This window comes from Bufo bufo, chromosome 9 (assembly GCF_905171765.1).
Source record: "Bufo bufo chromosome 9, aBufBuf1.1, whole genome shotgun sequence".
NCBI lineage: Eukaryota > Metazoa > Chordata > Amphibia > Anura > Bufonidae > Bufo > Bufo bufo.
In genome coordinates, this window is record NC_053397.1 from 128264358 (window position 1) to 128336446 (window position 72089).

Below are 72089 nucleotides of genomic sequence, written 5' to 3' on the forward strand. Positions count from 1 at the left end.
TTTGTGGTGGGTCTTATACCGATACCATAATAACGTCCAGAGTTCTAGAATTTTTTTTTTTCAAGGGTGGCTAATAGACTGTCCTTACATATCTCATTATGCTAATCCTCCCTTAACAGCTCTCTGCATTTCTGAGGTGTAAATTAACCTGGCATAAAGGTAGGGGCAATTAGCATGTGTTTAGCTTGGGTGCCTAACAATAGCACCAGGAGACCTACGGTCTAAGGTTTCCTTATGAAGCTGCATGAGGTGTGAGGTGATCTCAGCAGATGGTTATTAGGGTCTGTTGTCTTCTGAGTCTAAAGGTGCGGCCATATGACATCCTGCTTCCTGGCTTAATATTCTTAATTGTCACGGAACCATGAACCAGACGTACAACAAGGGATAAGTGAAAATAAGAAGGCTTTATTGAAAATAAAGCTGTAAAGCAAAAGTCCAAACGGATGGCGAAACCGAAGCAGAGTCTTTGCGAAGCCAGAGGTCAGGAACCAGAAGGGTAGTCAGACGAAGCCAGGAACAGGAACCAGCAGGGTAGTCAGACGAAGCCAGGATCAGGAACCAGCAGGGTAGTCGGACGAAACCAGGATCAGGAACCAGCAGGGTAGTCGGACGAAACCAGGATCAGGAACCAGAAGCAGCAGCAGTCTAGAAGCATGTGAACACAGGAGGACCAAGCAAGGAACTGAAGCCACAGACCTCCTATATATATGAGCTGGGCATCCAGCTCCTCCCAGTGGGAAGGAGGAGCCGCAGGGTGGGAGGCTACAAGAAACCCAGAAACCAAGATGGCCGCCAGCACATGTCAAACGAAGGAGAACAGCAAGAAGGTAAGACCATGACAGTACCTCCCCCTCAAGGGCCCCTCCTCCGCGGAGTAAAGAACGGTTTCTGAGGGAAGCGTGCGTGGAAGGCTCGGAGCAAGGCAGGAGCATGGACATCTGCGGAGGGAACCCAGGAACGCTCCTCTGGACCATAACCACGCCAATGGACCAAAAACTGCACCCGACCGAGGACCAGGCGTGAGTCCAGGATATTGCTCACCTCATACTCCTCACGATTACCCACTTGGACCGGACGAGGCCGAGGAACCGAGGAAGTGAAACGATTACACACCAGTGGCTTCAACAGGGAGACATGAAACACGTTGGAGATCCGCATGCCAGGAGGAAGCGCAAGGGCATAGGCTACCGGGTTTACCCTGCGAAGCACTCGGAAGGGACCAACAAAGCGAGGCGCCAGCTTGGGAGTGGGCACTCGAAGGTTGAGGTTGCGGGTGGACAACCATACACGGTCTCCGACCTGGTAGGAAGGAGCAGGCGCTCGTCTGCGATCAGCCTGGAGTCTCTGGCGCTGCACAGAGACCTCAAGGGACTTCTGGATCTGTACCCAAGAAGCACGTAGGACGGAAAGGTGATCCTCCACAGCCGGAATATCCTGGGGAGAGAATACCTCCGGTAACACGGCAGGTTGGAACCCATAATTGGCCATGAAGGGAGACGTCCCAGAGGAAGAGTTCACCGCCGTGTTCCTGGCAAACTCAGCCCAAGGCAGGAGGTCAACCCAATTGTCTTGGTGATCGGAGACATAGCAACGAAGGAATTGCTCCAAGGCCTGATTGGATCGTTCAGCGGCCCCATTGGACTGAGGGTGGTAGGCCGAGGAGAAGGAGAGATGAATCCCCAACTGGGAGCAAAAGGCGCGCCAGAACCTGGACACAAACTGACTCCCCCGATCCGACACAATCTCCTTGGGCAAACCGTGCAACCGGAAGACCTCCCTGGCAAAAATCGTGGCCAACTCTTGTGCAGAGGGTAACTTCTTGAGAGGAACACAGTGGCACATTTTGGAAAACCGATCCACAATCATGAGAATGACCGTATGGCCTCGGGATGCAGGGAGGTCCACAATGAAATCCATCCCCAGGTGTGACCATGGGCGCTCCCCGGTGGCTATGGGTTGCAGAAGGCCCAACGGAAGGTGCCGAGGGGACTTACTCTGGGCACAAACGGAGCATGCCGCTACATATGCGGCGATGTCGGAACGTAGGGAAGGCCACCAGAACAGACATGAAACAGCCCAGGACAGCTGATTCTTTCCAGGATGCCCCGCGGTCTTGGAGTTATGGTAGGTTCGCAACAACCGAGTGCGCAACTCCTCAGGCACAAAACATCTGCCGTTGGGTCTCCCAGAGGGAGCACCAGATTGAGCCGCCAAAATCTGCTCACCCAGGGGAGAGGTCAGGCTGGTGCGAATGGCGGCCAAGATCTGATTCGGAGGTATGACCGAAGTCGGAATCGACTCCTCCCTGGACAGCTCGGAGTACTGCCGTGATAAGGCATCCGCCCTGATGTTCTTGGAACCGGGTAGGTAGGAGACCACGTAATTAAAACGTGACAAGAACAGAGCCCATCTGGCCTGACGTGGTGTCAATCTCTTGGCCTCAGAAAGGTAGGTCAGATTCTTGTGGTCCGTCAGGATGAGGACCGGAACCACCGAACCCTCGAGCAAGTGCCTCCATTCTTTAAGGGCCTGCACGATGGCCAATAACTCCCTGTCACCAATCTGATAGTTTCCGGGAGTAAAACCCACAAGGAAGCAGAGGACCCTCTGGTGTTCTACGCTGAGACAGAAGGGCGCCTACTCCCGTCTCAGACGCGTCCACCTCGAGGACAAGGGGCAACCCAGGGTTGGGATGAGACAGAATCGGAGCCGACACAAAGGCGGACTTTAGAGCCTCAAAAGCTCGGATGGCCTCGAGCGGCCAGACCTGGGAATTACTGCCCTTCCTGGTCAGATCCGTGAGAGGCTTGGCTAGCATGGAAAAGTCCCTGATGAACTTCCGATAATAATTGGCGAAGCCCAAAAAGCGCTGCAGGGAACGAAGACCACTGGGCTGGGGCCACTGTTAGACAGCCGAAACCTTCTCAGGATCCATGGAGAACCCCTCAGCGGAAATGATGTAACCTAAGAAGGTTACCTGGGATCGGTGAAATTCGCATTTCTCAAGCTTACCGAACAGCTTGTTCTCTCGTAACCGTTGCAACACTCGTCTGACATCCAGAATGTGGGCCTCCATGGATTCAGAATATACCAAGATGTCATCCAAATAGACCACCACACACTGCTGCAACAGGTCACGGAAAACATCGTTGATGAATTCCTGAAAGACTGCGGGCGCATTGCACAACCCAAAGGGCATAACCAAGGATTCATAATGACCGGTCCTGGTGCGGTCTTCCACTCATCGCCCGCCTTGATCCTTACCAGGTTATATGCCGCCCTCAGGTCGAGTTTGGTAAAGACCGTGGCCCCTTTAAGGCGATCGAACAGCTCGGAAATCAAGGGTATCGGGTAAGCGTTCTTGATCGTGATGCGATTGAGACCCCTGTAATCGATGCAAGGCCTCAACTCACCGCCCTTCTTTTTCACAAAGAAAAATCCAGCCCCTGCCGGGGACGAGGATTTGCGAATGTGTCCGCGTGAAAGCGCCTCCCTCACGTACTCCTCCATGGCCTCATTCTCCACTACCGACAGTGGATAGACTTTGCCACGAGGAGGAACGGCACCAGATTGTAACTCTATGGCACAATCGTATGGGCGGTGCGGAGGTAGGGCAACCGCGTGCACCTTATCGAATACATCCCGGTACTCCTCGTATTCAGGAGGCAACAGAGAGTCCGAGGAAGTACACAGCAACTTGACAGACCCATGGATGCAACTAGCCCCACACTGCGGTGACCACGAGAGGATCTCGGCCGATCTCCAATCGAAAGTCGGATTATGCTTCCGGAGCCAGGGGTACCCCAAGACCACCGAGTAGTGTGGAGACGAAATAACCTGGAGGCAGACCGACTCTCTGTGAACGGCACCAATGGCTATCCCCACTGGAAGGGTCTCATGAGTCACGTGTGGCGGCAGAAGGGGTCTGCCGTCTATCGCCTCAAGAGCCAGTGGGGAACCTCGAGCCTGCAGAGGAATGGAATTGGCGGCAGCGAACACATTATCAATGAACAAACCACCAGCACCAGAGTCCACCAACGCCTGGGTCGTCACCAAGCCCCCGACCCAGGAGAGGACAACAGTGATCAGTGGTTTATCAACACGGGAAACCGGGGACGAGGAGACTCCACCCAAGATCTGCCCCCGACAGGATCTCAGGTGCGAGCGTTTCCCGGACGGTTCGGACATGCCAACCGAAAATGCCCACCGAGACCACAGTACATGCATCGGCCCTCGCGTCTCCGGAGTACCCTCTCCCCCTCGGACAGGCGAGCAAACCCCAGCTGCATGGGTTCACCCCCAGACAAGTCATCCCCAGGAGGCGTGGGAGGAGAGGGAGGCACGGGTGGGACAGCAAACGTAGGCGCCAATCTGTTAGAAAACCTCCGCAGGCTCTCCTTAAAGGAAGGTCTCTCCCTGAGTCTGGTGTCAATCAAAATCAGGAAAGAAATAAGAGACTCGAGCTCCACTGGTAGGTCCTTAGCTGCAACCTCATCCTTCAAGGCATCCGAGAGACCATGAGAGAAAGCAGCGACCAGAGCCTCATTATTCCAGCCCACCTCTGCTGCCAGGGTACGAAACTCAATGGCGTATTCAGCTACGGATCGTGAACCCTGTCTGATGGACATAAGGAGCTTCGCAGCAGAGGCAGCACGAGCCGGCACATTGAATACCTTCCGAAGAGAAGCAACAAAACCGGAAAACTCGGCAACCACCGGATTGTTGTTCTCCCATAAAGGGCTGGCCCAGGCCAAGGCCTTGTCCGAGAGCAGCGAGATCAAGAAGCCCACCTTTGATCTCTCAGTGGGAAAGGCATGTGGCAGCAACTCGAAATAAATGCCCACCTGGTTAAGGAAACCTCGGCACTGAGTTGGCTCTCCCCCAAAGCGCTGTGGAAGAGGGGCAGAACCGGTCATACCCCGAAACACCGCAGGTGCAACAACAGGTGTCGGGGTAGACTCTGGCGCAACAACCGGAGCGGCAGTAGGAGCGGGCCCAGGAGCGACAACCGACCCATCGGCAACGGGAGCGAAATGAGCCGTGCGTTCAAGCAGGGTTTGCAACGCCACAGCGAACCGACCCAACAGGTGATCCTGCTGATCAAGTCTGGCAACCAGCGTGGGTAGCGAGGATGGCCCTGTACCGTCAGAATTCATGGCTTGGTCCTAATGTCACGGAACCATGAACCAGACGTACAACAAGGGATAAGTGAAAATAAGAAGGCTTTATTGAAAATAAAGCTGTAAAGCAAAAGTCCAAACGGATGGCGAAACCGAAGCAGAGTCTTTACGAAACCAGGATCAGGAACCAGCAGGGTAGTCGGACGAAACGAGGATCAGGAACCAGAAGCAGCAGCAGTCTAGAAGCATGTGAACACAGGAGGACCAAGCAAGGAACTGAAGCCACAGACCTCCTATATATATGAGCTGGGCATCCAGCTCCTCCCAGTGGGAAGGAGGAGCCGCAGGGTAGGAGGCTACAAGAAACCCAGAAACCAAGATGGCCGCCAGCACATGTCAAACGAAGGAGAACAGCAAGAAGGTAAGACCATGACATTAATATTCTTATTTTACATTACAAGTTAGCCTGATTATAGTCCTTTAAATTTTTATGAGTGAGATCCGGATAGGGATATGACATTGCATAAGACCTAAATCATAGCATATCGCTGTGTGGTTGTGTCATCATCCGTCATATGACTGAATATTTCAGGAGCTGAAAAGTGGTCAAAACTTGTGATCAGTGCTTCTTGCAACCGGGGATAGGAGCTGCCACCATTTATTAACTAATAATACAACATGTGTATGGCTATTAGGATTGTATTGGCTATCATAATGTTATTTATTTTGGTATGTATCTGGATAGTACGTCCAAGAAAAATTAGAACACAGCAAGAATTATTTCCTGTTAGCAATGGATCTGTGTTCAAAGTTTCATTTAAATAAATTTTTCCTTTTTTGGAGTTTTTGAGTGACATACATACATACATAAATATGGTACATTTGATATATATATATATGTGTGTGTGTTTAACCACCTCAGCCCCCAGTGCTTAAACACCCTGAAAGACCAGGCCACTTTTTACACTTCTGACCTACACTACTTTCACCGTTTATTGCTCGGTCATGCAACTTACCACCCAAATGAATTTTACCTCCTTTTCTTCTCACTAATAGAGCTTTCATTTGGTGGTATTTCATTGCTGCTGACATTTTTACTTTTTTTGTTATTAATCGAAATTTAACGATTTTTTTTGCAAAAAAATGACATTTTTCACTTTCAGTTGTAAAATTTTGCAAAAAAAACGACATCCATATATAAATTTTGCTCTAAATTTATTGTTCTACATGTCTTTGATAAAAAAAAAAATGTTTGGGTAAAAAAAAAATGGTTTGGGTAAAAGTTATAGCGTTTACAAACTATGGTACAAAAATGTGAATTTCCGCTTTTTGAAGCAGATCTGACTTTCTGAGCACCTGTCATGTTTCCTGAGGTTCTACAATGCCCAGACAGTACAAACACCCCACAAATGACCCCATTTCGGAAAGTACACACCCTAAGGTATTCGCTGATGGGCATAGTGAGTTCATGGAACTTTTTATTTTTTGTCACAAGTTAGTGGAAAATGATGATTTTTTATTTTTTTTTCCTTTTCTTACAAAGTCTCATATTCCACTAACTTGTGACAAAAAATAAAAACTTCTATGAACTCACTATGCCCATCACGAAATACCTTGGGGTCTCTTCTTTCCAAAATGGGGTCACTTGTGGGGTGGTTATACTGCCCTGGCATTCTAGGGGCCCAAATGTGTGGTAAGGAGTTTGAAATCAAATTCTGTAAAAAATGACCTGTGAAATCCGAAAGGTGCTCTTTGGAATATGGGCCCCTTTGCCCACCTAGGCTGCAAAAAAGTGTCACACATCTGGTATCTCCGTACTCAGGAGAAGGTGGGGAATGTGTTTTGGGGTGTCATTTTATATATACCCATGCTGGGTGAGAGAAATATCTTGGTCAAATGCCAACTTTGTATAAAAAAATTGGAAAAGTTGTCTTTTGCCAAGATATTTCTCTCACCCAGCATGGGTATATGTAAAATGACACCCCAAAACACATTCCCCAACTTCTCCTGAGTACGGAGATACCAGATGTGTGACACTTTTTTGCAGCCTAGGTGGGCAAAGGGGCCCATATTCCAAAGAGCACCTTTCGGATTTCACAGGTCATTTTTTACAGAATTTGATTTCAAACTCCTTACCACACATTTGGGCCCCTAGAATGCCAGGGCAGTATAACTACCCCACAAGTGACCCCATTTTGGAAAGAAGACACCCCAAAGGTATTCCGTGAGGGGCATGGCAAGTTCCTAGAATTTTTTATTTTTTGTCACAAGTTAGTGGAAAATGATGATTTTTTTTTTTTTTTCATACAAAGTCTCATATTCCACTAACTTGTGACAAAAAATAAAAACTTCCATGAACTCACTATGCCCATCAGCGAATACCTTGGGGTCTCTTCTTTCCAAAATGGGGTCACTTGTGGGGTAGTTATACTGCCCTGGCATTCTAGGGGCCCAAATGTGTGGTAAGGAGTTTGAAATCAAATTCTCTAAAAAATGACCTGTGAAATCCGAAAGGTGCTCTTTGGAATATGGGCCCCTTTGCCCACCTAGGCTGCAAAAAAGTGTCACACATCTGGTATCCCCGTACTCAGGAGAAGTTGAGGAATGTGTTTTGGGGTGTCATTTTATATATACCCATGCTGGGTGAGATAAATATCTTGGTCAAATGCCAACTTTGTATAAAAAAATGGGAAAAGTTGTCTTTTGCCAAGATATTTCTCTCACCCAGCATGGGTATATGTAAAATGACACCCCAAAACACATTCCCCAACTTCTCCTGAGTACGGAGATACCAGATGTGTGACACTTTTTTGCAGCCTAGGTGGGCAAAGGGGCCCATATTCCAAAGAGCACCTTTCGGATTTCACAGGTCATTTTTTACAGAATTTGATTTCAAACTCCTTACCACACATTTGGGCCCCTAGAATGCCAGGGCAGTATAACTACCCCACAAGTGACCCCATTTTGGAAAGAAGAGACCCCAAGGTATTCGCTGATGGGCATAGTGAGTTTATGGAAGTTTTTATTTTTTGTCACAAGTTAGTGGAATATGAGACTTTGTATGAAAAAAAATAAAATAAAAAAATCAGCATTTTCCACTAACTTGTGACAAATAAAAAATTCTAGGAACTCGCCATGCCCCTCACGGAATACCTTGGGGTGTCTTCTTTCCAAAATGGGGTCACTTGTGGGGTAGTTATACTGCCCTGGCATTTTCCAGGGGCCCTAATGTGTGGTAAGTAGGTAAATGACCTGTGAAATCCTAAAGGTGCTCTTTGGAATATGGGCCCCTTTGCCCACCTAGGCTGCAAAAAAGTGTCACACATGTGGTATCGCCGTATTCAGGAGAAGTTGGGGAATGTGTTTTGGGGTGTCATTTTACATATACCCTTGCTGGGTGAGAGAAATATCTTGACAAAAGACAACTTTTCCCATTTTTTTATACAAAGTTGGCATTTGACCAAGATATTTCTCTCACCCAGCATGGGTATATGTAAAATGACACCCCAAAACACATTCCCCAACTTCTCCTGAGTACGGCGATACCAGATGTGTGACACTTTTTTGCAGCCTAGATGCGCAATGGTGCCCAAATTCCTTTTAGGAGGGCATTTTTAGACATTTGGATACCAGACTTCTTCTCACGCTTTGGGGCCTCTAGAATGCCAGGGCAGTATGAATACCCCACATGTGACCCCATTTTGGAAAGAAGACACCCCAAGGTATTCAATGAGGGGCATGGCGAGTTCATAGAATTTTTTTTTTTTTGGCACAAGTTAGCGGAAATTGATATTTTTAATTTTTTTCTCACAAAGTCTCCCGTTCCGCTAACTTGGGACAAAAATTTCAATCTTTCATGGACTCAATATGCCCCTCACGGAATACCTGGGGGTGTCTTCTTTCCGAAATGGGGTCACATGTGGGGTATTTATACTGCCCTGGCATTCTAGGGGCCCTAAAGCGTGAGAAGAAGTCTGGAATATAAATGTCTAAAAAATTTTACGCATTTGGATTCCGTGAGGGGCATGGGGAGTTCATGTGAGATTTTATTTTTTGACACAAGTTAGTGGAATATGAGACTTTGTAAGAAAAAAAAAAAATAATTCCGCTAACTTGGGCCAAAAAAATGTCTGAATGGAGCCTTACAGAGGGGTGATCAATGACAGGGGGGGTGATCAATGACAGGGGGGGTGATCAATGACAGGGGGGTGATCAATGACAGGGGGGTGATCAATGACAGGGGGGTGATCAGGGAGTCTATATGGGGTGATAACCACAGTCATTGATCACGCCCGTGTAAGGCTTCATTCAGACGTCCGGATGCGTTTTGCGGATCCGATCCATCTATCAGTGGATCCGTAAAAATCATGCGGACATCTGAATGGAGCTCTACAGGGGGGTAATCAATGACAGGGGGGTGATCAGGGAGTCTATATGGGGTGATCACCACAGTCATTGATCATGCCCCTGTAAGGCTTCATTCAGACGTCCGGATGCGTTTTGCGGATCCGATCCATCTATCAGTGGATCCGTAAAAATCATGCGGACGTCTGAATGGAGCTTTACAGGGGGGTAATCAATGACAGGGGGGTGATCAGGGAGTCTATATGGGGTGATCACCACAGTCATTGATCACGCCCCTGTAAGGCTTCATTCAGACGTCCGGATGCGTTTTGCGGATCCGATCCATCTATCAGTGCATCCGTAAAAATCATGCGGACATCTGAATGGAGCTTTACAGGGGGTTGATCAATGACAGGGGGGTGATCAGGGAGTCTATATGGGGTGATCACCACAGTCATTGATCACGCCCCTGTAAGGCTTCATTCAGATGTCCGGATGCGTTTTGCGGATCCGATCCATCTATCAGTGCATCCGTAAAAATCATGCGGACATCTGAATGGAGCTTTACAGGGGGTTGATCAATGACAGGGGTGTAATCAATGACAGGGGGGTGATCAGGGAGTCTATATGGGGTGATAACCACAGTCATTGATCATGCCCCTGTAAGGCTTCATTCAGACGTCCGTATGCGTTTTGCGGATCCGATCCATCTATCAGTGCATCCGTAAAAATCATGCGGACATCTGAATGGAGCTTTACAGGGGGGTGATCAATGACAGTGGTGTAATCAATGACAGGGGGGTGATCAGGGAGTCTATATGGGGTGATAACCACAGTCATTGATCATGCCCCTGTAAGGCTTCATTCAGACGTCCGTATGCGTTTTGCGGATCCGATCCATCTATTAGTGCATCCGTAAAAATCATGCGGACATCTGAATGGAGCTTTACAGGGGGGTGATCAATGACAGGGGTGTAATCAATGACAGGGGGGTGATCAGGGAGTCTATATGGGGTGATCACCACAGTCATTGATCATGCCCCTGTAAGGCTTCATTCAGACGTCCGGATGCGTTTTGCGGATCCGATCCATCTATCAGTGCATCCGTAAAAATCATGCGGACATCTGAATGGAGCTTTACAGGGGGGTGATCAATGACAGGGGTGTAATCAATGACAGGGGGGTGATCAGGGAGTCTATATGGGGTGATAACCACAGTCATTGATCATGCCCCTGTAAGGCTTCATTCAGACGTCCGTATGCGTTTTGCGGATCCGATCCATCTATCAGTGCATCCGTAAAAATCATGCGGACATCTGAATGGAGCTTTACAGGGGGGTGATCAATGACAGGGGTGTAATCAATGACAGGGGGGTGATCAGGGAGTCTATATGGGGTGATCACCACAGTCATTGATCATGCCCCTGTAAGGCTTCATTCAGACGTCCGGATGCGTTTTGCGGATCCGATCCATCTATCAGTGCATCCGTAAAAATCATGCGGACATCTGAATGGAGCTTTACAGGGGGGTGATCAATGACAGGGGTGTAATCAATGACAGGGGGGTGATCAGGGAGTCTATATGGGGTGATCACCACAGTCATTGATCATGCCCCTGTAAGGCTTCATTCAGACGTCCGGATGCGTTTTGCGGATCCGATCCATCTATCAGTGCATCCGTAAAAATCATGCGGACATCTGAATGGAGCTTTACAGGGGGGTGATCAGGGAGTCTATATGGGGTGATCACCACAGTCATTGATCATGCCCCTGTAAGGCTTCATTCAGACGTCCGGATGCGTTTTGCGGATCCGATCCATCTATCAGTGGATCCGTAAAAATCATGCGGACGTCTGAATGGAGCTTTACAGGGGGGTGATCAATGACAGGGGGGTAATCAATGACAGGGGGGTGATCAGGGAGTCTATATGGGGTGATCACCACAGTCATTGATCACGCCCCTGTAAGGCTTCATTCAGACGTCCGGATGCGTTTTGCGGATCCGATCCATCTATCAGTGGATCCGTAAAAATCATGCGGACGTCTGAATGGAGCTTTACAGGGGGGTGATCAATGACAGGGGGGTAATCAATGACAGGGGGGTGATCAGGGAGTCTATATGGGGTGATCAGGGGTGATCAGGGGCTAATAAGGGGTTAATAAGTGACGGGGGGGGGGGGTGTAGTGTAGTGTAGTGGTGCTTGGTGCTACTTTACTGAGCTACCTGTGTCCTCTGGTGGTCGATCCAAACAAAGGGGACCACCAGAGGACCAGGTAGCAGGTATATTAGACGCTGTTATCAAAACAGCGTCTAATATACCTGTTAGGGGTTAAAAAAAAACACATCTCCAGCCTGCCAGCGAACGATCGCCGCTGGCAGGCTGGAGATCAACTCTCTTACCTTCCGTTCCTGTGAGTGCGCGCGCCTGTGTGCGCGCGTTCACAGGAAGTCTCGCGTCTCGCGAGAGGACGCGCCGGCGCGTCCAGGAGGAATAAATCAACCACCTCCAGGACGCGTCTGCGGTCCGGAGGTGGTTAAGGAATGATTTGCTACGTTTCTAACCATGTACAAAGTAAACAATTTGAGATTAATAAAAAAAAGGACTTTCATAGGAGAACATGTACATTACTGAGTGTTGGCGATGTTATGTCAGCATTGTACCGGAACATTGTTTTCTCTCGGATCTACGTGATCCATTTAAATGGTCCAGCATATGGTTGTAGCAATTATTCACGATGACTATTTTATTGTGCCGGTGGTCATGTGTGTGCCACAATTAAAAACGATTACTGTGGATTGTGGCGCTCATGGCAGCACGCGTGACGGGACCAGGTACAATCATAGACCTTGTACAACATGTATACATTTAATGCAAAAAAAATAAATACAAAGGTTAATTAATTTATGTGATCATGTCACCAAAATAATCCATTTCTTTTTTTATATCAATGTAAAATTTAGGATTTGAGGTTACCGTTGTAATATTTCATTCTATGGAAAATGTATGTTTGTGGTGTATGAAGAATGGTGTATTAGCCATCTGAGGAGAGGTGTACCTGTCTAGTGAATTGACGGTACTGTATGGGGTGTACGGCTGGTTCGCCTCCACGTGGTGCACCCTGGGTAACGCAAAATGAACCAGCATATACTGAAATACTGGAGGTCGATCATTACTTCTTCTAAACTGTGTATGTGTGTGTGTGATTGAGGAGGTGGGGGGTGGATTAATTGAAGGAGGTGGGTTTAAGGCGGTGAAGTGTTTAAGGGGGAAGATGGGGTTGGATGTGGGTTTTATAGCGTTGGATATACAGTGTGTATATCGTAAATTGAGGTGCTATTTGCATATGAGAGAAATTTGTCTGCTATTCAAACATACATTATACAGACATTGTAGTGTGATGTAACCGCTTTAATTTGTGCAAAAATCATTTACCACTTCAAACACAATGACGTAGCTATACTTCTGCGTCTGATGTCTGTGACCGTCAGTAATACTTATGGTGGACATTTAACCCATAAGATGCAGTGGTAACTTGTTAACTGTAACAATACAAGCAATATGGAACTTTAAACAATACTGTTGGATTAGCAATGCGACCAAAATTATATCATTGCCAATCCAGCTTTGGCAAATTTGTTATAGGAGGTATTGGTAGACTTAACCTCTTCAGGACACATGACATACCGGGAACGACATGTTGTCCTGTTACTTAAGTTTATGGCTTTACCTGCGTTTTGCGGCGGAAATCGGCGGTTGCATCGGGTCCCCATGCGGCTGTAGGGGGGACCATATGGCATTGAAGTCACTGGCAGCACGATGCCTAAGGAAGGCATTGCGCTGCCTTCCGTTGATGAGCCTGTGAGATCCAGCCCCGGGAGCTTTATGAGTAACACACACAGTATTACTCATACAGCCAATTCATTCCAATACTAAAGTATTAGAATGCATTGTAAAGGGGATTAGACCCCAAAAAGTAGAATTTCAAAAAGTGGTTAAAATTTATTTTAAAAATAAAGTTTAAAAGAAATATTTTTACACAACAAAAATAAAATTATTGTAAAAATCAAGTATTTTTCAACTAATAAATGTAAATAAATAAGCTAAAAAGGACTGTGATAAAAATAAAATAATATTAGGTATGGAGCCAATTCTAGTGCCAATAAAACCGTCATCTCATCCGACAAAAATTATACCCTACCCAAGGTATTAGCCCCAAAGATTAGCAAATTATGGCTCTCAGACTATGTAAACACTAAAACATGATTTTTTGGTTTGTAAAAATCATTGTGTAAAAATTACAGGAATTAAAAAGTAAACCTATTGTAATGACCGACGCCACGCACAGGGAGGAAAACAGGGAAAGCCCTGCCCAAGGGAGAGGGAAAGGTGGTGACCCCTAACTCACCTTGCGGCTGGCACCTGACTGCCCTGACGTCCCTAGACGGGTTCCTCACCCGTGCGGCGATCGCGTGCCTAAACCCTGGCTTTCCCTAATATGAGCCCTGGATAGTGAACAGGCCGGTGGGATCGCTAGTCCACACCACTATCACTAAGAGGGAAACACCAGGGAGAGGACAGACAAAACATACAAACACATACACCCAGGTGGGCGACCACAATAAACCAAAAAGGTCCACAGGGATCTGGAGGGTAGCGTACTGGACCAACTACCAGCGAACGCAGCAACACAGCTCCAGAAGGTCAGAATAGATGTCCAGGCAGGAAGCTCTATCTCTGGCAACCAGAGAAGTGTGAGAGAGAAATATAAGGAGGTCTGGGAGTGCTGGACAAGGAACAGCTGAGGAGAAGGAGCTACGGATCCCTGAGTGAGCCAAAAGGGTTTGCTAAGCAAACCCAGAAAGCTACCATAAGGAAAACAGCCCTATCTTAAATAGAGCGTGCAGCCAACCGCTGCGACTTCCTGACCCCGGGTATAACGGAGTCAGGCGTGGTCCTCGACACCCTCGTCACAGTACCCCCCTCTCTACGAGGGGCCTCCGGACACTCAGGACCAGGTCTCTCAGGATGAGAGGCATGAAAAACCCGAACTAACCTGTCGGCGTTTACCTCAGACGCAGGAACCCACATTCTTTCCTCGGGACCGTAACCTCTCCAATGCACCAGATATTGAGGAGAGCGGCGGACCCGACGAGAATTAACAATTTTGGATATCTGAAATTCTAGGTTACCATCCACGACAACAGGAGGGGGTGGCAGCGGTGATGGTTCTAGAGGTGGAACATATTTTTTGAGTAACGACTTATGAAAAACATTATGAATTTTAAAAGTCTGAGGTAACTCCAGGCGAAAAGCCACGGGGTTGATGATGGCTACAATTTTGTAAGGGCCAATAAACCTAGGACCCATTTTCCAAGAGGGAACCTTCAATTTAATATTCCTAGTAGACAACCACACATAGTCATTCACTTCTAGGTCCGGACCTGGCGACCGTCTCTTATCAGCCATGCATTTGTATTTACCTCCCATATTTTTCAAGTTAGCTTGCACCTTCTGCCATACCGATGAAAGAGATGACGAAAACCGTTCCTCTTCGGGAACCCCAGAAGACCCCCCCTCTTTGAAAGTACAGAATTGGGGATGAAAGTTATATGCACCAAGAAATGGTAACTTGCCAGTGGATTCCTGACGACGATTATTTATGGCAAACTCAGCTAACGGTAAATATGATGACCACAACTCTTGGTTTTCAGACACAAAACATCTTAGATATGTCTCAAGGTTTTGGTTGGTACGCTCAGTCTGTCCATTCGACTGAGGATGGAAAGCAGAGGAAAAAGGACAAGTGTACCCCCAAACGGGAACAAAAAGCTTTCCAAAATTTAGAAATAAACTGGGTACCCCGATCCGAAACAACATCGGAGGGGACCCCGTGAAGCTTCACGATTTCACTGACGAATACCTGAGCCAGAGTCTTAGCATTAGGTAGTGCGGGTAACGCAATGAAGTGTACCATTTTGCTAAACCTGTCCACTACTACCAAAATAACTGTTTTACCCGCAGACAAAGGTAAGTCAGTAATAAAATCCATTGACAGATGTGTCCACGGTCTATTGGGAATGACGAGTGGTAATAGAGACCCTGCAGGACGTGTATGTGAAACTTTTGCACGCGCACAGGTAGAACAAGAAGACACAAAATCCAATACATCCTGACGCAACCTTGGCCACCAAAAACGACGAGACAATAGTTCCAAGGTTGCTTTACTACCCGGGTGCCCAGCAAGTGCCGAATTATGATGTTCCTTTAATAATTCGAAACGTAAGTTCAACGGTACAAACAATTTCTCTGAGGGGCAAGAGACCGGGGCGTCCCCCTGGGCCTCTAACACCTTCCCCTCCAAAACAGAGTGTACCGCAGAAACAACCACCCCTCTTTGAAGAATGGGTACCGGATCACTCACATTACCCCCTCCAGGGAAACAACGAGATAGTGCATCAGCCTTGGTGTTCTTTGCCCCAGGACGATAGGTAATCACAAAGTTAAACCTGGTAAAAAATAGCGACCACCTAGCCTGTCTAGGGGTGAGACGCTTAGCTGATTCGAGGTACAGAAGATTTTTGTGGTCCGTAATCACAGTGACGGGGTGGACTGCCCCCTCTAAGAAATGACGCCACTCCTCAAACGCAAGTTTAATAGCTAATAGTTCCCTATTGCCAATATCGTAGTTCTTTTCTGCTGCAGATAGTTTTTTAGAAAAGAAAGCACAAGGACGCCATTTGCCAGGAGACGGACCCTGAGACAGCACCGCCCCCACTCCCACCTCTGACGCATCGACTTCAACAATAAAAGGCTGAGAGACATCAGGTTGGACCAGTACAGGTGCTGAGGTAAACCTCTCTTTTAGAGAGGAAAAAGCAACTTTAGCGGCGTCAGACCATTTAGAAAAATCAGTCCCCTTCCTAGTCATGTCAGTAAGCGGTTTTACAATAAGTGAATAATTTTTAATGAATTTCCTATAGAAATTCGCGAAGCCCAAGAACCGTTGTAGTGCTTTGAGGTTCTCAGGAAGATCCCAATCTAAAATTGCCTGGACCTTCCTAGGATCCATACGGAAACCTGAGGCAGATAAAAAATAACCCAGGAATTGTATCTCCTGAACGGCGAAGACACATTTTTCAATTTTAGCATATAATTTATTCGTCCGTAGGACCTGCAGTACTTGTCTGACATGCACCTCATGTGTTTTCGGATCAGACGAATAAATTAAAATATCATCTAGGTATATTACCACAAACCTGCCGATTAGATGACTAAAAATGTCATTAACGAAATGTTGAAAGACGGCAGGAGCATTGGTCAGACCGAAAGGCATAACTAGATTTTCATAATGCCCCTCAGGGGTGTTAAACGCTGTCTTCCACTCATCCCCCTCCTTAATACGAATCAGATTGTAGGCACCCCTAAGATCAAGTTTGGAGAACCACCTAGCACCCGCAATCTGATTAAACAGGTCAGGAATGAGAGGAAGAGGGTATGGGTCTCGGATGGTTATCTGATTTAATTCGCGAAAATCTAAGCAAGGACGCAGGCCCCCATCTTTCTTTTTAACGAAGAAAAACCCTGCAGCCACGGGTGAAGAAGAGGGTCTGATGTGTCCCTTAGCCAAGCTCTCAGAGATATAATCTTTCATGGCTTGTCTCTCTGGACCCGAAAGATTATATAACCTGGTCTTGGGTAATTTTGCGCCGGGAATAAGGTTAACCGGGCAATCATAAGGACGATGAGGTGGTAACTTCTGACAACCCTTTTCAGAAAAAACATCCTCAAAGTCCGAAATAAATGTAGGTAGGGTAGTTATGGAGGCGACTAAGCAATTGCTATTTAAGCAATTTTCTCTGCACTGCTCACTCCACTCCAATATCTCCCTGGCCTGCCAATCCACCACTGGATTGTGCGCTACCAACCAGGGAAGACCCAGCACTACCGGAGTGGGAAGCCCCTCCAGAACATAACCTGAAAGCATCTCGTTATGGTGGTCCCCTACCCGAAGGTGTAAATTATGAACAATGTGCGTGAGGTTTCTCTGAGACAGGGGAGCAGAATCAATAGCGAATATGGGAATGGGTCTCTGTAAAGTACAGAGAGACAAACCCAAAGTGCGGGCAAAATGGGCATCTATCAAATTTACCCCTGCTCCACTGTCTAGAAAGAAAGAAATAGTCTCCGTCTTATCACCAAAAATAATAACCGCTGGCAACACAAATTGCGATGTACGTATGGAGGAAACGTATACCCCCCGGCTGACATCCTCCACACAGCCTGGGGTTAGTAGTTTTTCCGACGGTCTTTTGTTTCTGAGGAAAGAAGGACAGACATTAATGAAATGACCCCTCTCCCCACAAAAAAAACAAACCCCACGCCTACGGCGAGCCTCAGGAGGACGGACCTGACGAGTAGTTCCTCCTAGCTGCATAGGCTCGTCTAAGTCCGTACAGACTAACTGCTGCTTGGGAGGGGTTACCAATTGCTCCGGTTTTTTCAACCTGACCCTAAGGCGTCTATCTATTCGGATAGAAAGGGACATAACCGCATCAAGGGAAAAGGGGGTCTCATATAATGCAAGCGCATCCTTAACCCTTTCGGATAACCCAGAGCAGAACTGACTCCTGAGAGCCGGGTCGTTCCTTTGGGTATCCGTAGCCCACCTACGGAATTCAGAGCAATACTCCTCTACCGGCCGCTCTCCTTGTAAGAGTCTCCGTAATCTTGATTCAGCCAGGGCGACTCGGTCAGGGTCATCATATATGAGACCCAAGGCCCCGAAAAACTCATCCACTGACCGAAGAGCCTGGGAATCAGTAGGTAAAGAGAACGCCCAGGACTGCGGATCCCCCTGCAGCAGGGAAATAACAACCCCCACCCGCTGATCTTCATTACCAGAGGAGTAAGGGCGCAGTTTAAAATATAACTTACAGGCCTCACGGAATGTCAAAAACTTGTCCCTTCCCCCAGAAAATCTGTCAGGGAGAGGGACCTTGGGTTCCGCAACAACCTGGTTACCAGTAGCAACCGCTGGGCTTGCAGTCAGTTGTAATTGCTGCTGTTGCTGGAGGACCGACGCCTTCAATCCTACCACCTCCAAAGACAGGCCATGAAATTGTTTGGACAGAGCAGCAATTTGATCCATACTGGATTCTAAGTAGGTAAAAAAAAAATTTTTTTTTTTTTTACCTACACAAAATAAAGGCCAGAGATAATGTAATGACCGACGCCACGCACAGGGAGGAAAACAGGGAAAGCCCTGCCCAAGGGAGAGGGAAAGGTGGTGACCCCTAACTCACCTTGCGGCTGGCACCTGACTGCCCTGACGTCCCTAGACGGGTTCCTCACCCGTGCGGCGATCGCGTGCCTAAACCCTGGCTTTCCCTAATATGAGCCCTGGATAGTGAACAGGCCGGTGGGATCGCTAGTCCACACCACTATCACTAAGAGGGAAACACCAGGGAGAGGACAGACAAAACATACAAACACATACACCCAGGTGGGCGACCACAATAAACCAAAAAGGTCCAACAGGGATCTGGAGGGTAGCGTACTGGACCAACTACCAGCGAACGCAGCAACACAGCTCCAGAAGGTCAGAATAGATGTCCAGGCAGGAAGCTCTATCTCTGGCAACCAGAGAAGTGTGAGAGAGAAATATAAGGAGGTCTGGGAGTGCTGGACAAGGAACAGCTGAGGAGAAGGAGCTACGGATCCCTGAGTGAGCCAAAAGGGTTTGCTAAGCAAACCCAGAAAGCTACCATAAGGAAAACAGCCCTATCTTAAATAGAGCGTGCAGCCAACCGCTGCGACTTCCTGACCCCGGGTATAACGGAGTCAGGCGTGGTCCTCGACACCCTCGTGACACCTATTAGGTATCCGTGACAACCTAGTCTATAAAAATATCACATGATATAACCTGTCAGAAGAATGTTAAAAATATTTAAAAAAAATGGTACTAAAACAGGTATTTTTTGTTAACCGGCCTCACGAAAAGTTAAATATAGAGCAAAAAAAAACATATTTACCCTGAACTATTGCCAACAATACTGCCACCCTATCCCGTAGTTTGTAAAATGGGTCTATTTTTGAAATGTTGTACTCTGGGGGTGCATCAGGGGGGCTTCAAATGGGACATGGTGTAAAAAAAAAAAAGTCCAGGAAAAAGTGCCTTCAAAAAATCATATGAAATTAATTTCATTCTGCGCCCTGCCGTGTGTCCGTACAGCTGTTTACAACCGCATATGGTGTGTTTCTGTTAACTACAGAATCAGGGCCATAAACACTGAGGTTGGTTTGACTGTTAACCATTGCTTTGTATCTGGAAATAAATTAATAAAATGATAAATATGACAAACGAGTGAAATTTAAAGATTGTATCTCAATTTTCCATTAATTCTTGGGGGACACCAAAAGGGTTATCAATATTTTTATAATCATTTTCAAATACCTTGAGGGGTGTAGTTTATAAAATGGGCTCATTTTTGCATGGTTTGTATTATGTAAGCCTCACAAAGTGACTTCAGAACTGAATTGGTATCAAAAAATTTCTTTGGTGAAAATGTATGAAAAATTTAAATATTTGCTTCTAAACTTCTAAGCCTTGTACCAACGCTAAAAAATTATATATCATTCACAAAATAATCCAAAAATTAAGTAGTCATGTTGGGTATGTAAAGTAATAACAAAATATTAGAGGCATTAATATGTATTATAGAAGTTGAGAAATTGAAAGTTATAAAATTTGTAGTTTTTATTGAATTTGGTGTTATTTTATAAAATATAAATCATTATTTAGAATTAATTTTAAAACTGTCATGAAGTACAATATGTGACTGAAAAAACTAAATCACAATGGCCTGGATCAATTGCTTTTTTAATGTACAACTATCCAGATTGAATAAGTTTTAATCGCGTTCGAATGGAACATTAGAGCTATTAGTCTGATTTACTATTGTCTGACTCAATAGAATTAAGTTTCATTCGTAAGCAAATATAACTTAGAGCAAGTTAACAATATGAAATAAGTATCATTCGTACGCGAATTAAACTTAGAGCAAGGTAACAATATGAAATAAGTATCATTCGTACGCGAATATAACTTAGAGCAAGGTACCTATATGAAATTTGCCTGCCTATACAGTCTGCTATGTGTGGTTTGTTTTCGCGAAAATACGTCATTAAAAAAAATCGTCAGCGTGCGTCTGTGCGTCCCTGGGATTGCAAGGAGAGTGGGGAGAGGTCGATTTAAGTGACGAAAATGGCAAGAAGCAATTTCGATGCTGAAGAGCTTGAATATTTGATCACTGTAAGTAATTCTAACTGGAAAAAGTATGTCACTGTGCTGTTGTCCAAGTCCAAAGGTGCGGTTAGTGTTCAGAGTCACTCTTAAAGGGCCGGTCCCAGTTAAAGTCACTGTGCTGTTGTCCAAGTCCAAGGTGCGGTCAGTGTTCAAAGTCACTCTTAAAGGGCCGGTCCCAGTTAAAGTCACTGTGCTGTTGTCCAAGTCCAAGGTGCGGTCAGTGTTCAAAGTCACTCTTAAAGGGCCGGTCCCAGTTAAAGTCACTGTGCTGTTGTCCAAGTCCAAGGTGCGTTCAGTGTTCAAAGTCTCTGTTAAAGGGGCGGTCCCAGTTCAAGTCAATGTGCTGTTGTCCAAGTCCAAGGTGCGGTCAGTGTTCAAAGTCACTCTTAAAGGGCCGGTCCCAGTTAAAGTCACTGTGCTGTTGTCCAAGTCCAAGGTGCGTTCAGTGTTCAAAGTCTCTGTTAAAGGGGCGGTCCCAGTTCAAGTCAATGTGCTGTTGTCCAAGTCCAAGGTGCGGTCAGTGTTCAAAGTCACTCTTAAAGGGCTGGTCCCAGTTAAAGTCACTGTGCTGTTGTCCAAGTCCAAGGTGCGTTCAGTGTTCAAAGTCTCTGTTAAAGGGGCGGTCCCAGTTCAAGTCAATGTGCTGTTGTCCAAGTCCAAGGTGCGGTCAGTGTTCAAAGTCTCTCTTAAAGGGCCGGTCCCAGTTAAAGTCACTGTGCTGTTGTCCAAGTCCAAGGTGCGTTCAGTGTTCAAAGTCTCTGTTAAAGGGGCGGTCCCAGTTCAAGTCAATGTGCTGTTGTCCAAGTCCAAGGTGCGGTCAGTGTTCAAAGTCACTCTTAAAGGGCCGGTCCCAGTTAAAGTCACTGTGCTGTTGTCCAAGTCCAAGGTGCGTTCAGTGTTCAAAGTCTCTGTTAAAGGGGCGGTCACAGTTCAAGTCAATGTGCTGTTGTCCAAGTCCAAGGTGCGGTCAGTGTTCAAAGTCACTCTTAAAGGGCCGGTCCCAGTTCAGGTCAATGTGCTGTTGTACAAGTCCAAGGTGCGTTCAGTGTTCAAAGTCACTCTTAAAGGGGAGGACACTGTTATAGCCACTGTTAAAGGAGAGGTCTTTGTCAAAGTCACTATTAAAAGGTGCAGACTCTGTCAAGGTCACTGTTACATGGGAGGCCATTGTTGAAAGTCACTGTTAAAGAGGCGTCCACTGTGGAATTTAATTCTTATATTTGCTTTTACTATAAATGTTTGTATTATTACATTACTTTCATATAGTTCTATAGAGAACTATATAAAAATCTACTATTTTAAGAATTTCATATAAAATTTAAATTTTTATTGGTTTTGATGACTATAATTACTAATAATTGTATTTTAGTACTTTTGGATTACATCCTTTAATTTTTATCTGGTAGACTCTATTGAAAAAATGTTATGACGACATAACTAGCCGCGAAGAAAAGCAGGCCATTTTAAGGAGAATGGCCAGCGCATTAAGTTTCAAGAATGGAAATAGGCATTCTAAACCGGCATATCTGAAGAAATGGTCTGACTTAAAAAGACACAATATGAAACTAGTGAAAGAGGTCAGAGATAAAAATTGTCCAGGTACGATGCTTACATTAATTTTATAACTAACACCTATTTTTATTTATGTGTTGAGTTATGCAAATAAGTATTTCTATCCCTTTACAACAGTTTACTTACTTCAGTAGTGTTGAAACGATGGAACAGGTGCTAGAGGCGGCACTCAGAGCACTCTCTTTGGGCCGCATACCCTTAAAAATGTCTAATGTGTACTAATCGGCTTTAGACATTACATACCATACAGCTTCGCAGGCCCACTATTAAAAGCACAGTCAGCATATTGAATGTAGGCAGCTGTTACAGCAAAATGATAATTGTGTGGAAGACAGACTATACTGGTATTCTGGTACAATGGTAAAGTCGGTAATTTGCAATAAATAATTTAGTTGGTTTGCTCTTCTGCCTAAAAGTTCTCCAGAACGGATTTAGTAAATGTTTGGACACGTAGCTGATTAAACAGTTAAAATATATACATTCACTCACAGTGAGAAATAGATATATGATGTAAACCCCGATCCAATGTCAAAACAGTTGACTTTGTACACCTCTTTTCAATAACCCTGCAACTGTACCTTGCGAACCAATACCCCCTTCTACCTCATCCTAGATATAAACGTACTCAACTGTAAAACATATGAAATACTTCATTCATAGTTCCATCTAACACCAAATCATGTGAAATCAAACATAGGGGTAATGATTATGCCATCCAGATCCCACCATAGATTAATTTTGTGTACCGTTAAGGCTACTTTCACACCTGCGTTTGGTGCGGATCCGTCTGGTATCTGCACAGACGGATCCGCACCTAAAAGGGTCCATTCACACGTCCGTTGTTTCTTTACTGATCTGTTCCGTTTTTTGCTGAACAGATCTGGACCAGATCTGGACCCATTCATTTTCAATGGGTCCTGAAAAAAATCGGACAGCTCAATGTCTTATTTTTTTTCAGGACCCATTGAAAATGAATGGGTCCAGATCTGGTCCAGATCTGTTCAGCAAAAAACGGAACAGATCAGGAAAGAAACAACTGACGTGTGAATGGACCCTAATGCAAACGCTTGGATCCGTTCAGAACGGATCCGTTTGCATTACCATGAACAAAAAAAAAAAAAAAAAATTTTTTTATTTTTTTATTTTTTTTTGTCCATGATAATGCAAACGGATCCGTTCAGACTTTACATTGAAAGTCAATGGGGGACGGATCCGTTTGAAAATTGAGCCATACTGTGTCAACTTCAAACGGATCCTTCCCCATTGACTTACATTGTAAGTCTGGACGGATCCGTTCGCCTCCGCACGGCCAGGCGGACACCCGAACGCTGCAAGCAGCGTTCAGGTGTCCGTCTGCTGAGCGGAGCGGAGGACAAACGCTGCCAGACTGATGCATTCTGAGCGGATCCGCCTCCACTCAGAATGCATTAGGACTGGACGGATCCGTTTGGGGCCGCTTGTGAGAGCCTTCAAACGGAACTCACAAGCGGAGCCCCGAACGCTAGTGTGAAAGTAGCCTAAGTTTTGTTTTTTCTTTGCTTGTTTATGTTGGTATTTTGAATAATTTGGTCATTACAGGAGTGCCTCTTCCAAAATTAAGACCGAAACGCCCTAATAAGAAGAAGGTGGTGGAAGAGGAGATGATGGAGGATGAGGAGGATGAGCAGGAAGAGGAGCAGGCAGGACCATCAGGGCATCAGGCCCATAGCCCACCTGAGGCAGAGGAAGTGACGGTACAGGAGGATGAGGAGGATGAAGAAGACGAGCTGGTGACCACCCCCCGCCAGGAGGGTAAATATATTCTGTTGATGTTTTAATTTAAAAAATGTCTCCACACACATAGAGGTGTCAGTTTAGTCTTTAATTACCACAGGCTGATTTTATTCAATCAAAAAATTATAAACAAGTTCAAGTTCAACCTCAAAATTTTATTCAGACTTCAGATATTGCATAACCTAAAGTACCACACTCTGCGTTCATTCCAAGAAGTGTAGCTAAAATATTTGTATTTCACCACTCTTCAGGGTCTGTCAGAGACCATGCTCATTTATCTGCAGGTTATTTTTTCACATCTTTTGTCCACACTTGAAAAAAAAAATATATTTATTCCAAACTTTATTAAAAAGGCTTGATGGAGTACGGGAGTGACCTGTGCCACTATATCTGTCTGTGCACTCAGTCCAAAAACCCAGACACAAATTAAATCCACGTAAAACATTTTTTTTACAGCTAGCTGATGTTACTGGTGTACTGATTTCAGTAAAGTATCTCAATGAGGCATACAATTAAATTAAGATGTAACTAGCATCCAATATATAAGAATTTAGTTAAACTAAAAAATTTAAGTGCACAAAACAATATAAATAATTATCTACAGAATGGGGTAAAAACTATGAAACTGTGAACAAAGAACGTACAACACACAACAGTAATATAAAACATGAACAGTATAAAATAATTAATATACAAAAAAAAACAATAACTAAAATACTAAGTCCATAACCATAAAGTCAAAAGAACTATTATTAATCCTAAATAAATGAATATATAATGGATTAACATAGTAACATAGTACAGAAGGCCTAAAAAATAGATCTCTCCATCCAGTTCGGCCTGTTATCCTGCAAGTTGATCCAGACAAAGGGAAAAAAATAACTGTGACTTATAAGCCAATTTTCCTCACTTTAGGGGAAGAAAAAATTCCTTCCCGACTCCAATCAGGCAATCCAAATAACTCCCTGGATCAACGACCCCTCTCTAGTAGCTATAACCTGTAATATTATTACACTCCAGAAATACATCCAGGCCCCTCTTGAATTCCTTTATTGTACTCACCATCACCATCCCCTCAGACAGAGAGTTCTATAGTCTCACTGCTCTTACCATAAATAATCCTCTTCTATGTTTGTGTACAAACCTTCATTCCTCCTGACGCACAGGATGTCCCCTCGTCACAGTCACAGTCACAGTCCTGTGGATAAATAGATGATGGGAGAGATCTCTGTACTGACCCCTGATATATTTATACATATTAGTTAGATCTCCCATCAGTCGTCTTTTTTCTGAAGTGAATAACCCTAATGCTGATAATCTTTCAGGGTACTGTAGTTGCCCCATTCCAGTTATTACTTTAGTTGCCCTCCTCTGAACCCTCTCCAGCTCTGCTATGTCTGCCTTGTTCACAGGAGCCCAGAACTGTACCCAGCACTCCATGTGTGGTCTGAAAAAAAGATTTGTAAAGTGGTAGGACTATGTTCTTATCAAGGGCATCTATGCCCCTTCTCATGCAACCCATTATCTTATTGGCCTTGGCATCAGCTGCCTGACACTGGTTTTTGCAGCTTAGTTTACTGATTATTAAAATTCATAGGTCCTTTTCCATGTCAGTGTTACCGAGTGTTTTACCATTTAGTATGTACGGGTGACTTGCATTATTCATTCATATGTGCATAACTTTACATTTGTGAGTGTTAAACCTCATCTGCCACTTATCTGCCCAAGCCTCCAATCTATCCAGATCCCTCTGTAGCAGTATATTATACTCTGTAGTATATATATATATACACACAGTATACTGTCCTCTTCATTGTTAGTTCGTTTACACAGTTTATTTTCATCTGCAAAAACTGATATTTTACTATGCAAGCCTTCTACAAGATCATTAATAAATATATTGAAGAGAATAGGGCCCAATACTGACCCCTGAGGTAACCCACTATTGACAGTGACCCAATCTGAGTGTGTACCGTTAATAACCACCCTCTCTTTTCTATCACTGAGCCAGTTACTTACCTACATAAAGACATTTTCTCCCAGTCCGAGCATTCTCATTTTATATACTAACCTTTTATGTTGTACAGTGTCAAATGCTTTGGAGAAGTCCAGATAAACGACATTCAGTGATTCGCCGCTGTCAAGTCTAGAACTTACACAAACGGAAAATGCAAATGTGATCGCACACTACATCCAGCACTCTGCCCTCCATGCTGGATGAGACATTGGTTTATATTTTGGCCAAAGCATAGTAAGCCACTCACCGCGTCAAGGTCGTCTCAATTGAGTGGTCCCTAACTTTTGTTCCCACCTGTTCATGGGCCATGACAGCCACATAAAATCCAGGGAATGCAGGTCAGCATGCAAGCCAAGTACACTTTGCTTGTAACCCCGTCCGGTGCCATTACAGCTTTCATCGGATCCAGGGATGCAAGTACCAACATGCATGCTGAACCCACCATATACTTCTCCTGGAGCCAGATGGCTAATGGTAGGTTCTATATAAGCAGACTCAGTTTTATACTGACTTTAAAACCAGCCTCCAGGACAGATTAACTGGTCAGGTGTGCTTGACTCAAAGGAGATCGCCACGCCTCCAATATATGCTACAAAGAAAAAGGAGAAGTATATGGTGGATTTTATGTGGCTGTCATGGCCCATGAACAGGTGGGAACAAAAGTTAGGGACCACTCAATTGAGACGACCTTGACGCGGTGAGTGGCTTACTATGCTTTGGCCAAAATATAAACCAATGTCTCATCCAGCATGGAGGGCAGAGTGCTGGATGTAGTGTGCGATCACATTTGCATTTTCCGTTTGTGTATGTATTTCGCCATAGTGATGTGCACCTGCAGGCAGGTTGTGCGGACTCAACCCCCTATATTTTTTTCTTTGTAGCAAGTCTAGAACTTACCTCCTCATAGAAACTGATTAAATTAGTTTGGCATGACCGATCCCTCACGAAGCCATGCTGATATGGTGTTATTTGCTTATTTTATTTGAGATGCTATAAGATCTCTGAAAAAATTCAAACAGTTTAACCACAAGGGGATGTTAAACTTACCGGCCTATAGTTTCCAGGCTCTGTTTTTTAACCGTTTTTGAATATTGGGACCACATTTGCCATGAGCCAATCCTGTGGGACATTCACTGTCAGAATACAGTCCACAAATATCATAAATAAGGGTCTGGCTATGACATTACTCAATTCACTTAGGATACGGGTGTGTGTGCCACCTGGTCCTGGTAATTTGTCTATTTTAATATTTTTAAGTCGAAGATGTAACTGGCTCAGACAGCACTTTATCTGCTTTATACACCAAACAATGATTGTATTTTAAAGTACATTTAAAAATTATATTTCCTTTACTTTTACAGCCATAAAAATTTTTATTAAAGAAATGAAAATTGTGCAGCGGGAGCAGTGCGAACGCATGAGAAAGTTGAGGGCACTGCACATGAGAAGAATGAGGGAGCAGAAGCTTCAACACTCCCATGAGTTGGCACAAGCAGAGGAGGTCAACCAAAAGGCCATGGATGGGCTGCTAAAAAAGCTTAAAAAAAATTGAAAAATTGCCTTAATTATTTTTTTTCATAATTTTTTTTGGGCCTTCCTTCAGTTATTGATGTTAATATTTTTCTTTATTTAAAAATTGATTTATAAAAGTTTATTATTCTATAAAATTTGTTGTGTTTTTTTTTATTGTAACCAATGGGGTTACAGTACGGACAATTTAGTCAGGGCCAATGTAATAATTCATTATCAGTACATAAAGCAGACGCCGTTACATTGAAACTGGGTAATAGACATGGCGCCGCTTATGCTCGCACCACTTATTCACTATGACTATTTTATTGTGCCGGTGGTCATGTGTGTGCCACAATTCAAACCAGAATACTGCGAACTGTGGCGCTCTTAGCAGCACGCATGACGGTACCAGGTCCAATCATAGACCTTGTACAACAGGCACACATGTAATGCAAAACTTTCAAAATAGAAGTATTAGTACTGCAAGTATTAGTACTTAATGTGATCATGTCATGAAAATTTCAAAAAAATTAGGCCTATAAATGGAAAATATTTGATTTTAGGTTACCGTTATAATATTACATTGTATTTAAATTGCATGTGTGTGGGGTATGAGTAATAGGGTATTGGCCAATGGCCATCTGAGGAGAGGTGTACCTGTCTAGTGAATTGACGGTACAGTATGGGGGGTATACAGCTGGTTCGCCTCTACGTGGTGCACCCTGGGTTATGGTAAATGAACTAGCGAATACTGAAATACTGGAGATCAAACATTACTTCTCATAAACTGTGTGTGAGTGAGGAGGTGGGGGGGAGTTGATTGAGGGGGGTTTAAGGTGGTGGAGGGTTTAAGGGGGGAGGGGGGTTTGGTGTGGGTTTTATAGCGTGGGATATACAGAGTGTAGCACGTAAATAGATGTGCTATATGCATATGAGAGATATTTGTCTGGTATCCATACATACATGTTACAGACATTGTAGTGTGATGTAACCTCTTTAATTTGTGACTAGAGTTGAGCGAACACCTGGATGTTTGGGTTCGAGAAGTTCGGGCGAACTTCACGGAAATGTTCGGGTTCGGGATCCGAACACGACCCTAACTTCGTCCCAAACCCAAACCCCATTAAAGTGAATGTGGACCAGAACTTTTGGGCACTAAAAAGGCTGTAAAACAGCCCAGAAAAGAGCTAGAGGGCTGCAAAAGGCAGCAACATGTAGGTAAATCCCCTGCAAACAAATGTGGATAGGGAAATGAATTAAAATTAAAATAAAAAAAATAAAAATTAACCAATATCAATTGGACAGAGGTCCCATAGCAGAGAATCTGGCTTCACGTCAGCAGAGAATCAGTCTCTTCATGCCATAGCAAAGAATCTGGCTTCATGTCAGCAGAGAATCCGTCTTCATATCATAGCAGAGAATCTGGCTTCATGTCAGCAGAGAATCAGTCTTCATGTCATAGCAGAGAATCAGGCTTCATGTCAGCAGAGAATCAGTCTCTTCATGCCATAGCAAAGAATCTGGCTTCATGTCAGCAGAGAATCAGGCTTCACGTCACCCACCACTGGAACAGGCCACTGTCACATATTTAGGCCCAGGCACCCAGGCAGAGGAGAGAGGTCCCATAACAGAGATTCAGGCTTCATGTCAGCAGAGAATCAGACTTCATGTCATAGCAGAGAATCAGGCTTCATGTCACCCACCACCGGAACAGGCCACTGTCAGATATTTTTAGGCCCCGGCACCCAGACAGAGGAGAGAGGACCCATAACAGAGATTCAGGATTCATGTCAGCAGAGAATCCGTCTTCATGTCATAGCAGATAATCTGGCTTCATGTCAGCAGAGAATCAGTCTTCATGTCATAGCAGAGAATCAGGCTTCACGTCACCCACCACTGGAACAGGCCACTGTCACATATTTAGGCCCCGGCACTCAGACAGAGGAGAGGTTCATTCAACTTTGGGTTGCCCCGCAATATAATGGTAAAATGAAAATAAAAATAGGATTGAATGAGGAAGTGCCCTGGAGTACAATAATATATTGTTAAGGGGAGGTAGTTAATGTCTAATCTGCACAAGGGATAACAGGTCCTGTGGGATCCATGCCTGGTTCATTTTTATGAACGTCAGCTTGTCCACTTTGGCTGTAGACAGGCGGCTGCGTTTGTCTGTAATGACGCACCCTGCCGTGCTGAATACACGTTCAGACAAAACGCTGGCCGCCGGGCAGGCCAGCACCTCCAAGGCATAAAAGGCTAGCTCTGGCCACTTGGACAATTTGGAGAGCCAGAAGTTGAATGGGGCCGAACCATCAGTCAGTACGTGGAGGGGTGTGCACAGGTACTTTTCCACCATGTTAGTGAAATGTTGCCTTCTGCTAACACGTTCCGTTTTAGGTGGTGGTGCAGTTAGCTGTGGCGTGGTGATAAAACTTTTCCACATCTCTGCCATGCTAACCCTGCCCTCAAAGGAGCTGGCCGTGACACAGCTGCGTTGGCGACCTCTTGCTCCTCCTCTGCCTTCGCCTTGGGCTTCCACTGGTTCCCCTGTGACATTTGGGAATGCTCTCAGTAGCGCGTCTACCAACGTGCGCTTGTACTCGCGCATCTTCCTATCACGCTCCAGTGCAGAAAGTAAGGTGGGCACATTGTCTTTGTACCGTGGATCCAGCAGGGTGGCAACCCAGTAGTCCGCACACGTTAAAATGTTGGCAACTCTGCTGTCGTTGCGCAGGCACTGCAGCATGTAGTCGCTCATGTGTGCCAGGCTGCCCAGAGGTAAGGACAAGCTGTCCTCTGTGTGAGGCGTATCGTCATCGTCCTGCATTTCCCCCCAGCCACGCACCAGTGATGGGCCCGAGCTGCGTTGGGTTCCACCCCGCTGTGAACATGCTTCATCCTCATCCTCATCCTCGTCCTCCTCGTCCTCCAGTAGTGGGCCCTGTCTGGCCACATTTGTACCTGGCCTCTGCTGTTGCAAAAAACCTCCCTCTGAGTCACTTCGAAGAGACTGGCCTGAAAGTGCTAAAAATTACTCCTCTTCCTCCTCCTCCTCCTGGGCCACCTACTCTTCCATCATCGCCCTAAGTGTTTTCTCAAGGAGGCATAGAAGTGGTATTGTAACGCTGATAACGGCATCATCACCACTGGCCATGTTGGTGGAGTACTCGAAACAGCGCAACAGGGCACACAGGTCTCGCATGGAGGCACAGTCATTGGTGGTGAAGTGGGTCTGATCCGCAGTGCGACTGACCCGTGCGTGCTGCAGCTGAAACTCCACTATGGCCTGCTGCTGCTCGCACAGTCTGTCCAGCATGTGCAAGGTGGAGTTCCACCTGGTGGGCACGTCGCATATGAGGCGGTGAGCGGGAAGGCCGAAGTTACGCTGCAGCGCTGACAGGCGTGCAGCAGCAGGGTGTGAACGCCGGAAGCGCGAAAAGACGGCCCGCACTTTATGCAGCAGCTCTGACATGTCGGGGTAGTTGTGAATGAACTTCTGCACCACCAAATTCAGCACATGCGACAGGCAAGGGATGTGCGTCAAACCGGCTAGTCCCAGAGCTGCAACGAGATTTCGCCCATTATCGCACACCACTAGGCCGGGCTTGAGGCTCACCGGCAGCAAACACTCGTGGGTCTGTTGTTCTATACCCCGCCACAACTCCTGTGCGGTGTGGGGCCTGTCCCCCAAACATATGAGTTTCAGAATGGCCTGCTGACATTTACCTCGGGCTGTGCTGAAGTTGGTGGTGAAGGTGTGTGGCTGACTGTATGAGCAGGTGGAAGAAGAGGAGGAGGAAGCTGAGTAGGAGGAGGATGTTGCCCTGCTATCCTTGGCGGCGGAAGGACGTGCGCCAAACAGCTCTCCGCCTGGGGCCCAGCCGCCACTACATTTACCCAGTGTGCAGTTAGGGAGATATAGCGTCCCTGGCCGTGCTTACTGGTCCACGTATCTGTGGTTAGGTGGACCTTGCCGCTGATGGCGTTGCGCAGTGCACACTTGATTTTATCGGACACTTTGTTGTGCAGGGAAGGCACGGCTCTCTTGGAGAAGTAGTGCCGGCTGGGAACAACATACTGTGGGACAGCAAGCGACATGAGCTGTTTGAAGCTGTGTGTGTCCACCAGCCTAAATGACAGCATTTCATAGGCCAGTAGTTTAGAAATGCTGGCATTCAGGGCCAGGGATCGAGGGTGGCTAGGTGGGAATTTACGCTTTCTCTCAAATGTTTGTGAGATGGAGAGCTGAACGCTGCCGTGTGAAATGGTTGAGATGCTTGGTGACGCAGGTGGTGGTGTTGGTGTTACATCCCATGTTTGCTGGGCGGCAGGTGCCAACGTTCCTCCAGAGGCGGAGGAAGAGGCCGAGGCAGCGGCAGCAGCAGAAGAGGCCGAGGCGGCAGCAGCAGAAGAGGTAGCAGGGGGAGCCTGAATGACTTCCTTGTTTTTAAGGTGTTTACTCCACTGCAGTTCATGCTTTGCATGCAGGTGCCTGGTCATGCAGGTTGTGCTAAGGTTCAGAACGTTAATGCCTCGCTTCAGGCTCTGATGGCACAGCGTGCAAACCACTCGGGTCTTGTCGTCAGCACATTGTTTGAAGAAGTCCCATGCCAGGGAACTCCTTGAAGCTGCATTTTGGGTGCGCGGTCCCAGATGGCGGCGGTCAGTAGCAGGCGGAGTCTCTTGGCGGTGGGTGTTCTGATTTTGCCCACTGCTCCCTCTTTGTATTTTGCTACGCTGTTGGCTCGGTCTCACCACTGCCTCTTCCTCCGAACTGTGAAAGTCAGTGGCACGACCTTCATTCCATGTGGGGTCTAGGACCTCATCGTCCCCTGCATCGTCTTCCACCCAGTCTTGATCCCTGACCTGTTCAGTCTGCACACTGCAGAAAGACGCAGCAGTTGGCACCTGTGTTTCGTCATCATCATAGACGTGCTGAGGTGGTATTCCCATGTCCTCATCATCAGGAAACATAAGTGGTTGTGCGTTAGTGCATTCTATCTCTTCCACCACTGGGGAAGGGCTAGGTCGATGCCCTTGGGAAACCCTGCCAGCAGAGTCTTCAAACAAAATAAGAGACTGCTGCATAACTTGAGGCTCAGACAGTTTCCCTGATATGCATGGGGGTGATGTGACAGAGTGATGGGCTTGGTTTTCATGCGCCATCTGTGTGCTTTCTGCAGAAGACTGGGTGGGAGATAATGTGAACGTGCTGGATGCACTGTCGGCCACCCAATTGACTAATGCCTGTACCTGCTCAGGCCTTACCATCCTTAGAACGGCATTGGGCCCCACCAAATATGGCTGTAAATTATGGCGGCTACTGGGACCTGAGGTAGTTGGTACACTTGGACGTGTGGCTGTGGCAGAACGGCCACGTCCTCTCCCAGCACCAGAAGGTCCACTAACACCACCCCGACCATGTCAGTGTCCACGTCCGCGTCCCTTACTAGATGTTTTCCTCATTGTTACCGTTCACCACAATAAGAAAAATATTATTTGGGCCAATGTATTGAATTAAAATTCAGGCCTTTTTTTCCTGACACCTAACACTATCTGGCTATGTATTTAGGTACCGTATTACACTAATACAGGCACACCAGTAATGACAGATTTGGATGAATATAAATGTGAGGCCTATTTTTTAGGCGCTGGGTGACAGGTATACGTTTAATCACAGAATTAGACTTGGATCTGCACTGTAGCGTGTGTGTTAAGTTTTTGAGAATGACCCTATCAGCACCTTTAATCTAATATACCCTTTTAGGGATAGATTTCAAGTAGGCCTGATCCAGCAGATACCACTAAATTTGATAATTGCAAATTTGGGAATTGTTTTTCAACCCAGAACAACAACTGTGCTTTGACGGTCACTAAAAACAACTTGACTGGCTAAAACAGTACTGATTTGGATGAATATAAATGTGAGGCCTATTTTTTAGGCTCTGGGTGACAGGCTCAACTTGCCCCCGATGTAGTATATGTCCAAAAAATAACCACACTATTGATGGTTAAATGCACTAGATGAAAGCTTGACCCTGATGTAGGATATAGCAAAAAATAACCACATTATTGATGGTTAAATGCACTTGGTGGCAGCTTGTGCTGGCGCACCACAAGACACAAAATGGCCGCCGATCACCCCATAAAAAAGTGACTGAAAAACGCTCTGGGCAGCCTAAAAACACTGAGCAATTGAATAGCAGCAGTTCAATGATCAACAGCTGTAGATCGATCACTGAATGAAGTCTTTTGGAGGAGTTAATCACTGCCTAATCTCGCCCTAACGTCGCAGCTGCAACCTCTCCCTACACTTGTATCAGCAGAGTGACGTGCAGCGCTACGTGACCCAAGCTTATATAGAGGCTGGGTCACATGCTGCACTGGCCAATCACAGCCATGCCAATAGTAGGCAAGGCTGTGATGGCCTCTTGGGGCAAGTAGTATGACGCTTGTTGATTGGCTGCTTTGCAGCCTTTTCAAAAGCGCCAAGAAAGCGCCGAACACCGAACCCGAACCCGGACTTTTAGGAAAATGTTCGGGTTCTGGTCCGTGTCACGGACACCCCAAAATTTGGTACGAAACCCGAACTATACAGTTCGGGTTCGCTCATCCCTATTTGTGACATAATCATTTACCACTTCACAGCCAATGACGTAGCTATACTTCATCCTGCAGAATAATTAAACATAGATCAATCCTTATGCGGGCGCAGTGGCCACCTGCATTGTGTGGCTGCATAAACCCACGGCTAATGTCCGTGACCGTCAGAAAATACCGATAGTGGACATTTAACCCATAAGATGTAGTAGTCACTTGTTAACTATAAGAATACAAGCAATACGAATATTTTAGCAATAGTGTTGAATTCGAAATGCAAATAATTTTTATTGCATTGCAATTCCTGCTTAGGAGATTTTGCTATAGGTGGTATTGGTAGAATTATCTAATAAAACAAATATAGTACTGTATGTCAGAATATTGCATTATAAAAGTTGGATTCGCAATGTGGTTAATAATAATAGAAAATATTATCACATTGTGATTGAAAATTAGCACTGATAGATTCAATATCAGTTAAGTTCGTTAATTCTAGACCCATCCCATTAGAGACCCATCAGCAGCCTCAAGTTGAAATCAAAGTTCGATTAATACAAGTTATAATAATCGAATTGCGATTTCAACTTGGACCTGGTTTACTATGTTTAGCTTGATAGAATTAACGAAAATGGCGAATGTATTCGTCATATTCCTAAAAACGAAGATAACAAAGTATTCTCCATCTTCGTTTTAGCTACCTATTCGTCAACTTCGCTAATTCTAGCAATCAAATAGGAAGGTTGACTATAGAGACAGCTGTGTTTAATTCACTATGCGATTATATTACTTTATATTTTTTTAATAAATAGAATCATTATAATAATCAAGTTTTTAACTATTCAATTTTTTTTTAAATAAAGCAAACTAATATTACGAATATTCTAAAAGACGAAGTTAGAGCAATATTAAGAATATTCATAAAATACATATATTAACCTAGCCATAGTCAATTAGCCATAGGAACGTTACTAACAAAGGAAAAAAATAAAAATAAATAGTGTCCGTCCCTTTAAGAGTGACAAGAACTGTGACCATCCCTTTAACAGTGACTAGAACTGTTTCTGCCCCTTAAAGAGTAACTAAAACTGTGGCTGCCCCTTTAAGAGTGACAAAAACTGTGGCCGCCCCTTTAAGAGTAACTTGAATAGTTTCCACCCCTTTAAGAGTGACAAGAACTGTGACCATCCCTTTAACAGTGACTAGAACTGTGGCTGCCCCTTTAAGAGTGACTACAACTGTGGCCGCACCTTTAAGAGTGACAATAACTGTGGCTGCCCCTTTAAGAGTGACTTGAATAGTTTCCGCCCCTTTAAGAGTGATTTGAATAGTGACCGTCCCTTTAAGAGTTACAATAACTGTGGTAGCCCCTTTAAGAGTGAGTTGAATAGTTTCCACCCCTTTAAGAGTGACAAGAACTGTGACCATCCCTTTAACAGTGACTAGAACTGTGGCTGCCCCTTTAAGAGTGACTACAACTGTGGCCGCACCTTTAAGAGTGACAATAACTGTGGCCGCCCCTTTAAGAGTGACTTGAATAGTTTCCGCCCCTTTAAGAGTGATTTGAATAGTGACCGTCCCTTTAAGAGTGACAATAACTGTGGTAGCCCCTTTAAGAGTGAGTTGAATAGTTTCCACCCCTTTAAGAGTGACAAGAACTGTGACCATCCCTTTAACAGTGACTAGAACTGTGGCTGCCCCTTTAAGAGTGACTACAACTGTGGCCGCCCCTTTAAGAGTGACTTGAATAGTTTCCGCCCCTTTAAAATATGTACACTATTAAAAAAATTACTATAGCAGTGTATTAGCTAATTTACAATCTATATGTGTATTTTAGGAATATTCTTAATATTGCTCTAACTTTGTCTTTTAGAATATTCGTTATATTGCTCTAACTTCGTCTTTTAGAATATTAAGAATATTCTAAAAGACGAAGTTAAAGCATTAGGAATATACGTAAAAAGTTGAAATCGCTATTCTATTTGTATAACCTGAATGAATCCAATTCCGATTTCAACTTATACAGTCTACCTTGTTTGATTTGTTATCGCGGTAATACGTCATAATAGTGTTTGTGCGTCCGTGCGTGCGTGCCTGTCTTTCTCTTTGGATCGCAAACGGAGTGGAGAGAGACAGAGAAGAGAAGTTTATTCGAAAATGGCAAGGAGCAATTTCAAGCAAGAAGAGCTGGAAGCTTTGATAACTGTAAGTGATTCTACAGAAAAAAGTGTCACTGTTAAGGACGGCCACAGTTTTAGTCCCTGTTAAAGGGGCAACACCAGTTCTAGTCACTGTTAAAGGGATGGGCAGAGTTCTTGTCACTCTTAAAGAAACGGTCACTATTGAAGTCACTCTTAAAGGGGCAGCCAACTTTCTTGTCACTCTTAAAGGGGCAGTAACTATTCAAGTCACTCTTAAAGGGGCGGCCACAGTTCTTGTCACTCTTAAAGGGGAGGCCACAGTTCTAATCACTCTTAAAGGGGCGGCAACAGTTCTAGTCACTCTTAAAGGGGCGGCAACAGTTCTAGTCACTCTTAAAGGGGCGGCAACAGTTTTAGTCACTCTTAAAGGGACGGCAACAGTTCTAGTCACTCTTAAAGGGGCGGCAACAGTTCTAGTCACTCTTAAAGGGGCGGTCACTATTCAAGTCACTCTTAAAGGGGCAGACAAAGTTCTTGTCACTCTTAAAGGGGCAGCCACAGTTGTAGTCACTCTTAAAGGGGCAGCCACAGTTCTAGTCACTGTTAAAGGGATGGTCACAGTTCTTGTCACTCTTAAAGGGACAGTCACTATTGAAGTCACCCTTAAAAGGGCGGCCACAGTTCTTGTCACTCTTAAAGGGGCGATCACTATTCAAGTCACTCTTAAAGGGGCGGCCACAGTTCTTGTCAATCTTAAAGGGGCAGCAACAGTTGTAGTCACTCTTAAAGGGGCGGCAACAGTTCTAGTCACTCTTAAAGGGGCGGTCACTATTCAAGTCACTCTTAAAGGGGCGGTCACTATTCAAGTCACTCTTAAAGGGGCGGCCACAGTTCTTGTCACTCTTAACCACCTCCGGACCGCCTAACGCAGATTCGCGTTCCGGAGGTGGCAACGCTGCGCACAGTCACGCATATACGCGTCATCTCGCGAGACGCGAGATTTCGCTCAAAGCCAGCCCGCGCATGCGCATCGCTGGCCGGCAAAATTTAAAGAACAAGTTCGTCACCAGCCTGCCAGCAACGATCATTGGCTGGCAGGCTGGCGATTTTCAAAAAATCCAATCACAAGTCATATAACAGATCATATTAGTAAATATGATCTGTTATATGGCTTGTCTGCTCCTCTGCTGGTCCTTTTCGTCGGTTGGATCCAGCAGAGGAGCAGACTGAACTGTGAGTACACCAAACACTACACCTTAGCCCCAGATCACCCCCCTGCACCCCAATTAACCCTTTGATCACCCATTTGATCGCCCCTGTCAATCACTAGTGAAAGGAAAAAAAGTGATCAGTGTAAACTGTCACTTTTTTTTTCCACTAGTATTGGCTGTTAGGTTTTAGGGATAGTTTAGGCCCATTGGTTAGGTAGTTTAGCGTGAGTTAGCGCCCAGCCCACCGCACCGCAGTCACTTATTCGCTGTTTAGCGTATCGCTAATCAGCATTTGTACTTTTATAGTATCTGTAAGTGATCAAAACTGATCACGGTCAGATCTATAATAGTATTAGTGTTACCTTAGCTCGCCCTCCACCCAAAACGCAGTGTTTGCCCGATCAGGCCTGATCGGTTGCCCACACGTGCGTTCACCCACGCCCGCCCCACCGCAGTGACAAAAAATATATATTTTTTTGATCACTGCACATTCATTTTACACGCACTGCGGCGATAAAAAAATCAGTTTTGATATTTTTTATCAACCGCAGCGGCCTCCGGTACTTCGCTAGCCTCCCCTTTGTAAGACAGGTTTGCTTTTTTTCTTGGGTAGTCTCAGGGAATACCCCTAAATTTAGTAGTCCAAAATGTCAAACAGGGGGTATTCTTCTGAAGAGGCCTACAGGATTCTGACCCAGTCGGATGAGGAGTGGGAACCCTCATCTGACGAATCTAGCGGGTCAGGATATGAACCTGTGGAAAGCAGTGGCTCTCTGACCCAAAGTTCGGACGAGGAGGTGGAGGTCCCTGATAGCAACAGGCGTACCAGGCCCCGTGTCGCTAGACCACAGGTTATGCAGGATCCGCTTCAAGAGCAGCAGAGTGGGGCTGTCGCTGCCGGATCACGTGGTGAGGCATACACCAGCAGCGCAGCCCTCCCTGGACCTAGGACCAGCACTGCCGTACAACATGGTGACGTGGCGAGCACCAGAAGGGCAGTTGAAGCTGGTACGGTGGCACGTGCAGTAGTTACCCTGTCGCAGCCACCGCACAGACAGGCCCGTAGAGCCCCTAGAATCCCTGAGGTGCTGGCAAACCCTGATTGGCAGTCACCAACTTCAGCCGCACCATTAGTTCCCCCTTTCACCGCCCAGTCTGGAGTTCGGGTTGAGACGGCTCAAATCGGTTCGGCCCTGGGATTTTTTGAGCTGTTCTTGACTGCGGAGCTCTTGGACTTAGTCGTGGCAGAGACAAACCGGTATGCCACATAATTTATATCCGCCAACCCGGGAAGCTTTTATGCCCAGCCTTTCCGGTGGAAACCAGTCCAAGTTTCCGAACTTAAAATTTTTTTGGGCCTTCTCCTCAACATGGGTCTAACTAAAAAGCATGAATTGTGGTCATATTGGTCCACGAACCCGATTCATCACATGCCCATGTTCTCTGCAGCTATGTCCAGGGCACGATTTGAGGCCATCCTCCGTTTCCTGCATTTTAGCGACAACACCACCTCCCGTCCCAGAGGCCACCCAGCTTTTGACCGGCTCCACAAAATTCGGCCCCTCATAGACCATTTCAACCAGAAATTTGCAGATTTGTATACCCCCGAGCAAAACATCTGCGTAGACGAGTCCCTAATACATTTTACCGGGCGCCTTGGCTTCAAACAATACATCCCAAGCAAGCGTGCCCGGTATGGGGTCAAATTGTATAAGCTCTGTGAAAGGGCCACAGGCTATACCCACAAATTTCGGATCTATGAGGGAAAAGATCAGACCCTGGAGCCGGTCGGTTGCCCTGACTACCTGGGGAGCAGTGGGAAGACAGTCTGGGACTTGGTATCACCCTTATTCGGCAAGGGGTACCATCTTTATGTGGACAAATTTTACACAAGTGTGGCCCTCTTTAGGCATTTGTTTCTAGAACGGATTTGCGCCTGTGGCACCGCGCGAACTAGTCGCGTGGGCTTCCCCCAACGGCTCGTTACCACCCGTCTTGCAAGGGGGGAGAGGGCTGCCTTGTGTAACGAAGAACTGCTCGCGGTGAAATGGAGAGACAAGCGTGACGTTTACATGCTCTCCTCCATTCACGCAGACACGACAATCCAAATTGAGCGAGCAACCCGTGTCATTGAAAAGCCCCTCTGTGTCCACGACTATAATGCGCTCATGGGAGGGGTGGACTTCAATGACCAGATGTTGTCTCAGTATTTAGTTTCCCGCAGAACCAGACGCTGGTATAAGAAGGTGTCTGTATATTTAATTCAATTGGCGCTGTATAATAGTTTTGTTCTCTACAGTAAGGCTGGGAGAACAGGATCCTTCCTCAAATTCCAGGAAGAGATCATCGAGAACCTCCTGTATCCAGGAGGTTCCCTGGCCCCATCCACCAGTGTAGTTAGCCGTCTACACGAGCGACATTTCCCCAGTGTTGTTCCTGGTACCTCAACCCAACCGTCACCCCGAAAAAGATGTCGTGTCTGTAGCAGGAGTGGAATAAGGCGTGACACCCGCTATTTCTGTCCTGACTGTCCTGACCACCCTGCCCTATGCTTTGGTGAGTGTTTCCGGAAGTACCACACACAGGTACACCTAGCATAGGGATTGCATCTCACAGGACAGGCACACAGGGCTATTAGGGCCCTTTTACTCACAGCTGCTGCAAACCTCTCCTTTCACCTGGGATAAAGTGCATAACGTACTTCGCCACATTTTTGGGCGATTTGCGCTTTGCACATTGTCCCATGGGGAAGGAGAGGTTTGTTCTATAAAGGTAAAAAAAAACTAAACAAAAAAAAAAAACGGTAAGTAAAAAAGTTAACGTTCAGTTAAAAAAGTTTAAAAAAGTTTAATATGTTCTGTTCAAAAGTTAATAAATTTATTGCGTTGCGGCCTGGTTTTTTCTTTTTTCTTTTTTTTTTTTTTACCTTCCAGGTGGACCAACCGATCGACTAGCTGCAGCACTGATGTGCATTCGGACAGAAGCATTGCGCTGCTGTCAGATTACACGCAAGTCGGTGTATGCGGCGCTGCAAGACGAGATTTCTCCTCTGCAGTAAAAGATACGTTTGCCGAGGCATATGAGCTGAGGAGGTGGCGGTGTTCATATACTTTGGCAAACACTTTGTATATATAAAAAAAAAAATCCCGGCAATGATTTATTCATCCACATCGATTGATGTGAATGGAGAAATCTGGTTTGCCAGGGCATACGAGCTAAGTGGGTATGGATGTTGGACGGAGCTCCTATGTCCTGGCAGACGCCTTTCCCCTCCTTTTTCTTTTTTTGGCAGAGATTTTTTCATCCACATTGATCGATGCGAATGAAGAAATCTGTGCCTGTATGCTCAATATAAGGAGAATAGCAGAAACTTCTAATGCTGGGCATACATGTAATAATTGCGGAGACCCTCAAATGCCAGGGCAGTACAAACACCCCACAAATAACACCATTTTGGAAAGAAGACACCACAAGGTATTCACTGAGGGGCATATTGAGTCCATGAAAGATTGAAATTTTTGTCCCAAGTTAGCGGAAAGGGAGACTTTGTGAGAAAAAAATCAAAAAAATCAATTTCCGCTAACTTGTGCCAAAATATTTTTTTTTCTATGAACTCGCCATGCCCCTCATTGAATACCTTGGGGTGTCTTCTTTCCAAAATGGGGTCACATGTGGGGTATTTATACTGCCCTGGCATTTTAGGGGCCCCAAAGCGTGAGAAGAAGTCTGGTATCCAAATGTCTAAAAATGCCCTCCTAAAAGGAATTTTGGCACCTTTGCCCACTTAGGCTGCAAAAAAGTGTCACACATGTGGTATCTCCGTATTCAGGAGAAGTTGGGGAATGTGTTTTGGGGTGTCATTTTACATATACCCATGCTGGGTGAGATAAATATCTTGGTCAAATGCCAACTTTGTATAAATAAAATGGGAAAAGTTGTCTTTTGCCAAGATATTTCTCTCACCCAGCATGGGTATATGTAAAATGACACCACAAAACACATTCCCCAACTTCTCCTGAATACGGAGATACCACATGTGTGACACTTTTTTGCAGCCTAGGTGGGCAAAGGGGCCCACATTCCAAAGAGCACCTTTCGGATTTCACAGGTCATTTACCTACTTACCACACATTAGGGCCCCTGGAAAATGCCAGGGCAGTATAGGGCCCCTTTGCACCTTTGCCCACCTAGGCTGCAAAAAAGTGTCACACATCTGGTATCTCTGTATTCAGGAGAAGTTGGGGAATGTGTTTTGTTTTGTTTTTATTTTTTGTCACAAGTTAGTGGAAAATGATGATTTTTTATTTTATTTATTTTTTCATACAAAGTCTCATATTCCACTAACTTGTGACAAAAAATAAAAAGTTCTATGAACTCACTATGCCCATCAGCGAATACCTTAGGGTGTCTACTTTCAGAAATGGGGTCATTTGTGGGGTGTTTGTACTGTCTGGGCATTGTAGAACCTCAGGAAACATGACAGGTGCTCAGAAAGTCAGAGCTGCTTCAAAAAGCGGAAATTCACATTTTTGTACCATAGTTTGTAAACGCTATAACTTTTGCCCAAACCATTTTTTTTTTACCCAAACATTTTTTTTTTATCAAAGACATGTAGAACAATAAATTTAGAGCAAAATTTATATATGGATCTCGTTTTTTTTGCAAAATTTTACAAATGAAAGTGAAAAATATCAAATAAATATATTAGTCGGATGCACAGGGTGGTAGACACACCAAAAAAGGGTGCTCTCAGTCCTACAGCGTCACCCCGCTGTTGAAAGGGAATTGGATATAGAGAAAATGACTGGGCACACCTAAGGATACTTAGTTGCTAATGTTTATTAGATAAAAGGACAATAAGTGTAGTGAAGTAAATAATATCAGATATAAACTTGCGACAGTAAAATTATGTAACGTGTGTACATAGAGCAACACTTCATATAAAGTTCTATATCTTTGTAGTTGACGTGCGCATTGATCACTAATAAAATAAAATAGCGGTACAATCTGTGACCAATAGCTACACTCCAGATACAAATAAATAAGTAGATAGGATTAATGCATAAAAGACAACCTCATATAAAAGCAACAATATATATAAGTGAAATACAGTATAATATAGACAGGTATAGTCTAGATAAGAGTAGAGTTGAGCGAACACCTGGATGTTCGGGTTCGACAAGTTCGGCCGAACTTTCGAAAAATGTTCGGGTTCGGGATCCGAACTCGACCCGAACTTCATCCCGAACCCGAACCCCATAGAAGTCAATGGGGACCCGAACTTTTGGGCACTAAAAAGGCTGTAAAACACACCCGGAAAGGGCTAGAGGGCTGCAAAAGGCAGCAAAATGTAGTTAAATCCCCTGCAAACAAATGTAGATAGGGAAATGATGAGTTAACATAAAATAAATAAAAATTAAACAATATTAATTGGAGTGAGGTCCCATAGCACAGAATCAGGCTTCAAGTCACCCACCAATGGAGAAGGTCACTTACTATTATTTTGACCACAGCACCCAGACAAAGGAGAGAGGTCCCACAGCAGAGAACCAGGCATCATATCACCCACCACAGGAGTAGGCCACCATTTAGTTACTTTGACCCCTACACCCAGACGGAGGAGAGAGGTTACACAGCAGAGAATCAGGCATTTAGATCACCCACCACAGGAGTAGGCCACCATTGAATCAGACCCCGGCAACCATGTCAGATGGCACAAGCATAAGCTTTATATCAATCAGCACAGGAGAAGGCGACTTTGACAGACTTTGACCCCTACACCCGGACGGAGGAGAGAGGTTTCAAAGCAGAGAATCAGGCATTTAGATCACCCACCACAGGAGTAGGCCCCAATTTAATGGGACCCCGGCAACCATGTCAGATGGCACAACCATCAGCTTCATATCAATCAGCACAGGAGAAGGCGACTTTGAAAGACTTTGACCCCTACACCCAGACGGAAGAGAGAGGTTTCACAGCAGAGAATCAGGCATTTAGATCACCCACCACAGGAGTAGGCCCCCATTGAATCAGACCCTGGCAACCATGTCAGATGGCACAACCATCAGCTTTATATCAATCAGCACAGGAGAAGCGACTTTGAAAGACTTTGACCCCTACACTTAGATGGAGGAGAGAGGTTTCACAGCAGAGAATCAGGCATCATATCAACCACCACAGGAGAAGCCACCATTTAGTTACTTTGACCCCTGCACCCAGGAAGAGGAGAGAGGCACCACAGCACATATTCTGGCATCATATCAGCCACCACAGGAGAAGCCACCATTGAGTTACTTTGACCCCCGCACCCAGGAAGAGGAGAGAGGCACCACAGCACATATTCTGGCATCATATCAGCCACCACAGGAGAAGCCACCATTGAGTTACTTTGACCCCCGCACCCAGGAAGAGGAGAGAGGCACCACAGCACATATTCTGGCATCATATCAGCCACCACAGGAGAAGCCACCATTGAGTTACTTTGACCCCTGCACCCAGGAAGAGGAGAGAGGCCCCACAGCACATATTCTGGCATCATACTAACCACCACAGGAGAAGCCACCATTGAGTTACTTTGACCCCTGCACCCAGGAAGAGGAGAGAGGCCCCACAGCACATATTCTGGCATCATATCAGCCACCACAGGAGAAGCCACCATTGAGTTACTTTGACCCCCGCACCCAGGAAGAGGAGAGAGGCACCACAGCACATATTCTGGCATCATATCAGCCACCACAGGAGAAGCCACCATTGAGTTACTTTGACCCCTGCACCCAGGAAGAGGAGAGAGGCCCCACAGCACATATTCTGGCATCATATCAGCCACCACAGGAGAAGCCACCATTGAGTTACTTTGACCCCCGCACCCAGGAAGAGGAGAGAGGCACCACAGCACATATTCTGGCATCATATCAGCCACCACAGGAGAAGCCACCATTGAGTTACTTTGACCCCTGCACCCAGGAAGAGGAGAGAGGCCCCACAGCACATATTCTGGCATCATATCAGCCACCACAGGAGAAGCCACCATTGAGTTACTTTGACCCCTGCACCCAGGAAGAGGAGAGAGGCCCCACAGCACATATTCTGGCATCATACTAACCACCACAGGAGAAGCCACCATTGAGTTACTTTGACCCCTGCACCCAGGAAGAGGAGAGAGGCCCCACAGCACATATTCTGGCATCATATCAGCCACCACAGGAGAAGCCACCATTGAGTTACTTTGACCCCCGCACCCAGGAAGAGGAGAGAGGCACCACAGCACATATTCTGGCATCATATCAGCCACCACAGGAGAAGCCACCATTGAGTTACTTTGACCCCTGCACCCAGGAAGAGGAGAGAGGCCCCACAGCACATATTCTGGCATCATACTAACCACCACAGGAGAAGCCACCATTGAGTTACTTTGACCCCTGCACCCAGGAAGAGGAGAGAGGCCCCACAGCACATATTCTGGCATCATATCAGCCACCACAGGAGAAGCCACCATTGAGTTACTTTGACCCCCGCACCCAGGAAGAGGAGAGAGGCACCACAGCACATATTCTGGCATCATATCAGCCACCACAGGAGAAGCCACCATTGAGTTACTTTGACCCCCGCACCCAGGAAGAGGAGAGAGGCACCACAGCACATATTCAGGCATCATATCACACACCACAGGAGAAGGCCTCTTTCAGTGATTTAGACCTTTGGACCCAGACAGAGGAGAGAGGCACCACAGCACATATTCTGGCATCATACTAACCACCACAGGAGAAGCCACCATTGAGTTACTTTGACCCCTGCACCCAGGATGAGGAGAGAGGCCCCACAGCACATATTCTGGCATCATATCAGCCACCACAGGAGAAGCCACCATTGAGTTACTTTGACCCCCGCACCCAGGAAGAGGAGAGAGGCACCACAGCACATATTCTGGCATCATATCAGCCACCACAGGAGAAGCCACCATTGAGTTACTTTGACCCCCGCACCCAGGAAGAGGAGAGAGGCACCACAGCACATATTCAGGCATCATATCACACACCACAGGAGAAGGCCTCTTTCAGTGATTTAGGCCTTTGGACCCAGACAGAGGAGAGAGGCACCACAGCACATATTCTGGCATCATATCAGCCACCACAGGAGAAGCCACCATTGAGTTACTTTGACCCCTGCACCCAGGAAGAGGAGAGAGGCCCCACAGCACATATTCTGGCATCATATCAGCCACCACAGGAGAAGCCACCATTTAGTTACTTTGACCCCTGCACCCAGGAAGAGGAGAGAGGCACCACAGCACATATTCTGGCATCATATCAGCCACCACAGGAGAAGCCACCATTTAGTTACTTTGACCCCTTCACCCAAACAGAGGAGAGAGGTTCCACATCAGAGAATCAGGCATCATATCAACCACCACAGGAGTAGGCCACAATTTAGTTTATTTGACCCCTGCACCCAGGAAGAGGAGAGAGGCCCCACAGCACATATTCTGGCATCATATCACACACCACAGGAGAAGGCCTCTTTCAGTGATTTAGGCCTTTGGACCCAGACAGAGGAGAGAGGTCAGAGATTAGCTTCATATCCCCCAGCACAGCAGAAGACCGCTTTATTTGACTTAGGCCTCAGCACCCAGACAGAAGACAGAGGTAGCATGGCAGAGGTTATGGCTTCATGTCACCCGTTAGTTTAACCGGCCACTTTCATCTGGTTAGGCCCCGGCGCCCAGACAGAGAAGAGTTTCATTCAACTGTGGGTTTCATAAAATTTGTATCAAATAAAGAAGTGGCCCGTAGCACAACAAGACATGTTTTAGGCAGTTAATAAGGACTACTCTGCACAAGGGAGGGACAGGTCCTGTGGGATCCATGCCTGGTTCATCTTTATGAAGGTCAGCTTGTCCACGTTGGCTGTGGACAGGCGGCTGCGCTTGTCAGTAATGACGCCCCCTGCCGTGCTGAATACGCGTTCAGATAAAACGCTGGCCGCCGGGCAGGAAAGCACCTCCAAGGCATAACATGCTAACTCTGGCCACGTGGACAATTTCGAAACCCAGTAGTTGAAACGGGCCGAACCATCCGTCAGGATGTGGAGGGGTGTGCAGACATACTGTTCAACCATGTTAGTGAAATGCTGCCTCCTGCTAACACGTTCCGTATCAGGTGTCGGTGCAGATAGCTGTGGCGTGGAGACAAAACTTTTCCACATTTCTGCCATGCTAACCCTGCCCTCAGATGAGCTGGCCGTGACACAGCTGCGTTGGCGACCTCTTGCCACTCCTCTGCCTTCACCTTCCACCTGTTCCCCTGTGACATGTGGGAATGCTCTCAAGAGCGCCTCTATCAGCGTGCGCTTGTACTCGCGCATCTTACGGTCGCGCTCCAGTTCAGGAATTAAAGTGGGCACATTGTCTTTATACCGGGGATCCAGCAGGGTGGCCACCCAGTAGTCTGCACACGTTAAAACGTGGGCAACTCTGCTGTCGTTGTGCAGGCATTGGAGCATATATTCGCTCATGTGGGCCAGGCTACCCATGGGTAAGGACAAGCTGTCCTCTGTGGGAGGCGTATCGTCATCGTCCACCGTATCCCCCCAGCCACGCACCAGTGATGGGCCTGGGCTGCCACCCCGCTGTGAACTTGCGTCATCCTCGTCCCCCTCCACCTCCTCCTCCTCATCCTCCTCGTCCTCCAGTACAGTGCCTTGGCTGGCGACTTGTGAACCTGTCCTCTGCTGCTTAAACAAACCTCCCTCTGAGCCACTTCGAACAGACTGGCCCGAAAGTGTTAGAAACGAGCCCTCATCCTCCTCCTCCTCCTCCACCTGGGCCACCTCCTCTAACATCATTGCCCTAAGTGTTTTCTCAAGGAGACATAGAAGTGGTATTGTAACGCTGATAACAGTGTCATCGCCACTGGCCATGTTGGTGGAGTACTCGAAACAGCGCAGCAGGGCACACAGGTCTCGCATGGAGGCCCAATCATTGGTGGTGAAGTGGTGCTGTTCGGCAGTACGACTGACGCGAGCGTGCTGCAGCTGAAACTCCACTATGGCCTGCTGCTGCTCGCACAGTCTCTCCAGCATGTGCAAGGTGGAGTTCCACCGGGTGGGCACGTCGCATATGAGGCGGTGAGCGGGAAGGCCGAAGTTCCGCTGTAGCGCAGACAGGCGAGCAGCGGCAGGATGTGAACGGCGGAAGCGCGCACAGACGGCCCGCACTTTATGCAGCAGCTCTGACATGTTGGGGTAGTGGTGAATGAACCTCTGCACCACCAAGTTCAGCACATGCGCCAGGCAAGGGATGTGCGTCAAACCGGCTAGTCCCAGAGCTGCCACGAGATTTCGCCCATTATCGCATACCACCAGGCCTGGCTTGAGTCCCACCGGCAGAAACCACTCGTCGGTCTGTTGTTCAATACCCCGCCACAACTCCTTTGCGCTGTGGGGCCTGTCCCCCAAACATATGAGTTTCAGAATGGCCTGCTGACGTTTACCCCGGGCTGTGCTGAAGTTGGTGGTGAAGGTGTGTGGCTGACCGGATGAGCTGGTGGAAGCAGTGGAGGAGGAAGCCGAGTAGGAGGAGGAGGCTACAGGAGGCAGAGAATGATGCCCTGCGATCCTAGGGGGCGGAAGGACGTGCGCCAAGGAACTGTCCGCCGGGGGCCCAGCCGCCACTACATTCATCCAGTGTGCAGTTAGTGAGATATAGCATCCCTGGCCGTGCTTACTGGTCCACGTATCTGTGGTTAGGTGGACCTTGCCACAAATGGCGTTGCGCAGTGCACACTTGATTTTATCGGACACTTGCATGTGCAGGGAAGGCACGGCTGTCTTGGAGAAGTAGTGGCGGCTGGGAACCACATACTGCGGGACAGCCATGGCCATCAGCTGTTTGAAGCTGTCTGTGTCCACCAGCCGGAATGACAGCATTTCAAAGGCCAGCAGTTTAGAAATGCTGGCGTTCAGGCCAAGGGCTCGAGGGTGACTCGGGGGGAATTTGCGCTTCCTCTCTAAGGTTTGAGATATTGAGAGCTGAACGCTGCTGTGTGATATAGTGGAGACGCTAGTTGACGGTGGCGGTGGTGGTGGTGTCGGTGGCACATCCTGTGTTTGCTGCTCGGCAGGTGGCAACATTCCTCTCGAGGCGGAAGCCGAGGCAGCAGCGGTAGAGGGAGCAGGGGGAGCCTCAGCGAGTGCCTGGTTTTTAAGGTGTGTACCCCACTGCAGTTCATGCTTTGCATGTAGATGCCTGGTCATGCAGGTTGTGCTGAGGTTCAGAACGTTAATGCCTCGCCTCAGGCTCTGATGGCAGAGCGTGCAAGTCACTCGGGTCTTGTCGGTAGGACATTGTTTAAAGAAGTGCCATGCCAGGGAACTCTTTGAAGCTGCCTTTGTGGGGCTGGGTCCCTGTTGGCGATGTCCAGTAGCAGGCGAACTCTGGGGGCGGCGGCTCGTCTGCTTTGGCCCCCTGCTCCCTCTTTGGCTTCGCTGTTGTCTCGGTCTCACCACTACCTCTTCCTCTGAACTGTGAAAGTCATCGCCACGACCTTCAGTCCATGTGGGGTCTAAGACCTCATCGTCCTCTGCATCGTCTTCCACCCAGTCTCCCTCCCTGACCTCCTCCTGTTCAGTCTGCACACTGCAAAAAGACGCGGCAGTGGGCACCTGTGTTTCGTCATCATCAGAGAGTCGGTGACTCTGCTGTGGTGGTATTCCCATGTCCTCTTCATCTGGAGACATAAGTGGTTGTGCGTCAGTGCATGGTATGTCTTCCTCCACTGGGGAAGGGCTAGGTGGACGCCCCTGGGAAACCCTGGAAGCAGAGTCTTCAAACAGAAGAAGAGACTGCTGCATAACTTGTGGCTCAGACCGTTTCCCTGATATGCTTGGGGGTGATGTGACAGACTGATGGGCTTGGTTTTCAGGTGCCACCTGTGCGCTTTCCGCAGAAGACTGGGTGGAAGACCATGTGGTGAACGTGCTGGAAGCACTGTCGGCCACCCAATCGATTAATGCCTGTACCTGCTCAGGCCTTACCATCCTAAGAGCGGCATTGGGCCTCACGAGATATTGCGGTACATTCTGCCGGCTAGTTGAGGGAGTTCGTTCCCTACTGTGTGCGCCTGGGGCCGAACGGCCACGTCCTCTACCAGCAACAGAGGCTCCACGGACACCACCACGACCGCGTCCTCGTCCCTTAATAGTATTTTTCTTCATTGTTGCGATTCAACTCGCACCACAATGAAATATATTATTTTTTATAAGCAAAATCCCCTCACTGGAATACTTTCAGTCTTTTGACTGTATGGATTACAGATGGAATGACTGTTATATGTGAGTACCGCTTTCTTTGACAGATTCTAGTATGGTTACATATATGTTTTCCCAACCCCAGCACATTAGTTTGCTAATTCCAGATGTATGAAACGCAGGCCTAACTGTATCTAGTATATTGAACGCCAGATAAACTAACTTGGCCTTTTTTAAATAAAAAAAATCCCCTCACTGGAATACTTTCAGTCTTTTGACTGTATGGATTACAGATGGAATGACTGTTATATGTGAGTACCGCTTTCTTTGACAGATTCTAGTATGGGTACATATATGTTTTCCCAACCCCAGCACATTAGTTTGCTAATTCCAGATGTATGAAACGCAGGCCTAACTGTATCTAGTATATTGAACGCCAGATAAACTAACTTGGCCTTTTTTAAATAAAAAAAATCCCCTCACTGGAATACTTTCAGTCTTTTGACTGTATGGATTACAGATGGAATGACTGTTATATGTGAGTACCGCTTTCTTTGACAGATTCTAGTATGGGTACATATATGTTTTCCCAACCCCAGCACATTAGTTTGCTAATTCCAGATGTATGAAACGCAGGCCTAACTGTATCTAGTATATTGAACGCCAGATAAACTAACTTGGCCTTTTTTAAATAAAAAAAAAATTCCCTCACTGGAATACTTTCAGTCTTTTGACTGTATGGATTACAGATGGAATGACTGTTATTTGTGAGTACCGCTTTCTTTGACAGATTCTAGTATGGGTACATATATGTTTTCCCAACCCCAGCACATTAGTTTGCTAATTCCAGATGTATGAAACGCAGGCCTAACTGTATCTAGTATATTGAACGCCAGATAAACTAACTTGGCCTTTTTTAAATAAAAAAAAATTCCCTCACTGGAATACTTTCAGTCTTTTGACTGTATGGATTACAGATGGAATGACTGTTATATGTGAGTACCGCTTTCTTTGACAGATTCTAGTATGGGTACATATATGTTTTCCCAACCCCAGCACATTAGTTTGCTAATTCCAGATGTATGAAACGCAGGCCTAACTGTATCTAGTATATTGAACGCCAGATAAACTAACTTGGCCTTTTTTAAATAAAAAAAATCCCCTCACTGGAATACTTTCAGTCTTTTGACTGTATGGATTACAGATGGAATGACTGTTATATGTGAGTACCGCTTTCTTTGACAGATTCTAGTATGGGTACATATATGTTTTCCCAACCCCAGCACATTAGTTTGCTAATTCCAGATGTATGAAACGCAGGCCTAACTGTATCTAGTATATTGAACGCCAGATAAACTAACTTGGCCTTTTTTAAATAAAAAAAAATCCCCTCACTGGAATACTTTCAGTCTTTTGACTGTATGGATTACAGATGGAATGACTGTTATATGTGAGTACCGCTTTCTTTGACAGATTCTAGTATGGGTACATATATGTTTTCCCAACCCCAGCACATTAGTTTGCTAATTCCAGATGTATGAAACGCAGGCCTAACTGTATCTAGTATATTGAACGCCAGATAAACTAACTTGGCCTTTTTTAAATAAAAAAAAATTCCCTCACTGGAATACTTTCAGTCTTTTGACTGTATGGATTACAGATGGAATGACTGTTATATGTGAGTACCGCTTTCTTTGACAGATTCTAGTATGGGTACATATATGTTTTCCCAACCCCAGCACATTAGTTTGCTAATTCCAGATGTATGAAACGCAGGCCTAACTGTATCTAGTATATTGAACGCCAGATAAACTAACTTGGCCTTTTTTAAATAAAAAAAATCCCCTCACTGGAATACTTTCAGTCTTTTGACTGTATGGATTACAGATGGAATGACTGTTATATGTGAGTACCGCTTTCTTTGACAGATTCTAGTATGGGTACATATATGTTTTCCCAACCCCAGCACATTAGTTTGCTAATTCCAGATGTATGAAACGCAGGCCTAACTGTATCTAGTATATTGAACGCCAGATAAACTAACTTGGCCTTTTTTAAATAAAAAAAATCCCCTCACTGGAATACTTTCAGTCTTTTGACTGTATGGATTACAGATGGAATGACTGTTATATGTGAGTACCGCTTTCTTTGACAGATTCTAGTATGGGTACATATATGTTTTCCCAACCCCAGCACATTAGTTTGCTAATTCCAGATGTATGAAACGCAGGCCTAACTGTATCTAGTATATTGAACGCCAGATAAACTAACTTGGCCTTTTTTAAATAAAAAAAAATTCCCTCACTGGAATACTTTCAGTCTTTTGACTGTATGGATTACAGATGGAATGACTGTTATATGTGAGTACCGCTTTCTTTGACAGATTCTAGTATGGGTACATATATGTTTTCCCAACCCCAGCACATTAGTTTGCTAATTCCAGATGTATGAAACGCAGGCCTAACTGTATCTAGTATATTGAACGCCAGATAAACTAACTTGGCCTTTTTTAAATAAAAAAAAAATCCCCTCACTGGAATACTTTCAGTCTTTTGACTGTATGGATTACAGATGGAATGACTGTTATATGTGAGTACCGCTTTCTTTGACAGATTCTAGTATGGGTACATATATGTTTTCCCAACCCCAGCACATTAGTTTGCTAATTCCAGATGTATGAAACGCAGGCCTAACTGTATCTAGTATATTGAACGCCAGATAAACTAACTTGGCCTTTTTTAAATAAAAAAAAAATTCCCTCACTGGAATACTTTCAGTCTTTTGACTGTATGGATTACAGATGGAATGACTGTTATATGTGAGTACCGCTTTCTTTGACAGATTCTAGTATGGGTACATATATGTTTTCCCAACCCCAGCACATTAGTTTGCTAATTCCAGATGTATGAAACGCAGGCCTAACTGTATCTAGTATATTGAACGCCAGATAAACTAACTTGGCCTTTTTTAAATAAAAAAAAAATTCCCTCACTGGAATACTTTATGGCTTTTCACTGTATGGATTACAGGTGGACTGGTATTAGTAGGGGTGACACAAGCACACCCAAGTCCCTGATGTAGGATTTCTATGGCACAGACCACTATTACAAGTGATTAATGGACGTTGGGAGAGATTGTGCTGCAGCACTAGTCCCAAGATGGCCGCCGCCTATCAGCCCAGTAACATGTGCCACAAAATGGTCTGCACAACCTTTAAAAAAAATAGCCTTGGACTGTGCTGCTAAATCGCTATTGGTCTGAATCCCAGGTGTAGATGTCTGACTTGTTTGGAGCTTTGGAATGCACACTGTGGCAGCTTCTGCTGCAGCACTACAAGTCGCAAAATGGCGGCCGGCGGTCAGCCCAGGTACATGTGGATGGAAAAATCACTCTGGCCACTCTAAAAATAGCCAATCCCTATCAAAAAAGCAGCTCAGCTGCAGTTGTTCAGATGAATCACAGGTGGAGGAGAGAAATTTGCTTCCAGTTATTCAATTATCCCTGCCTATTCTCGCCCTAGCATCAGCTGCGTCTATCCCTGTTCTATTCACATCGGGAGTGAGCACGTCCCGAAGTGCGCACAAGCTTATAAAGAGGCTGAGTCACATGCTGCACTTGGCCAATCACAGCCTTGCCAATAGTAGGCATGGCTGCGATGGCATCTTAGGGCAAGTAGTATGATGCATGTTGATTGGCTGCTTTGCAGCCTTTCAAAATGCGCCAAAATACATGCCGAACGACGAACCCGAACCCGAACTTTTACGAAAAAGTTTGGGTTCGGGTCCGTGTTACGAACACCCCAAAATTCGGTACGGACCCGAACTATGCTCGAACTGTTCGCTCAACACTAGATAAGAGTGTTAGTCTTGATGAGAATAAGAGCCGCAAACTAAAGGTAAAATATAATATGATATAATATACTAAAATGTGTGGACTAAAATGTAGAAGTTCACTGTCCTGGAGAGATCATAAAGGTCCAGGTAAAACAAATGTCAGTTCGGTATAGCAGAAGCGGACCCTGACAGGGCAAAGATACAGTTTATAGTGAATGGTATCTTACTCCGTAGCTGACTCGGCGGCGTCCCGCTTTCAGTCAGAGAGGAATCCCACAAGAAGATGGTAAATAAGTTTAGGAACAGTCTTACCGGTTTTTGGAGGTTCCTCACGTATGGAAGGAGCCTCTGCTGTCTATCGGAACTTTGCTGTTTTTCACTGTAATCAGGTAGAACCCCCAGTAGATGTTTTGGGTCACCTGTTAGTTGTTAGTTTGCTGCACGCGGTCCCGCTTGTTTCATGCGGTTGCGATGTCGCAGCTCCAGATAAAAAGTTTCAGACCAGCTTTTTAAAGACGGTGTGGACTTGTTCCTCAATAGGGTCGGTGTGGTGCACTCACACAAAGTAGAACTTGGGGGGTCAGACCAGACGCGTTTCGGGGCTAAAGTATCCCCTTCTTCAGTGGCTATCCGACCTCCCCAAAAGACCTTTCTTTTATGCTCCACAAAGGAGCTTTGCAAAACCCGGTTCGTGTTCTGATTCCGGAAGTCCTATAGAAGTGATTGTCCCATCAAACATTATATGTTTTCTTTATCGATATAGTAGAGCGGCTTATCTTATTCCATTTGTTTCAACCATTAGTTGTGTATGTCCACATCTATAAGTATCATATTTAGTTATTATGTTAAATAACATTAGGATAACCTTGCGGTTCACTTGCGGTTTATTTTAAATATATGTTGTGACTGCAAAAGCGGCTAGACGAGTAGTGTCTGCATATATAAACATATGTGGAAAACGTTCCAAAAATATTACCAGTACATATATAAATATCTATATAGTAAATATATTAAAAAATATTAAAAAATATATTAAAAAACCTACAAAATTCATTTATAGAAATCCTTGTTGTTTTTTATTTTTTTATTTTTAATTATTCATTATTTATGGAATAATGAAAACAAACAGCAAATAAAAGTGACAGAAATACATAAAAATACATAAAAATTTCATAAAAATCCATAAGACTCATAAAAATCCATAAAAAAAATTTTCTCCAAAAAAAATCCATAAATTTTTTTTCTTTTTTATACGAAGGAATTTTTCATTTTTTCATTAACTGACAAGATTGAGGCAGTGGCATATGAAGTCGATAGATGTAACCTGTTAGAGGACTGCCGTCGAGGGGGAGGCAGCCGGGGCTTATTAGCTGTTCGGCAAAGCTCACCCTCAAAGGCAGGCCCCAACCGCCAATCACAAAAAGCCAAAGAGTTCATATTCTGCATTCAAGCCGTCAGGAATCATGGTCTCCATTTCAAAGATTCTCTGCGTTTCTAATCTTGACATTTTGCTAATGTGATTGCCTTTTCTCCAGCTTTTTGGAACCTTATCTATGGCTGCAAATTTTAAATTAGATGGGTCACTATTATGCGCCATTTTAAAGTGTCTAGAAAGTGAGTGGGTATCTACGCCCTTTTTAATATTTGATATATGTTCAGAAAGGCGTTTTTTAAGCGTTCTTTTAGTCCTGCCTATGTACTGGCGTTTACAGGGACATTCTATCATGTAGATAACATTTTCTGTACTACAGGTTAAAAATTCTCTTATAGTATGTTTATGTCCATTTGTGGTCGCAATTACTTCTTTTGTTTGTTTTGTAAAAGATGTTAGTTTGCAATTACCACATTGGCCGCACCTGAAAAAGCCCTTAAGGTCCATCCATTTTTGTATTGATGGGGTATTTGCTCGTTGTTCGTCTTCCTTGACTGTGGGTGCTATTTTGTTTCCCAAAGTTGGTGCTTTAGTGAAGACGATCAGGGGTTTTATTGGGATTATTGTGCCTATAGTTTTTTCTTTTTTAATGATATCCCAATGTTTATTTATAATCTTTTTTATTTTACTATGTTCACTACTATAAGGTAATATTATTTTCACTTGATTATCCATTTGTCCTTTCTGATTTTTAATTTTATCTTCAAAAAATTCCTTTCTATCCATTTTAGTGACTTTATTTAGTGCCACATTTAAGATTTTTTCTGGATATTCTTTTTTTAAAAATTCTAATTTCATTTTTTCAGCCTCAATTTCAAATTGATCCTTCATTGTGCAGTTGCGTCTCAACCTTTGGAATTGGCCCTGCGGAATGTTAGTAAGCCAACTAGGTAAGTGGCAGCTGTTAAATAAAATATAACTATTCCGCGTTGAGGGCTTAATGAATGTGCAGGTTTTGAGTACATTGTCTTCTACATAAATTTTTAAGTCCAAAAATTCCAAAGTTTCTTTGCTATTTGTTCCAGAAAATTTGAGGTTAAAATTATTATGATTAATATCTTCTAAAAACTGATTGAGTGATTCGGGGCCTGATTTCCAGATAAAAAACACATCATCGATGTATCTTTGCCAGAGCACCAGGTCCGTCCCCAGTTTGGGGGCCACAAGTTGCTCTTCCCAATCGGCCATAAATAAGTTAGCGTAACTGGGGGCGAACCTGGTGCCCATGGCAGTGCCCCGAATCTGCAAGAAAAATGATCCATTAAAATAAAAATAATTATGATTTAGTATAAAATTAATACCCTCAATTAAAAAGTCTATCTGTATGTCTGTTAGTCTACCTTCCGTAATTAGTTGTTTTTTTATTGCTTTTTTACCTTGTTCATGGTCAATGACCGTATATAAGGATTGTACATCTAGAGAGCCCATTATCCAATGGTTTTCAAATTGCATATTTTCTATTTTCTTTATTATTTGCGTTGTATCTTTGACATATGAAGGTGTGTTTTTCACTTTGGTTTGAAGTAGAGTGTCAATATACATAGAAAGATTTGCAGTTAGTGACTCGATCCCTGAAATAATCGGACGTCCGGGGGGATTTGATTTATCTTTATGAATTTTCGGGATAAATCAAAAGGTTGAGACGCAACTGCACAATGAAGAATCAATTTGAAATTGAGGCTGAAAAAATGAAATTAGAATTTTTAAAAAAAGAATATCCAGAAAAAATCTTAAATGTGGCACTAAATAAAGTCACTAAAATGGATAGAAAGGAATTTTTTGAAGATAAAATTAAAAATCAGAAAGGACAAATGGATAATCAAGTGAAAATAATATTACCTTATAGTAGTGAACATAGTAAAATAAAAAAGATTATAAATAAACATTGGGATATCATTAAAAAAGAAAAAACTATAGGCACAATAATCCCAATAAAACCCCTGATCGTCTTCACTAAAGCACCAACTTTGGGAAACAAAATAGCACCCACAGTCAAGGAAGACGAACAACGAGCAAATACCCCATCAATACAAAAATGGATGGACCTTAAGGGCTTTTTCAGGTGCGGCCAATGTGGTAATTGCAAACTAACATCTTTTACAAAACAAACAAAAGAAGTAATTGCGACCACAAATGGACATAAACATACTATAAGAGAATTTTTAACCTGTAGTACAGAAAATGTTATCTACATGATAGAATGTCCCTGTAAACGCCAGTACATAGGCAGGACTAAAAGAACGCTTAAAAAACGCCTTTCTGAACATATATCAAATATTAAAAAGGGCGTAGATACCCACTCACTTTCTAGACACTTTAAAATGGCGCATAATAGTGACCCATCTAATTTAAAATTTGCAGCCATAGATAAGGTTCCAAAAAGTTGGAGAAAAGGCAATCACATTAGCAAAATGTCAAGATTAGAAACGCAGAGAATCTTTGAAATGGAGACCATGATTCCTGACGGCTTGAATGCAGAATGTGAACTCTTTGGCTTTTTGTGATTGGCGGTTGGGGCCTGCCTTTGAGGGTGAGCTTTGCCGAGCAGCTAATAAGCCCCGGCTGGCTCCCCCTCGACGGCAGTCCTCTAACAGGTTACATCTATCGACTTCATATGCCACTGCCTCAATCTTGTCAGTTAATGAAATAATGAAAAATTCCTTCGTATAAAAAAGAAAAAAAATTTATGGATTTTTTTTGGAGAAAATTTTTTTTATGGATTTTTATGAGTCTTATGGATTTTTATGAAATTTTTATGTATTTTTATGTATTTCTGTCACTTTTATTTGCTGTTTGTTTTCATTATTCCATAAATAATGAATAATTAAAAATAAAAAAATAAAAAACAACAAGGATTTCTATAAATGAATTTTGTAGGTTTTTTAATATATTTTTTAATATTTTTTAATATATTTACTATATAGATATTTATATATGTACTGGTAATATTTTTGGAACGTTTTCCACATATGTTTATATATGCAGACACTACTCGTCTAGCCGCTTTTGCAGTCACAACATATATTTAAAATAAACCGCAAGTGAACCGCAAGGTTATCCTAATGTTATTTAACATAATAACTAAATATGATACTTATAGATGTGGACATACACAACTAATGGTTGAAACAAATGGAATAAGATAAGCCGCTCTACTATATCGATAAAGAAAACATATAATGTTTGATGGGACAATCACTTCTATAGGACTTCCGGAATCAGAACACGAACCGGGTTTTGCAAAGCTCCTTTGTGGAGCATAAAAGAAAGGTCTTTTGGGGAGGTCGGATAGCCACTGAAGAAGGGGATACTTTAGCCCCGAAACGCGTCTGGTCTGACCCCCCAAGTTCTACTTTGTGTGAGTGCACCACACCGACCCTATTGAGGAACAAGTCCACACCGTCTTTAAAAAGCTGGTCTGAAACTTTTTATCTGGAGCTGCGACATCGCAACCGCATGAAACAAGCGGGACCGCGTGCAGCAAACTAACAACTAACAGGTGACCCAAAACATCTACTGGGGGTTCTACCTGATTACAGTGAAAAACAGCAAAGTTCCGATAGACAGCAGAGGCTCCTTCCATACGTGAGGAACCTCCAAAAACCGGTAAGACTGTTCCTAAACTTATTTACCATCTTCTTGTGGGATTCCTCTCTGACTGAAAGCGGGACGCCGCCGAGTCAGCTACGGAGTAAGATACCATTCACTATAAACTGTATCTTTGCCCTGTCAGGGTCCGCTTCTGCTATACCGAACTGACATTTGTTTTACCTGGACCTTTATGATCTCTCCAGGACAGTGAACTTCTACATTTTAGTCCACACATTTTAGTATATTATATCATATTATATTTTACCTTTAGTTTGCGGCTCTTATTCTCATCAAGACTAACACTCTTATCTAGACTATACCTGTCTATATTATACTGTATTTCACTTATATATATTGTTGCTTTTATATGAGGTTGTCTTTTATGCATTAATCCTATCTACTTATTTATTTGTATCTGGAGTGTAGCTATTGGTCACAGATTGTACCGCTATTTTATTTTATTAGTGATCAATGCGCACGTCAACTACAAATATATAGAACTTTATATGAAGTGTTGCTCTATGTACACACGTTACATAATTTTACTGTCGCAAGTTTATATCTGATATTATTTACTTCACTACACTTATTGTCCTTTTATCTAATAAACATTAGCAACTAAGTATCCTTAGGTGTGCCCAGTCATTTTCTCTATATGAAAGTGAAAAATGTCATTTTTTTGCAAAAAAATCGTTAAATTTCGATTAATAACAAAAAAAGTAAAAATGTCAGCAGCAATGAAATACCACCAAATGAAAGCTCTATTAGTGAGAAGAAAAGGAGGTAAAATTCATTTGGGTGGTAAGTTGCATGACCGAGCAATAAACGGTGAAAGTAGTGTAGGTCAGAAGTGTAAAAAGTGGCCTGGTCTTTCAGGGTGTTTAAGCCATGGGGGCTGAGGTGGTTAAAGGGGCGGTCACTATTCAAGTCACTCTTAAAGGGGCGGCCACAGCTCTTGTCAATATTAAAGGGGCGGCCACAGTTGTAGTCACTCTTAAAGGGGCAGCCACAGTTCTAGTCACTGTTAAAGGGATGGTCACAGTTCTTGTCACTCTTAAAGGGACGGTCACTATTGAAGTCACTCTTAAAGGGGCGGCCACAGTTCTAGTCACTCTTAAAGGGGCGGCAACAGTTCTAGTCACTCTAAAAAGGGGCGGCCACAATTCTAGTCACTGTTAAAGGGATGGTCACAGTTCTTGTCACTCTTAAAGGGACGGTCACTATTGAAGTCACTCTTAAAGGGGCGGCCACAGTTCTTGTCACTCTTAAAGGGGCGGTCACTATTCAAGTCACTCTTAAAGGGGCGGCCACAGTTCTAGTCACTCTTAAAGGGGCGGCAACAGTTCTAGTCACTCTAAAAAGGGGCGGCCACAATTCTAGTCACTGTTAAAGGGATGGTCACAGTTCTTGTCACTCTTAAAGGGACGGTCACTATTGAAGTCACTCTTAAAGGGGCGGCCACAGTTCTTGTCACTCTTAAAGGGGCGGTCACTATTCAAGTCACTCTTAAAGGGGCGGCCACAGTTCTAGTCACTCTAAAAAGGGGCGGCCACAGTTCTAGTCACTGTTAAAGGGATGGTCACAGTTCTTGTCACTCTTAAAGGGACGGTCACTATTGAAGTCACTCTTAAAGGGGCGGCCACAGTTCTTGTCACTCTTAAAGGGGCGGTCACTATTCAAGTCACTCTTAAAGGGGCGGCCACAGTTCTAGTCACTCTTAAAGGGGCGCTCACTATTCAAGTCAGTTTTAAAGGGGCGGCCACAGTTCTTGTCACTCTTAATGGGGCGGTCACTGTGGAGTTTAGTTTTATATTTGCCTTGAATATAATTTTTTTTAATTTTTTTTACTTTCATATAGTTCCATAGGGAACTACATAAATATCTACTCTTTTACCGTTTCGATATTACATCATATTTTAGCTTGTTGACTTAACTATAATTACTAATAATTGTATTTTAAAACTTTGGGATTACATCCTTTCATTATTATCTTGCAGACTATGTTGGAGAAGGGATATGACGATATAAAATGCCGTTTTGAGAAGCAAACCATAGTGCGGAGAGAGGCACGCCGGCTGTGGCAGCAGCATGGAAATGTGCATTCCAAAGATGCAATATTAAAAAAATGGTCGGACCTTAAATGACACAAAATGGATCTGGTGAAAAAGGTCCGAGACAAAAATTGTCCAGGTACGATGCTTACATTAATTTTCTATCACCCACCTATTGTTATTTATGTGTTCAGTTATGCAAATAAGTATTTCTATCCCTTTACAACTAATTATTTACTTCAGTGGTGTCGAACCGATGGAACGGGTGCTAGAGGCGGCACTCTCTTTGGGCCGCATACCCTTGAAAAGGTCTAAGGCGTACTAATCGGCTTTACACATTCCCTACCATACAGCTTCGCAGGCACACTATTAACAGCACAGTCAGCATATTGAATGTAGGCAGGCTGTTACAGCAAAATGATAATTGTGTGTAAGACAGACTATACTGGTATTCTGGTACAATGGTAACGTTGGAAATTTGCAATAAATAATTTAGTTGGCTTTCTCTTCTGCCTAAAAGTTCTCCAGCACGAATTTGCTAAATGTTGGGACACGTAGCCTATTATCCCTTTAAAATATATACATACACTCACAGCGAGATACAGATATATGATGTAAACCCTTATCCAATGTCAAAACAGGTGACTTGGTCCACCTCATTGGAATAACCCTGCAACAGTACCTTGCGAACCAATACCCCTCGCTACCTCATCCTAGCTATTAACGTACTCAACTGTAAACCATCTGAAAGACTTCATTCATAGTTTCATCTAACACCAAATCATGTGAAATCAAACATAGGGGTAATCATTATCCCATCCATATCCCACCATAGATGAATTTGTGTACCGTTAGCTTTTTTTTTTTGCTTTGCTTTTTTCTCTTGGTATGTTTAAAAAATTTGTTCATTACAGGGGCGCCTCTTCCTAAAGTTAGAGCGAAGCGCTCTAATAAGAAGAAGGTGGTGGAAGAGGAGATGATGGAGGGTGAGGAGGATGAGCAGGAAGAGGAGCAGCCAGGACCATCAGGGCATCAGGCCCATAGCCCACCTGAGGCAGAGGAGGTGACCGTACAGGAGGATGAGGAGGAGGAAGAAGACGAGCTGGTGACCACCCCCCGCCAGGAGGGTAAATATATTCTGTTGATGTTTTAATTAAAAAAATGTCCCTACACACAAACAGGTGACAGTTTAGTGTTCACCACAGGCAGATTTGATTCAAGAAAACAATTATAAACAAGTTCAAGTTCAACCTCTAATTGTTATTCAGACTTCAGATATTACATAACCTAAAGTCCCCCACTTTGCATTCACTCCAAGCAGTGTAACAAAAAGATTAGTATATTGTTAAGGGGGAATATTAATCACCAATATTTATACAAATATCGATAATTAATATTCATAAATGGGAGGAGCCGTCTATTGATGACTCCGCCCATTTATACCTAAATAAACATAAAACACTACTGATTACCTCTGATTGCCTATACACTACACTGAACTACACTACGTGCGACTTACTATCCCTATACTACGGCGGCGACTAGTAAAAACACCATACACTGTATTATGAACAATAAGGAATATTTATTACACAATACAATTATACAAGTCTAACAATACGCTATATCTATATATATTCATAGATCAATGGATATGAATATATATACATACAGAAGTACACACCGCAGTATAGAAATGGTACTACAATAAACACAATACAAGCATAACTACTCTACACAGCACAATCCCAAATTCCACCCCACACACTATCTATATAATACAATAATACATTCGCATACACACAAATATCAGTAACTCACCCGCCTGACTAATCACTGTCCCTATGGGGTACAAGGAGTTAAACACAATGGTGGCTCTGCAGGGGATTAATACCTGTAGGCCAAGGGACACAGGGTTATGAGTTATCAGGGCAGTGGTAGCAGGGATCAGGCATTGAAGGGTTAATGGTCAGGACTCTGCAGGGACAGGGCAATGCAGAGGTTAATGCTCTGCAGGGATTTATTCACACACTATATGTCACAGTCTAATATTTGCTTATAATTATATATATCTATATCAATGGAATAGATATATATATTTATAGCAGCACACAACAATATAAGTACACACGCTATAACAATACACTATTACGGTCCCAAGTCCTCCCCAACATCATACACTTTACCAGCAGCCCACCCAATCCTGACAATATACTATCCCTACGGGGAATAACCAGGGGTTATTACGGAACAGGGGATATGAGGGATCTACAATCCTGGGGGAACACAAGGGATATTAGGATTATAGGAGGACTCAGGGCAGGAGAGGTTAAGGGTAACCAAGGGTTATACAGGGGGTGACGGGGCTGCTTCCAGGGTACAGGCTCATCAGGAATTAATGCTGAGACATGAAGTCAGCAGCCAGGGGTTAGGGGATGGTTGGTACTCAGCCATTTCCTGGAGCATGCGGCCGCATGTGGCCTCTTCCTTCAGGGAGCTGTCCCCATATGTCTCTGATTGTAGTCCAGATTCCAAGAGAGAGCATGTCTGCCATGCTGGGGGTTTTATAGCACAAAAGCAGCCCCCCTCCTCCTTTATCAACAGGAGGGTGATGACATCATCGTGGGGTCGTGTGACGGAATGCTAGAGCTGAAACAAAGGACTTCCTGCACAAGCTGTAAGCCCCCAGCTGCTGCCACATAACATTACACACTCCCACGTCATAAACGAACCAGGCTGATCAATATATATATATATATATATATGTACACATATACACACTACACAACCTGGGGATACTTAGGTATATACATCCATATAGATGTTTGGGGCACATCTACATGCATGTCCATATACACAATATCATAAATGGGCAGTAATAAGCCCACCTGCATATGGATATATTATACATAGAGATGTATGCTGACAAGGGGGCATACATACATCTCCATGTATACACCCATACCACCTGGACCGGCCCATACAAAAGGGCCAATATACATGCATATATGTAAGGGCATATATACACATATATTTAAATCCAAACTTCCCTCAACAATTCCCCTGTTGTCGCAATTCGACAATAAACTTTGGGGAAGTGTTGGGATATATTTGCCCCCTCAACCCCCCTCTTGGTAACAGTTCAAGAAGGACTGAAGTAATATGGCCCTTAGGTACCTAGTCATCACCCATCGTGCACTAACACCTCCGACCTGCCCTTCAACGTAACCAGGCGTCTCCATCCATAGAATACACCGTCTTCTTCTCTGGAATTTACTTGCATCTTACATTATGATCCTCAGGTGTCAGCCACTCCCTATGTAGTCTATTTCTGACTCGGGAATGGCTTCACCTTCGCTGTTTTTATCACTCCACTCAGCGACCGTGTTCTTTCTCTTTGCCAGTGTTGTTCTTCTGGCGTCCGTCACCCCCAATGTCAGTGCCAGTCTTTCGGTGTCAGTCACTCCCAATGATTCCAGAATGACTTTACCCTTAATCCATGTAGCACCTCCTTATGGGGTACGGACGGCCATAGGCTGACCTTTTAACACAAGTACAACTTTAGACTCAGTTGTTGGAGAGGTTCTCCCATGGACAGATACGTAGGTCTTTACAAGGCAGGTCAGAATTTCTGGTAAGAGGTGATGTCATAGTACCTAAATACTAACTGCGGGAAAGAACACCGCACTCACTGACATTCAGTCCAACCCTTACAAACGTCACCGTTCTTGGGGTTAAAGTGGCAAATGAACTTGGTAAAGGAGGGGGGGGGGCCTGTTCCTAGGGAACCTACTCTTCCCCATTCACACAAAAACAGGTCACATCCCTCCCAACACCACCAGATTCCATTAAATGTGTGTACCCATAGAGACTCATGCAACCTGGCATATCTCTACACCTCCAAAGACACAGGTAGGTCGCAGACCCCTGTGTCAATGGGAAACGACTATAGGATGCAAATGTGTACAGCCAAATAATAACTCACCACAGTGTGTTGGGAGAGTTTCCTTGGGTGTGGGCTGTCACACATTTGTACCTAGAGTGTCTATGGGTACACCATCGAACAACAAACACAATCAATAAATGTACAATACAATGTGCTATGGGGTTTCAGGGTAGTACAAGTTATACGTCCCGAACCCTCATAGGAAACAAAGTGTGTCCATACAATATTTGGCTACAGGAACAATGTTTGAGTTATGTCCTGAGCCTCCCCCTGGATAGTTCTGTAAAGTTCTGTCTGGTTCTGGTGTATTTGGTCAATAAGTCCCTTGACCCTCCGATGACGATGACCAGAACCAGAAGAAGTTTCACTAGGTGAAACAAGTGATAAGTTCTTCCACCCGAACGTCTCCCAAGTCTCCCTCCAGAGCCTTAAATAATGCTCCCGCTGGATTGTGGCAGTCTTCCATCTCTAGAACACTAGTGTTGAGCGCGAATATTCGAATATCGAATTTTTTTCGCGAATATCGGCACTTCGCTAATTCGCGAATATTTCGAATATAGTGATAGAAATTCGATATTTCGAATATTCGTTTTTATTTTTTATTTTTTTATTGTTATATTTTTTTCTTTCCCACTTCCCTAAAGTTATTCTTACCTGTCCTTTGGATTCCTGGCTTCCTGGCTGCTCCAGTCAGTGCCCGTTGCCGCTTCTGCCGACTTCTGTGCTCATGGAGCGTCCCCATCACCATGGTAACGTCTCCATATACTAGAATGTACTGTCGGATTTGAGAATTACGTGAAAAATCGCAATTCGGTTATTTCAAGTTATAATAATCAAATTTCGATTTTAACTTAGCACTGCTATATTTAATTCTAGCCTAATATGGAATATAGCAGTGCTAAGTTAAAATCGAAATTCGATTATTATAACTTGAATTTTTTTTAATTTTTTTTTATTGTTATATTTTTTTCTTTCGCACTTCCCTAAAGTTGTTCTTACCTGTCTTTTGGATTCCTGGCTTCCTGGCTGCTCCAGTCAGTGCCCGTTGCCGCTTCTGCCGACTTCCGTGCTCATGGAGCGTCCCCATCACCATGGGAACGTCTCCATATACTAGAATGTACTGTCGGATTTGAGAATTATGTGAAAAATCGCAATTCGATTATTTCAAGTTATAATAATCAAATTTCGATTTTAACTTAGCACTGCTATATTTAATTCTAGCCTAATATGAAAGTTTACTATAGAGACAGCTAAGTTTAATTCGCTATGCGATTATATTACTTTGCTTTTTTTTTATAAATAGAATAATTATAATAATTATCAGGTATTATAATTATTCTATTTTTTTTTTTTTTAAAAAGCAGTCATATAATCGCATAGCGAAATAAACTTAGCTGTCTCTATAGTAAACTTTCCTATATGATTGCTAGAATTAGCGAAGTTGATGAATAGGTAGCTAAAACGAAGATGCAGAATACTTTGTTATCTTCGTTTTGTGGAATATGACGAATACATTCGTTATATTCGTTTTGTGGAATATGACGAATACATTCGTCATATTCGCTAATTCTACCAAGCCAACCATAGTAAACCAGGTCCAAGTTGAAATCGCAATTCGATTAATTCAAGTTATAATAATCGAATTTCGATTTTAACTTAGCACTGCTATATTCCATATTAGCCTAGAATTAAATATAGCAGTGCTAAGTTAAAATCGAAATTCGATTATTATAACTTGAAATAATCGAATTGCGATTTTTCACATAATTCTCAAATCCGACAGTACATTCTAGTATATGGAGACGTTCCCATGGTGATGGGGACGCTCCATGAGCACGGAAGTCGGCAGAAGCGGCAACGGGCACTGACTGGAGCAGCCAGGAAGCCAGGAATCCAAAGGACAGGTAAGAACAACTTTAGGGAAGTGGGAAAGAAAAAAATATAACAATAAAAAAAAAAAAAATTCAAGTTATAATAATCGAATTTCGATTTTAACTTAGCACTGCTATATTCCATATTAAGCTAGAATTAACGAATATGGAATATAGCAGTGCTAAGTTAAAATCGAAATTCGATTATTATAACTTGAATTAATCGCATTGCTATTTCGTTAAAATCGCAATACGCGATTATTTAAATCGCATATTAATCGCGATAACAAGAATAATGACGAATATTCGATTTCTATCGAATATTCGCGAATTTCGTCGAAATGGAATAAGGCACCTGCCGCTCATCACTATAGAACACCTCTAGGCAGAGGTCGCTTAGTTGCCAAAATCCAGTGGGATCCTCTGGAGCTTCACAACAGTGTCAGGGGGAATAGCTGGTCTCTGTGGCGTCATCTGGGTTTTTCCTCTGCTCCATATAAACAAACCTATGGCAGAAGAAAATACCAGGCGCTCCTGGGGGATTTCTCCCCTCACGGTGCAATTAAATGTCAAAAATCCCAGCACCAATACCTTTGACCCATGAGTAGAGAAAGGTATTGGGCTGCCCATTATCTCACAGGACCCCTCGTTATCCTAACACTGGTGTCTGAACACCCTACCTTCAGAGGATTGTGTCCTCTGCTACACATCCCTCTGCACCAACAGATAAGGATGGCCACCCTACTAGGTTAGGATAACTGAAATGCTGTGGACAAAGCACCATCTTGTTATTGATGGCACCGCATCCCCGTCCACCCATGTGTACCCAGGCTGATTTTTCCCTGTGATCCCGTCTTGTGGGGGCCCGCAGAACCAATGGCATAATCATGCCCTGGCTCCCCAGGACCCCACAACACAAGAACACAGTCCACACTCTGCTGCCAAACACTCTGCGTCCAATCCCTATCAGAGCTGTGCTACCTGACCGGACTAGAATCAAGTGCGCAGCACAACATTACACCAATGTTGTCTGTCCACCCCAGTCCCCAGCGCAACACAGCCCTACCGAAAACCTTGAGCACAACAGCGCTATCTGTATCGATCCGAGACGCTGGCTGCCCAGAATAAAATCACATCATCCTTTGTGTAGGATTTCCCGTGTGAAATTATCTGCTCGCGAGCCTATATGTTCTCGATCCACAGTATAACACTGTTCCACTGCAAGGGGACACAGAATGAAACAAACACAGCAGCGACTGGACTCACAGCAAGGAATGTAAACGACAAAAATCAGCATGGTGGAACACATTCGTAGACAAGGCCCACCACCACCAACATCAAGAAAACCTTACAAACAGATAACAAAAACACACAACATGGACATACACAGGGAACAAACGGTGTAACAAATAGTACAGGGGTGTCAAATGTTGCCTAGCCTAGCTTGGCCACTCTGACCCCTCAGCAGCTGGTGATGCTGCCGAGAGGTAACCCCGTTATGGCCAGGCTGACTAGACCCCACTGCACAATTTGTTACCTGGCTGATACTGTTGGACACATTGCAATTACCTGCACAAGGGCAATTCCTTGCAATGTGTCCTTTGTTCCCACACCTGAAACACGTGACTTGGTTTCCTGTCCTGTGTGTTATGTTCCTATCTGTTTTGCAGTGTCTCGCTATGTGACTTAGGCCACCACAAGCAAAACATCTGATGTTTGCTCTGCATGGCCCAGGTCCATCTACACTGCAGCCGTGCTCCCTTCTCCAGAATTGTCCCATCCTCAGGGACGCACTCTTCACCACAGTTCTTTTTCCCAAAGTCAGGGAAAAATCTCTGTTAGTCTGGACCGGCTTGACCTGATGATTAGACCGGTCACAGACTACTCTCCCCCCTTGTGGCCCTGCACAGGGCAACATTTTGGGAGATTCCGACCCTGGCTTTATGGGAAAAGAAAGGGCCGGCACCAACTTGGTGATAACCTGTTGCATGCCAGACATTAGCTGGGACCTTACAGCAACCTGAGCCTTCAATTTGGCTACCGTCACGTCAGTAGAGGCAGTCCGCTCCTTGAAGGCCTTGACCTCAGCTCTACTAACTGTGACTCTATCCTAGCCACCTGCGCATCTTGGTCAACAGTAGACTGCACATTCTCTGCCAGCTGTGCCCAAAATGCCGAAACCTGGTCCGAATTACTGGTACAGCACTGGCAGTGAATGGCCGGAGGAATTGTCTCCGTTGACTGAGACACCAGCGCCACTTCCTTTGGCTTACAGATGCTAGCCTCAAACGTATGAACGAGTTTGGCCAGCATCCGAAGCCGTTTGGTGGCCTTGTTCAAAACCGTCCGTTTGTTAACACATAGCTTGTCGTAACTACAAGCCTGTGCTAACAAATCGGACCACAGCATTTCTGCTGACTTGTGAGTGGTGGGGAGGATGGGGTTAAATGTGCTGTGTTTAGCTAGCTGGTGTAGTCTGGAGAAGTCCATACTCCCGTTTTGATGAGAGGTCATCTTCCTTGGTGTTGTCCTTTGTTGTCCCTTGTATGCTGCGTGGAGAAGGTCCTGTAGTATCTGGAACGCCCTCTCCCGCTCAGCCGGACTTCTCTGTTCAGCTCCAACGGCGATGGTCCTCTCTTCAGTGACGTATGCGACGACTTCTCTCCAGTGTTCAGTGGGCGTGCAAGGCAATCAGAAAATCGTTAATTCACAAATCAGAAAGATTTAAATTCTCTGCTGTAGAGATTGCTCCGTGTTTGGTTCTGATTGAACAAAACGCCTTACCTGTACGAACTATCAGGCAATGGACGCTCAGAATCCACTGACCGCGTCCCTCCTGTCTGACTAGTTCACAGCGTAAACAATTTTTTTCACCAAAAACAAACACAGAAAACAAATTCCTAGCAGTGGGCCTGGCTCGCCAATGTTAAGGGGGAATATTAATCACCAATATTTATGCAAATATCGATAATTAATATTCAAAAATGAGAGGAGCCGTCTATTGATGACTCCGCCCATTTATACCTAAATAAACATAAAACACTACTGATTACCTCTGATTGCCTATACACTACACTGAACTACACTACGTGCGACTTACTATCACTATACTACGGCGGCGACTAGTAAAAACACCATACACTGTATTATGAACAATAAGGAATATTTATTACACAATACAATTATACAAGTCTAACAATACGCTATATCTATATATATTCATAGATCAATGGATATGAATATATATACATACAGAAGTACACACCGCAGTATAGAAATGGTACTACAATAAACACAATACAAGCATAACTACTCTACACAGCACAATCCCAAATTCCACCCCACACACTATCTATATAATACAATAATACATTCGCATACACACAAATATCAGTAACTCACCCGCCTGACTAATCACTGTCCCTATGGGGTACAAGGAGTTAAACACAATGGTGGCTCTGCAGGGGATTAATACCTGTAGGCCAAGGGACACAGGGTTATGAGTTATCAGGGCAGTGGTAGCAGGGATCAGGCATTGAAGGGTTAATGGTCAGGACTCTGCAGGGACAGGGCAATGCAGAGGTTAATGCTCTGCAGGGATTTATTCACACACTATATGTCACAGTCTAATATTTGCTTATAATTATATATATCTATATCAATGGAATAGATATATATATTTATAGCAGCACACAACAATATAAGTACACACGCTATAACAATACACTATTACGGTCCCAAGTCCTCCCCAACATCATACACTTTACCAGCAGCCCACCCAATCCTGACAATATACTATCCCTACGGGGAATAACCAGGGGTTATTACGGAACAGGGGATATGAGGGATCTACAATTCTGGGGGAACACAAGGGATATTAGGATTATAGGAGGACTCAGGGCAGGAGAGGTTAAGGGTAACCAAGGGTTATACAGGGGGTGACTGGGCTGCTTCCAGGGTACAGGCTCATCAGGAATTAATGCTGAGACATGAAGTCAGCAGCCAGGGGTTAGGGGATGGTTGGTACTCAGCCATTTCCTGGAGCATGCGGCCGCATGTGGCCTCTTCCTTCAGGGAGCTGTCCCCATATGTCTCTGATTGTAGTCCAGATTCCAAGAGAGAGCATGTCTGCCATGCTGGGGGTTTTATAGCACAAAAGCAGCCCCCTCCTCCTTCTTCAACAGGAGGGTGATGACATCATCGTGGGGTCGTGTGACGGAATGCTAGAGCTGAAACAAAGGACTCCCACGTCATAAACGAACCAGGCTGATCAATATATATATATATATATATATATATATATATATGTACACATATACACACTACACAACCTGGGGATACTTAGGTACAGTTGCAAGAAAAAGTATGTGAACCCTTTGGAATGATATGGATTTCTGCACAAATTGGTCATAAAATGTGATCTGATCTTCATCTAAGTCACAACAATAGACAATCACAGTCTGCTTAAACTAATAGCACACAAAGAATTAAATGTTACCATGTTTTTATTGAACACACCATGTAAACATTCACAGTGCAGGTGGAAAAAGTATGTGAACCCTTGGATTTAATAACTGGTTGAACCTCCTTTGGCAGCAATAACTTCAACCAAACGTTTCCTGTAGTTGCAGATCAGGCGTGCACAACGGTCAGAAGTAATTCTTGACCATTCCTCTTTACAGAACTGTTTTTAGTTCAGCAATATTCTTGGGATATCTGGTGTGAATCGCTTTCTTGAGGCCACAGCATCTTAATCGGGTTGAGGTCAGGACTCTGACTAGGCCACTCCAGAAGGCGTATTTTCTTCTGCTTAAGCCATTCTGTTGTTGATTTACTTCTATCCTTTGGGTTGTTGTCCTGTTGCAACATCCATCTTCTGTTGAGCTTCAGCTGGTGGACAGATGGCCTTAAGTTCTCCTGCAAAATGTCTTGATAAACTTGGGAATTCATTTTTCCTTCGATGATAGCAATCCGTCCAGGCCCTGATGCAGCAAAGCAGCCCCAAATCATGATGCCCCCACCACCATACTTTACAGTTGGGATGAAGTTTTGATGTTGGTGTACTGTGTCTCTTTTTCTCCACACATAGTGTTGTGTGTTTCTTCCAAACAACTTAACTTTGGTTTCATCTGTCCACAGAATATTTTGCCAGTACTGCTGTGGAACATGCAGGTGCTCTTGTGCAAACTGTAAACGTGTAGCAATGTTTTTTTTTGACAGCAGTGGCTTCCTCTGTAGTATCCTCCCATGAAATCCATTCTTGTTTAGTGTTTTACGTATCGTAGATTCGCTAACAGGGATGTTAGCATATGCCAGAGACTTTTGTAAGTGTTTAGCTGACACTCTAGGATTCTTTTTCACCTCATTGAGCAGTCTGCACTGTGCTCTTGCAGTCATCTTTACAGGACGGCCACTCCTATGGAGAGTAGCAGCAGTGCTGAACTTTCTTCATTTATAGACAATTTGTCTAACCGTGGACTGATGAACAGCAAGGCTTTTGGAGATACTTTTATAACCCTTTCCAGCTT